Here is a 72,089-nt window from a genome sequence, read left to right as displayed (position 1 = left end):
TTATATGGTCCTTCCCAATTGAGCGACCACTTGCCATACTTTGGATCTTTGATATCCAAAGGGAGTATTGTTTTCCAAACCAATTCGCCCAGGCTGAACGACTTGGCTATAATTTTTTTACTATAAAATTTAGCCATTCTTCGTTTTTGAACTTGCAATCTATCTAGAACGTCCAACTTTAATTCGTCCAATTCCAATAAGTTTTGAACTAGTGATTCGGTATACTCATCACCACTTAACTTATGTTACAAACACACTCTAATCGATTGCACGTTGATTTTCATTGGCAAAACGGCCTCCTGTCCATAAGTAAGTTGGAAATGAGTAATTTTGGTCTTTGACCGAGGCGACGTCCTATAAGCCCATAAGGCCTTGTGTAGACATCGTGCCAATTTCTGACATTTTCATCTATCATTTTCCTTATGATATTTTTTAGAATCTTATTAGAAGATTCTGCTTGTCCGTTGGATTGAGCGTAATATGGTGTGGAGTTCACTAATTTAACTCCAAACTCGTACAAAAATTTATTCACTTGATCCCCATTTAAAGATGTTCCGTGATCTACCATCAAAGTTTGTGGAATTCCAAATCTATAAATGATGTGATCACGGATAAATTCTATGACATTCTTTTGGATGATCTCCTTTAAAGGTATCGCTTCTACCCACTTAGTGAAATAATCAGTTGCGAATATAACAAAGGTATGTTGCTTGGACGATGGGGGATAAATCTTTCCTATCAGGTCTATCGCCCAACCCTTAAACGACCAAGATTTGATAATAGGTACCATCTCTCGTGCTGACGCCTTTTGTATTGGACCATGCTTTTGGCATGCTAGACAACTCTTTGTATACTGAACGCATGATTCTTCCATCTTTGGCCAAAAATATCCATTTCTAATAATTAACCATCTCATCTTTTGGCCAGCTTGATGAGCTCCACATATCCCTTTGTGCACTTCAGCCATAATCGTCCTAGCTTCTTGCAAACTTACACATTTTAGCAATATACCATCAGAGCGTTTCTTAAACAACTCTTCATCTATTAGTGTATAGTTTAGTAAACGCAACTTCATTTTTCTACTATCTCCTTTATTAGGTTCTTTAAGGAACATTTTAATCTCTGCCCTCAAATCTATTGTATATCCATCTTGTATGCAATGAATTTCAATCGTTCTTGCCCTTTTTTGGATGACGAGCAATATTGTTCCATACTCACAAGTAGACTTTCAATTTAAAACCTTTGAGTACTCTGAGACCATCTCGGCCAATTCATTTGCTACGTCATTATATATCCTATTAACACATTGAAGCTCTATTTGGTCGAATTCTTCCAACAACTCTTGGGCGATTTCATACTGACTTATAATGGAATCACTTTGGCATTTAAAATCATCAATCAATTGGTGAATTACCAATTGAGAATCGCCTCTAATGATCACATTCTTTACCCCCATATCTATCATTAATTCTAGGCCCACGATTAAGGCTTCGTATTTGGCCTGATTGTTGGTGCACATCCTGTTCAAAGTGAATGCAAACTTGTAACAAATCCCTAAAGAATTTATCAATGCTACTCCTACTCCTGCACCTTTAGAGGTTTTCGATCCATCGAAATATAAAATCCAAGGTTTTAATTCGAATGAATTGATCTCTAACTCAATTTCTTCAGGCATGTCAAGGCATGGATGATCGATCAGAAAATTAGCCAAAGCCTGATTTTTGACTGCCTTTTGGTGTATGTATTGTACTTCGAACTCTAATAAAGCTAATGTTTAAAGGCCTACCCTTTGGTGCAAAATAGGGCGAGAGAACATATACTTAACCAAATTCACTTTAGAAATTAAATAAATGGTTACGGGCCATAAATAAGCCCTTAATTTTGTACATGTGAAATACAATGCAAGATATAATTTTTCCATGGCAGAATAATTACATTCACATTTTGTTAACCGTCTATTCAAGTAGTAGATCGCTCTTTCTTCACCAAATTGGTCTTCCTGCGCGACCATTCCAGCTATTGATTCTTCTTCAGTCGATACATACACTTTCATTGGCCGTTCTTGGATTGGTGACACCAACACTGGTGAACTTGATAAATATGTCTTTAGCCTTTCAAAATCCTTTTGATGCTCTTCTTTCCAGACAAATTCGTCCTGATTTTTTAACTTTAAAAGCGGCGAAAAAACTTTAGTTCGCCATGCACAATTAGAAATAAAGCATCTTAAAAAGTTTACTTGGCCTAAAAATCTTTGCAATTCTTTTTTATTATTAGGTGGTTTGGCCTTTAAAATGGCATTCGCTTTATTTTTATCAAGTTCAATCCCCCTTTTATGTACTAAGAAACCAAGAAAATTCCCTGCATTAACACTAAATGCACATCTCAAGGGATTCAACTTTAGTTTATATTACTTCATTCGCTCAAATGAACATCTTAATTGTTCAAAATGATCCTCTTCTTTAAGGGATTTGACCACTATATCATCTACATACACTTCAACAAACTTGCCTATAATATCATGAAAAATCAAATTCATTGCCCTTTGATAAGTTGGTCCTGCATTTTTCAGGCCGAAAGGCATAACTACTCATTTAAAACATCCTAAAGACCCAGGGCATCTAAAGGCAGTTTTGTGTATATCTTCCCCAGCTATATAAATTTGATTGTATCCTGAATATCCATCCACGAAGGAATACATTACATGTTTGGCAATCGAGTCTACTAAAGAATCTACCGTGGGCATTGGATATTCATCTTTAGGTGTGGCTATGTTTAGATTTCTAAAGTCTATGCACACCCTTAGTTTACCATTCTTTTTTAATACCGGCACGATATTGGACAACTATTCAACATATCTGGCCGTTCTAATAAAGCCTGCTTTTAATAATCGCTCCATCTCTTCCTTAATTTCAGGGAGTACATTAGGAGCAAAATGCCTAGGAGATTGCCTATGATGTTTAAAATTAGGCCTGGTTGGTAATCTATGTTCCACCAAATCTCTATCTAAACTAGGCATATGTTCATATTCCCGAGCAAAACAATCTTTGTACTCCTTTAATAAAGCGATTAATTTATCACTAACCTCTTGATCGAGCATTTGGCTGATGAACGTTGGGCGATTTTCTCCTTCATTGCCAATATTTACTTTAATCAGGGGGTCTTGTGCTTGAGCGTATCTAGGCTTGGCGATCCTTATCACCTCGTCGTCCAGTTCCCTTGTAGGCACTTCTTCTTCTAAATAATCCACTTTGTTGACTTCTCGGCCCATGCTTTATTCCAACTCGAACACTACCTTCTTTCGTCTTGTCCTTGCATTCTTTATTGAAAGTTATTAATTTGGGTTTGAAGGCCTGAATATCGGCCATTTGTCTTTGTTGCTTACAACTCATTTAAAACTCCTTAATTATTCTTTTGCCAATTACTGGCTCCTCCAGGGCCACTATGTTTGGCATCATCTGACTGAACATTTCAGTGAGTGCATCCACCAAAAACGGCTCTTCACTCTGCGCGACAATTTGAGTTTCTTCTCCATCTTGGACTACTCTGACAGGTCCATAATTTCCTTCGTACATGAACCTTTCCACTGAGTTTGTTTTTCCGACAAAAGGCCTATGATCGGCCTGCACCACCTCTACTTCGCCCTTGTCATTCCAAAAAACTAGGCACTGATGGAGCAATGAAGGTATACAGCGACTTCTGTATATCCAATGTCTTCCTAATAACACACTGTAACTAGTGGGATCATCTATTACAAAGAAAACTGTGGTCCTAGTAGTTGTTCCTATAGTTATGTCCAATGGCATAACCCATTTAGCTGAAGTTGCTCCTCCATTGAAACTTGTTAGGATGACTTCCGTTGGGATCATATCGCCTTCTATTTTTGCGAATTTCCTCATCATCCTAGATGGAATGGTGTTTATAGCTGCTCCATTATCGACAATCACTTTTGCCACAGGTATGCCGTTAACTAGAGTTTTAACGTACAATGGCCTCAAGTGTTTGGTCAATTTCATGGCTGGTCGCTTAAAAATAACTTTTTCGACAGCATCTATTTCCACTTCCTGCTTGTCCTTTATCGAGTTACCCTTTTGTGATAAGTCAACATGCAACATATTGCACTGAGCCTCTGTCTCCTGAATTTTCTTTTTACTGTTTTCTAATGCTTCTTCTTCAGTTACCCAACCTGTGGGAGGAGGCATTATTTTTGGAGGTGATCCATACTTTTCAGAGCGAGACACTCTGTTCTTCCTTTTGGGTGTCCCGTACAGCACGTAAAAATCGAAAGAATGCCCAGATGGTTCTCCCAATAAGTCTACTTCACGAACTCCCTCTCGATATAATTGCTTCAACAGAGTATTGTACGATACTCATCATCTTCTTCTTTTTTCTACTTCCAAATTAATTTCCTCTTCGATGTCTGTCATACCATCATCTTCTTCACCATTGTAGGCCTCTCTAGAAGTTTGGCCTTCTTCATATTCCAACATGCATGCTTCCTCTTCTTTATCCTCCTTTTCTTCTTCTCCCTTCTCTTTATTCTTGAACTCATTGGCTAGTAAATAGTTATTAGCCACGGCATGAGGCAACGTACCAAACTGAATAGTATGGGGCTGATCTAGATCTTCTCCATCCCTTCTGTCTCGCTCAAACTTCGACCTCCCAGAAGAAGTCTCTGGCAATTCTTCCATAGGTTTGCCTGCACCAGTCTCTTCACTGTCTTTGAGAACATTTTGATTGGCTGCCTCGAGTAGCCTAGATGCCTTAGGACATAGCATTCTCTGTTGTTGCCTTATCATTCGCCCATAATTCTGTTGAAAACGCCTCTATTGGGTCCTAGTCATCTCGTTGAAAGGTATCGCCCTTCCAGCCTTATACTAGAACGAATGCCATACATTTGGTTGGTGAGGTTGCAGTCTGAATGTTCTCCCCTTATTTACTGACCTGAACTGCCTCTCATAAGGCGGTCCTTTATAGAACGATGTATCGCGCCCTCTACCAGGCTGAGCATTTGGGAAAAAACTAGGGTGATGGTGATGTTGCCATATCCCTGGTTTCTCTGTATTTGCACTCACTTCTTCTTTGCATCTTGCACATAGGACGTCTTCGTCCTTTTTGGGCTCTTTCCCTTTGATACGTTCAAAGATGCTTGGATGTGGTCCAGCTTCTTCTTCTCCATCATCTATAACCAACTTGAATTTTGGCAACTTGTTTTTAAAACTAGATGTCACCATATTCACTCCAAGTGGCTGTGGAAAAGGATTTTCATCCACTGCCATCTTTCTCTTATCCTCGAACGTAATTGGTCCTTTTTCAATGGCATCCTGTAACACATGGCGAAAAATCAAACAGTTGTTAGTCAATGTGACCATGCATTATGCCACTTACAATATTTTTTACCCTTAATTTGTTCAGGGTTTGGCAATTTATACTTATCGCTCAACTTTATCTGCTTATCCTTATATAATTTATCAAATATAAGGTTAACTTTGGTTACATCGAACGAGAACGTTTTAGCCTTTATGTTTTCATCTTTTATAGGCTCATCCTTGCTCGACGACCTAGGCTTAGCCATTATAGGATAAGTATACTTGTCTCCTTTAACTAACTCGGCCAAACACATTTCGGTTTGATCGTAATACCCGTCATTAATGGTATGAACATCAAAATTTGGGTCTCTATAATAAGTTCCCTTGCTAGAATTTTTCATTTGTTCTTCTTCTCTTATTAATCGTTCATACCTAATTACGTTCGAGCTCAATTGGAAAAGATCAGAAAATTCGTTGTCTTGGAACTTGTTCTTCAGATCAAAGCTTAGACAACCTTGAGCGATTTTGACAAACTCCTTTTCGGCTAAAGGTACAAAATATTTACTTCTTGCTGTCATGAACCTTTGAAGGATACTTTCTGCCCATTCGTTTGGCATTTGACGTAGATTCGCCAAATCGGCCAAAGTAACTTTAGACTCAGTTTTATAAAATTGAGCGTGGAACAATTGCTCGAATTGTTGCCATGTTTGAACAGGGTCTGCTGGCAAATTGATGAACCAAGAGAAGGCTATTCCTGTTAATGAACTAGGGAACATCTTTATTGTATGGTAATCAGTTACGTCACCACTTTGCAGTGTGAACCGCCCTATGTGTTCTAGAGTAGATACCTCTCCTAAACCGGTAAACAACGAGAATTCTGGCACTTTATACCCTCTAGGCCATGGATATGATTGGTCTACCCAATCAGGATATGGCTTTGTGTAAGTCGGCCTAATGACAGGACGTGCTCCAAAAGCCATCTGGTCCTGTACGATTTCCATAATCTGATTCCTCAACATGATGTTGGGGTTATATGGAATTCCTACAGGTTGGTTGACCCGTTGATTTGCTTGAAGCCTGATGTTTGGTCCTTGATTGACAACAAAGTTATCATGATTTGGGCCATTGTTACCATTAGCCTGGACATTTATTCCATCATTAACACGTGGGGTATTCTGCCCATTATTTAGGACATTATCTCTTACATTTAGGTTACCCCCAAGTTAGATGTACCAATGCCACTATTCTGATTTGGTATTACACCACCCCCCTGGTTTGAAGTAGAGGGATCAAAATGTGGTTCTACCCCTTGATTTAAACTTAGGACCGAGGGATTATGTCCCACAATTGTCCTAATTTGAAAGTGGTTTGTGGCACAACTGGCTGACAAATTTGGCCTATTAACTTATTCATTATTTCGTTCAAAGTATTCAGTTGTTTGGCCATGTTGTCGTAAAGTACATTCCCATTCTGGGTAAATCTTTCCATATTATGAATACTTCATAGATTTACCTGTTCAACGACATCTTGTGTGAGTTCTTCGAGTAATGCACGCATGGTTCGAGGACTCAACTTTGTCATTGGTTCGTAACGACTGTGATTGCTCTGATTCTGTCCATCTGTTCGTGGAGAGCTATGCTACTCCTTATATCGCTCGATCACAGACTGGACTTCTCCTGACTTGCTGCTTCCTTATCGGATTTCTGAGACATATTGTTTCACCTCTTGTATCTTCAACACCAAACACCAAGGTCCCACTGGGCGTGCCAAATTGTTTTGCGCGGGTAGTCGCTAACAATTAAAAAGGGATCAGAGGATTGTGTAAGGAACAAACCTCTTGAGACAAAGTCCCAAAAAGGGGTGTTTTATTGTGATGACTTTACAATTGGAACTTAAACAGAATGCCTCCAAGGGGCGCAAGCACACGAGTACTGAAAAAAAATGTTTAAGTCTAAATTAAGAAATTAAAATTCCATATTCTCTATTTGAGAGTGTTTGATTCGGGGTCATTTTGCTCTATGTCTTTTCTTCTTTTTATATTTCCTTGATGCTCTCTTTGTGATCAACCGTTTAGAAACTGCTTAATTGTTTTATAACTGCCCATTTTCTTCATGGTGGCCAACTTATCGTGGAGCTGCCGTCTCTAAATGCTGTCACTACTCTTTGTCGTTCAACCGTCTTTAACTGAACTCCTTGAATCGTGGAGCGTGATAAGATTATCCAATAACTGCTTCGATAACTGCACTTTTGGATAACCATAATATCTTATGTTTGCTAAGATCCTGGGCGATTCGAAAGTTTGGGTGAGAACAGGGTCATAACTCTGGGCGACTGCAAGGCACTTTATTCGCTCAAATCTTGGGCGTCTTGCAAGTTTGGACGATGGTATTACCGCGTTTGTGGGCTTCCACTGCATTCATTAATAACCATATTTGGGCTTTTATCCTGAATTGCCCAGTTGGACTTCATTCTTTGGGCTATTCGAATTGGGCTGCATTTTTAGCGTGTCAACAATATGAAGCAATGATTAGATACAGAATGGTGCAAAAATTTTACTCATAGAAAAATGGAAATATGATGACAGGTTACTGCATTGGCAAGAATTACATTCGTTAAAATATTGTAATCACCATTTATTCCAAATTCAACCACTTAAGAATCTACAGCAACTTAGGAATGCATATTTCTTCAAAATCTAAATAACCAAGCATGAAAGTGGCTCCAATACCACATGTAAGAAATTTAAGATATATTTCCAGCCATATTATTCAGGATAGGAATAAAATTTGTTATAGAACTTCAAACACCAACGGATTTTCCAGCCAAAACTCACTTAATAATTCTTTTTAATTTGATGGAATGAAACACAGGACTTTCTTTTGAGAGAGAAAATTCTGTATGGGTTTGGATAGGGACCATTTGGCATCCATATATAGACATTGCTACACCGCTTCCCTGCATCATGGAAGTGGATAGTTAAAACAAGGTGGTTAATTAACCGACTTTAATTTAAAATTCAATTCAAATAATTAAACATGAGGGCCATATAATTAGAATAATGCTATTTGTAATCACTCACTATATTCGCAGTCGTTCTACGTGGCATACATGTGACGGTTAGTGATTCGATATGTGAAGCAATAAAAAACTACCATATCAATACATTAAATCACAAATCGCCATGTAAGATATCACGTAAGGTGACAATTATAGCGAATGACTATGAATAACATTACTCAATCATTAATAAATTGCTACAACTTATGAATTAAACATCATTAGGGTCCATGCATTTAGTCACATATATCTACAAGGTCTATACAGTCAGTCATATGTAAATGCAAATCGAGGGCACAACAATTCTTTTTCCTGATACGGTAATGTGGCTAATATATCTCAACTACATTATCTCACAGAACATATGCTTAAGTATTACATTTTTTTTTTTTTAAGTTTAAATTGATTTGTGTAACTTCTCATCATGTTTTTCAATTGCTATATGTTACACTACAAAAAAATGTGGCTTCAGAGATGGAAAATCCGTCACTAATGCCCTGAATTCCATTGGTAATGGGTTTAACCAAGAAAAGTATTCCGTCGATAAATCCTACTCTGAAATTGGCGCCGCTAATTTACCTATAGAATTCGTTGAGAGTTGGTAATTTAGCAAAAAAATAAAAAATCGTTGGTTTTTACCAACGACTATTCTCCTTAGTTAATTACCACGACATTAGCAATAATTTTACCGTCACAAATTACCTACACATTAAAAGTCCGTCATAATTAGCAACAGATTTCCATTGTTAATTCCATCACTAATTTGAATTAAAATTTAAAACAAAATTATGAATATATTTTAATTATTTTTTTCTTGGAAAGTTTTTATATATTAATGTTTACATTCAAAAGTTAAAGAGAGAGAGAGAGAGAGAGCTATAATTCCATAAAATGTACAAATTGACTAACAATGAACATGGAAAGACTAACAATGAACATGGAAATGTAAAATTATTCATTGAATTCCTTAATTTTCTAGTTCAAAACAACATAAAATGAAATTAATTTACAAGAATAGTTTAGAGTCAACTATTGAAGACACTTGTGTTGTACACATAAGAGTACACTTCTTCTCGTGAAGAATATAACCTACACAAAAATAAGAAAAAAAAAATCACCATAATTTTCTTAAAACTAAGTACTAGCAAGTAATTTAAATATCAAAACAAGATCAAGAATCTTAAATGGGTGCTACTTCACATGTATAGTAATTTCTCCCTTTGGTTAATCATCATTCAAACTAAGAGGATTGCTCATCTCATTCGAAGTTCTCTTCATTCTCCGCAGAATCCATTTATCGCCATAGTTAAATGCTCCATCCATTTGCTTCAAGCACATCGCCGCTGGATAATTATCAAACTTCCCACAGGGTTTGTATCTTTCTCTGAACTCAACCTGTATAAATACGCACATATACAATCAGAAATCAAATCCAGCTAAGCAAAACCGATCCCAGCAAACAAAGCTATTAAAAAGTAGAACATGGAAGGCGAAATATTGCATACGTGGGAGTAGAAAAATGCATTGTTCTCCTCTTTATCCTGTCCTCAGGCTTTTTCTGTCATTCCACAAACAAACTTAACAATGAGCCACGACATGGTACAATTGATAGAAGCCTCATAATCAAGAACCAGATCGCAAGGTACAACTCTACACGACAAGTACCTACGCTCCTTATCCCCTAGAATGGGTTCTGCTTCTCCTAAATCTCCATCCCATCCACCTCATTCGTTTCGACATGGCCTTAATCATTCTTGAACAGTCCATTTAGCCATGCCCAAGTCAATGTTTTTCAGATTCGTTTCCCCTTCTCTTACCACAATATTGTAGACCTAAGTTGATGTTTGAAAAACACACGCTACCAATGCCGTCACTACAACCAAGTCTCACGCCATTACCACAGTCCACAGATAAGCCTCCCAACTACATACCATAGCCAAGTCTCCAATAGCCTCATCCCACCCATTACTGTAACCAAGATGAGAGATGAGAGACAAAAGAGGGTTTGAATATAGAGGGGAGAGGATGCAATGAAATGGGATTAGGTCTTCGAAAATTTTAGAGAAAATGGGAAAATGAAATGTGCGGAAAGGAGAGACGATTTAAGAACAAGGGGGAATGAAAAAGCTTTATAATTACTTTAAAATTTTTGTAAAAAATTACAGATGAAATATATTTCGTTTGTAAATTTTAATTAATTTATTTTAAATATTTCTAAGCTTGATAAGTACATTAAATAATATTTAAGGCATTATTGATAGAATATATCTTGTCTATAAATTTTAATTATTAAATATAATTCTTTTGTTAAAATTACCAACGGACTTTTTCGTAGAAAAATGTTTAATAGATATTTAATATATATATATATATATTTTTTAATTTTACTTAAAAAGTTTACCAACAAAAGTTTTTCCGTTGGTAATTATTTTATAATTTTATATAGATCTCAACAGAACCATCGATAAAAAAGCTTGTTGGTAATTTTTTACTTCATTATTTGTATATTGTAAATTTTTTTGCCAACGATTAGCAACAATATTTTATCAAGGGAACACTATCATTGGCAATTTCGTCGATAATTTAATATGCAATTATTAATAATGATAAAAGAATAATTCGTTGCTAATTTGTTGTTAATTTTTCGCTAATAACAACGAAGTTTCCGTACCTAAAATTTCGTCCCTATTGCCGTTCTTTCTAGCAGTGTTACTAATGTAAGTAATCAACATAATAACGATATTAAATAGCCTCACATCTACAAAAGATGTCCCTTATTCTTGAAATATCAAGAGGACATACTTGAATTCTCAACTATACTAAAGGTCTGTTTGATTATAAATATGGAATTGAATTGTCTAGAAAACAAATTTCAGGGAGTTGAATTGCTTAGAATTGTTTTCCTGATAATTGTAAATTATTGTGTTTGATTGGTATGATTTTCTACGTGAAAAATGTTGAAACAAAGGTGTTTTTTGGTATTTTGGTTTTATTTTATATGAAAATTGTCAATTAAAGGAATATATTTTATTAGTATTCGGGATTAAATTGAATTTTATTATTTATTTATGTCAAGTCCATTTGTTGTTAAATGTATTTTGTCAAATTTGTAGTATATAGGGATCTGATTGCCCGTACAAAATCACTTTTTCATAGATCTCATTTGGGAATGGATATTATCGGTAGTTTGATTTGAACTACTTATTGGATCATTAATCTCATCTTCACCATCATTTATTTCAATTTGTTTTTTGATTCATTCATGTTATCATCCTACTATATTCGTTTAAGATGATTCTCATATAAAATGGATCATATTTATCGATGGTGTATATTTCACTTTTAGCCTAGTAGGACGCATGTTATGCTACTTGGAATGCAATATTATAGGTTGCTATACATTGTCGTAATAATTGATTTAAGGAGTTATTTCATAACAAATATTTTATCATCTTACTTCAGTAAAATAATTTTGGCCCAGTTGAGGTTTTTTAATCTTGATGGACAAACTTCAATTTGCCTTGATTGAGAATTCCCTTGAATTGGATTGCTCGAGCCCTGATGAGAAAGATAGTTTGATAGATATTACAACCTTTATGAGGATGGGTGCATGATGAGGAAATTCTCCCTGGTGAAATGGGAGGAAATAATTCAACTAAGAGATGAATATTAGTAGCTATTATAAAATGAATTAAGCCCTTGTTTGAGCACCATTTTAGATGAAAAAATACATTTTAAATAGTAGATTGATGGAGATATATGGCTAAAAATTAAAGAAAAATTTTGAATTTACGTTCAATATTATTTTATTGAAAAATATTTGGTTTAAAATGAGTTTTGAAAAAAATGAATTTTTGAAAAACGAGGCTTAAACAAGGGCTTAGATATGTTTGATGCTTCACGTTACACCTAGCTAACAAAAAAGATGAATTCTCTACTATTGTACACAACAAAGGCTCCATAATTTTCATCAAATAATTTCTTCATAACATTACATCAGGCATATTATGAACTATACAACCAAATTGAAAATAAAAGAAAATAAACAATACACCTAATGTGTTTACAGAGTTAGACAACCCTCGTCAAACCAATGCAATATATATAAGAATTTGTCTAGTGGTACATAATGGGGTGTAACGAATGGTGTACACCCCACTCACCTGGGTGTGGGACCCATATGAAAGAAATAATATTTTATTCGACTGGGTCTCTCGTCCATGTGAGTGGGGTGTAAACCATTAGGTACACCCCGATATACCATTAGCAAGATCATATAAATAATCAGTGTAGTATTACTATAAGTTAGAAATCCATAATACTAGATGATCAAACAATCGAAAAAAATATTTTTGGGAATCGTATTAAGTCGTCATGCAGATGAAAACTTGCAACTGGATACCCATACAATTTTCAATTTGCAAAAGCCTTTTCGCATTGATAATTAGTCCTCGTTTGCCAATCATTGTTCGGGAAAAACAGAGTTTTCAATAGTGATTTTTAGAAGAATGTGTGGTTAAAAAAAATGAAAAAGTTTTGAACCTATATATAAAATATTTTATTTTGTGAATCTACGGTTGAAAATGATTATATAAAAAGAGAGTGAAAATAATGGTGGTTAAATAGGGGCTTCATGAAGCGAACTATTTGCTCATTTAATTTTCAATTACAAAATGTCTAATAGAGAGATTTTTAGGAAGCAGTATTTCTGGTGGATGTTTTATGTAGTATTAAGTATATATGATGTATAAATATTTATGTAGTGTATATTATAAAATGTTTATAAATTAATAGGTAAACACCGTTTTCCCCCAAAAATGTATTCCACGGGAAAATGGGCTCAAACATACCGCAAATGGCCCACTGAGGAGCCCAACAAGCCGGATTGATCCCCCACCGTCATTCAATTATTCAATTCAACATACGGAGAAGGTGTAGACTGTGGATACTGCAAAATCTAGGGCTTGTGAGCTGAGAGCAAAGCTTAATGGAACTGGTAGCAGACAAGAAAGAGCAGGAGACAAACAACTCCGGCAACAATACCACTAATATTCAGCCTCTGCCGGGTGCCTCCGACAGAGAAATCGAAGACCGTGAACGCATCGCACTCGATCTCAAAGCAGGTCTTCATCCTCTCAAGGTTCGTATCTTATTTCTCTATTTCTTTCTATGCGTGGATGTGTGCAAATAGTACATATACGTATTCTATCTGAATAAAAGTATCCATGTCCATGTGTCTCTCGGAATTTCATTTATTGGTAGACATGGGGAATCGGTACCTATTCTTTTGCCTTTTATACGTTTCATATCATATTTTACGTATCGGTTTATATTATTACTCTTTGCATCGAAGAGTGTGTGAAATTTGTGATTATATGCTTATTAATCACGAGATTCGGATGGGTTCTTTTGGATGTTGGAGAAGAAGATTCAATGTATATGAAAGAGTATTATTCTGATATTTACCGGATTCAATTCCCACAAATTCTGGTCTGCATCCAAGTCTTTCTTCAAGTATGTATTTGTTTGTAAAGACAAATACGGTGAAGAAGAGAATAAATCTATATTGTGTGTTTACAAATGTCTCTAACTATACACATAAGAATCTCCACCTGCAAAACTGGTTCATATATATCATTTGTTCCTAGTTTGCTGAAATTATATCGTACGGATGCTGCTGCGGCAGTCTCTAAGCCAATTGCATAGTTAGTATGTCAGCTCATTGATTTACTGCACGAATATAAGGCACGCATAGAAGTCCATCCTCTATTTTTTCCTTGATGATATGTCAATCCACCTCAGCATGCTTTTGTCCTGTCTTGTTTCTGCATATTGCAAGCAATATATTAATTGATAGTTTGTTGCCAGCATAGAGCTTTATTGGTAACTTTAATTCAATCTTTAGCTCCGTAAGAAACCGTTTCAACATAATAGCTCTCAAATTTCTTGTGCTATTGCAATTAACTCTGCTAAAACACTACTTGCAACAAACCTGTTGCTATTGCTTCTTGTCTCCACATTACTAGGTTGCCCCCAAAAAATGCAATTTCCTGAAGTCGGTCTCGTATCACTCATATAGCCTGCCAGTCGGCGTTTGTGTATGTTTCAACATGCAAATGACTTCTTTCTTGAATAACTGGAGTTCTTTAGATCATGTTTTGAGAAGGAGCTAGTCAAGGCAATCCTGCAGTGAGATGCACGTACTGTGCTGAGGCATTAGTTATAGTACTTTACGATGAGGCTGGTGCCTCATTAATGAGGCGCACACTTCAATATACGCGCATCAAAGATCATGGGGCCTGTGCCTCAATTTTGTTCTACCGTTTACCTTTTTTCTCTCTTTAAATTTTTCATCCTTTTTAAGTCTTAAGCATGAGTTTCATATATGAAGGGGATTTCTAAATGGGCCCATCTTGTTCCTGAAAACAGAAAAAATGGGCCTATCAATTCTGTTATTGTGCGAATAAACAATAAAAAGCCTAAATGATCTACTATACTATCTCACGTCTCATCACTTTTAAGAAACAAGAGAACCTTCTTCCACAAGACTGCAAGATGGCACCGAACATTCTGAAACTTCCAGCAGATAAACAATTTTATTCACAATATTTTTCTTTTATTTCTAAGCCTATGTTTGCCCCCGTTTTTCAACAACACATTCTATTATAAAATAATGTTACACTTAAACCCAGATTTTTCTCTTACCTTTTATCCACACATTCTCCAACAAAACACTATTCTAAATACATTGTACCCAAAAAATGGGGCTCAAACAAGTGCTAAATATTTGTCTCCTCTTTCTATCTCTAATTTTAATTTTGGGAAAATTGCGGCAGAGGTCCCAAATGTTTCAATGTGTTGTAGAATATACCTTAACCTTTTATTTTTGCGGCCACAATCCCAAACCTTTCACTTTAACAGCCCTTGGAGTCCATCGGACAGAATCCGTCCAACATTCCGTTAGTCCACTCAATAATTCAAACTTTGACTCAACTTAACAAATTAAATGACGGGTAAAATGGTAAATTACCATTTTTTTTATAATAAAAGGATAATTATATCAAAAACGAATAAAATAAAAGAAATAAATGAATATGTTATTCATCTCCTTCAATCCCCACCCATCTAAGCACCCCCTCCCCGAATGCCCAAAACCAGAAAATCAATGTTGGCCATCTTCACTGGCCACTGACCCATTCTTCTCATCCAATGACCTATACTGAATGCCCACCAACTAGTTGTCTTTCTAATTCTCATTCTAATTTAATTTCATGGAACCCTCTTCAAAATCACCAGACATGGAACAATCTTTTTCCAAAATTTGTACATTCCATTTTCTGAAAAGTTCTTTGTTTAATTTCTTCATAACCTATTTCATTTGTATCCACAAAATCATTAAATTGGGTGCTGCCAGATCGAACGCGGCTAGAATTGGACCAAACTTCCACCAGTGTATGGAAGAAACATACAATTAAACACAATTACACATGCATCATTGTGTCTATATCTCTATATCCATTGTGTATTGAAGTGCAATTGTACAGAAAGGTTGTTTTGAAGTAAAAATCTGGGGACATTTTGGAAATTTGGATGGATAAATTTGGAAATATGCAAATCGGAGAATTTACAGAAATATATATATTTTTTAGAAGGCCTTGACATTTTTGGCAATTTTTGCTCTATTTACATGTGACCATGATTTTTGGCGTTTGTGGGGCCTAGCGGTTTAATGGTTGGTAGCCATAAGTTGACTATTTTGGTGTGTGTGGGTGTGTGTGTGTATATATATAATAGGTCAATGGCTGGTGCGATGTCTAGGCCGATGACCGTGGTCAGCACAGACTAATTTTCTGGTTTTTGTTTTAGGGATAGGTGGAGGTTGGAGGGGTGGGGATTGAGGAAGATGAATAGTGTATTCATTTATTTATTTTATTTTATTGGTTTTTGATATAATTATTTTCCTTAATTATAAAAAATGTAATTTACCATTTTACCTTGCACTTAATTTGTCAAGTTGAGTCAAAGTTTGAATTTTGAGTTGACTAACGGAATACTAGACGGATGTTGTCCAATGGACTTCGAGTGCCGTTAGAGCGAAAGGTTTGGGATTATAGCTACAAAAATAAAAGGTTAAGATATATTCTACAACAAATTGAAAGGTTTGGGGCTTTTTCTGCAATTTACCCTTTTAATTTTTTTTTTTTTTTGGTTCTCTATCTCTCTCTCTTTTTTTAATATCTGTCTCTATGATTTTAACTTTTTTTGTATTCTTGATTTTTTTTTTTAATTTATAGTTCATTATATTTTATATTTGTATTGTTTTAAAATAATTTTTGGACTTAATTTTTTTGGTGTGTGATGAGGCTTAGGCTTAATCAATAATCCGCCTTGAGGCTTACGCCGTGAAAATGCCTTTAGTACTGATTACTGCCTTTTTAAATATTGCTTCAGATACATGAGTATTCTATAATGACTTCTTGAAGTTCCACACATGAAAGCATGAATTGTCTAAGAATACTCGATGCAAAGGACGAATCTGGTCAAGTATGAGATTAGTAAATCCATTTGCCAGCCAGCTGCTGGTACATGTCGTTCTCTAGTTTGGCTCCTATTGTAGTTCCTCCATATTTATGGTTTGGTTTTATGGAATGATTATTTGGTTTGTGTCCCATACATATCAGACTCTCTATAAAATCTATTGGGATTAGAAGCTCCTGTCTTGAACCTTGCAACCGTCCTAGAGGAATACTTTCAAATGACCAAGATATTTGATCTTGAATTCTATAAATGGAAAGCCTAGAGTCCCTTTCGATTTCGTCATCTTCGCGACATTCCTTTCTCTTAGATAAATATCGTCATTGGTAACAACATATTTTACAAACCCTAAAATAATAGGGTGAGTTGGTGCCCAGCACTTCGTTCCAATTACTTTTAAAGGCTAAATCTTAGTTCAGCTATTTTGTACAAAATGTCTGGAGGTAGGCCTGGGCATATTTCGGGTTGGGTTGGTTTTGAGTCCAACTCGATACCAAAACCGAAAGCGAAATCAGAATTGATTTGATCGATTTGGGTAAATTTCAACCCAAACCAACCAGATCCAGCTGTTGAAATCGAACCAAACCAAATTGGTTTTGGTTGGTTTGGTTAATCAGTTTGAACATTGGTGGGAGTTAAAAAAATTGCCTATCTATTTTTGGATTTTTTCTACACATATTTTTTTCTGCGTAGTGCATATGGATAATTTATATAATGTAAATGGTAAATTATCAATTTTTCCAAAATCATCATATGTGTGTGTGTGTTTACATCCAATAGTTACAAACAAATAATTACACCAAAATGAGAGTAAGATTATAATTTAAATTTGAAGTTTACATCAAACACCTCTTCTTGTTTTCTTTTCTTTTGATATTTGGAGTTTTGGTAGAAAAATATAGATGATAAACAAATCATTTGAGGAAAATTTATATTTGTATTTTTATTATTTTGTTTTTTCATGTTTAAAAGATAAATTTTAAAATTTTAAAAAAATAAAAAATGTATTAGCGGGTTGTTTGCTTAAACCGAAACCAACCCGACTTTTTAATGGTTAAAATTAACCGAACCATACCTATTTTTTGGTTTAAACCAACCTAAACTTACCGAACTCAGTTTGGCTTGGTTGGTTTTTTTGGTATTTTTGCCTACCCTTGCCTGGAGGACTTTGGAATGTGAACGAAAAATTAAGGAAAAGGCCCCAAATTTTCTTCAACTGTAGTGTCTATCATCTTTCGCTCCATCTATTCACTTGTCTGTACCTCTAAAAGCTATTGTTGAAACAATTCATGGTAAAAAGGGTCTTCTATGTTTTCCTTGAGGCTCTGCTGTTGTGATTTAGTGTCCACTAATTTATTGTGCAAACACTAGGATGCTTTAATTATTTCTAGATGTTTTAGGATGACATTGTGGTGTGACTATTGGCTGTCGATAACTTTGAAAATTAATAAAACAATATCGGCAATGATCCAATCTGAATTCATTTTTTTCTCCCTTGAATTGCATGAGTACAGGTGAAATTTATGATTGATTATATTAAGGCTTCTGGATGGCTCTTTATTCTTTTCTTCCTGGACGTTTGTATAGCTTTTTGATTGTGATTTCAAGAAATCCATTATAAAGGTCTTTATGTTTGATTACATAGGAAGAAGGATATATTGTTGATGGTTTTTTACCTCTTAGAAAGATGCCTTTTGTCAATGTTGTTACCTAATTTTATGATGATGTCATATCCTTCTGTAATGATTATGATGAAACTTTCTTTCTTCGATGCGATTGTCAGCACAAATTTGTATTCTGGTACACTCGACGCACACCTGGAGTTAGAACGCAAACATCATATGAGGACAATATAAAGAAGATCATAGAATTTAGCACGGTGAGTTTTTCTCTTCAACGCAAATGTTTTAAAGATGTTAAAATTGGCCTAACTTTTAGCTTTTCACCTTCTGTGAGTTCTACTTAGAGATTTAGCATTACTTTTTATTACTTACGGGATTAATGCATTATTCTTACAGTTGAAAGTTGATTGATCATAGGTTGAAAGTTTCTGGGTCTGCTACTGCCATTTGGCTCGGCCCTCAACAATGCCAAGTCCAACTGATTTACATCTTTTCAAGGAGGGTATTCGTCCACTGTGGGAGGTATGATTTTGCAACTCGAGTCAGTGAATTGTTTTCTTCTTTCTTTCTTCTACTTTGTTTAGTTATTCTTTTAAAGACGAAATATTATTCTCATGTTATTTCTCTTTTTATCAGGATTCTGCCAACTGCAATGGTGGAAAATGGATTATTAGATTTAAAAAGTCTGTCTCAGGTCGCTTTTGGGAAGACCTGGTATGGCAAAAAGTTGCCCAATAATGTGATTTCATGTCATTCGGCTCCATGATATCATCCTTTTTCTTTTCATATGATTTCATGTCTTTCCCGTTCCCTGTCTACTTTCTGTTTTTTGGGTTGTTAGCCTCGATGTCAGTGAATGTTAATTGCCACAGAAACTTTGATGATAACTGTTTGTGGGGAAACTGAATTCTTCTATTATCTGTATGCAACTTCTTTGAACTTGTCTATCAATTTTACTAGAGCTAATAAAGTCTCACTGTCTGTGTGTTCGGAAGGGGATATGAAACTATTCTCTGCCCTTATATTGGGTGTACTCTAATGTTTACAGTATTCTCTAATATACTTGGATCGACTCAACTCGAAGTCCGATTACATACTTACCTGTGGTCGTCTACATGGACACTACTCTTCATTTTTCTGTCTTACTATCATAATTACATACATACTTGTGGTGCCGAAATCATGCATTGGGTGGGCAATGTTGATGTATTCTTTTTGGCTGTTGAGAATGTGAGCATCTGAAAATTTTGCATGCAGGTTCTAGCTCTAGTGGGAGACCAACTTGATTATGGCGATAACATTTGTGGTGCAGTATTAAGCATCCGTTTTAATGAGGACATACTGAGCGTGTGGAATCGCAATGCAAAGGATCACGAGGTGAGTAGTTTTTTCCAAGCCCTTGTTGTGTCTGCTTGACCAAGCTTAGCTGACTTTGGTTTGTTTTATCAGGCTGTAATGGCGCTGAGGGATGCTATCAAGCGACATCTTAAGCTTCCCCCCAGCTATGTAATGGAATACAAACCCCATGATGCTTCATTGCGTGACAACTCATCATATAGAAACACTTGGCTGAGAGGATAGAAAATTGCCCGATTGTGGGATCATAGGATGGTCATAATGGCAAACAGTTATACGTGTTTCAGAATCTCTTGATTCACACGTAGCACTTCTTTTCCTCCGAATGTGTTAGAATTTCTATGTTTGAATGGTTTTCGTTGACGGCATGGCTTTACCCTCTCTTTTACGTTTCTGTTTTTTGCCGCTAGTGTAATCATATCATATGTGATTTCCCATGCTTAAAGATATCTTTCATTCCACGTGGAACTTTGGTCTTGATCTACAGTCCGCACGGAGAAATCAAATTCTGCTTGACCTTCGTGGTGGATTAGTCAAAAGTGACCTCAAGCTCAGATCACAAGTCCTGGAGAGTTTATGCCAAAGGAATATGTTATTTGTACATAATGCGGTGTTTATGTTTATGACTGTGTTCATCCTATTCACATGGAGGGGAACTTACTTGGGATAAAATATATTTTGTTAAAAGTGGGTCTTTCTTAATGTGAGGGGGTAGACACCGTTGTAGCATCTTTCTTAATGTGAGGGGGTAGACACCGTTGTAGCATCACCCTTTGCCTAATATGCTTGAGGGTCTGCTAACAAGCTACAATGGTAAAACTGAATTTTTCATGTGCCAGAAAAATTAATCGGTTGCCTAGGCAAAGTAAATACAAGTCATAAAGCTCCATTATTCTTGTACCATCGGAGTCGGACACATTCTAATGAGATATCCCAACATGGGATCCAAACTATAGGATGTTTCATTTAAGATTAGCCTACTTTGATAGAGAGATCATAATCAAATTGAAATATTATAAGCATTTCTAGAAAGATGCCTCTTTCTTTGTCATTTGGATCGAGTGCGGACTAGTCGATGGAATCTATAAAGAATCGTATGTTAGAAGTAATGTCATAAAATGATACCATCAGCACTAGGTTCTTGTATAGTAGATCTCTTGTTGAAGAAGGTTGTTTCTATGAAATTACGACCCTTATATTTATATATTAAAAATTGAATCCTAATTTATATATTAAAAATGCTAAATTTCAAAATTATTTAAAAAAAAGGTATAACTTCATCGATCTATACCTGCTAATCTGTAATTGAAATCTCAGCAATCCCTGCAATGTAATAATTAAACAAAACATCTGGACCAGCCACTAATAGAACATGTTAACCATCTTTCAGGGGAAGGTCACCTGAACTATATTAATAAGATTCTTTTGAAAAAGAAACCAGAGAGAGAGAAATCTTGAAAAGCATCTTTTATGACCCACGTTTCTCGAAAAACTATAGCTGATAGGAGGGGTGAAATCGAGCCCTCTATCATCCACGACCACGGTGGGGAAATCACTACAAGCACTTTTGGTCCCTCATTCTTTGAGAAAGAGAGAGATCCTTTTGAGTTTGAATGTCTCATTTCAAAGAAACATCAAATTGGCTTTATTTCATCATATCCACCCATTTCCCCAAGTCCTTGAACTAACTGAATATCTAAATCAGAGATTCTTCAAATTGGTTGTCCTGAGTTGATCCATAGATTTCTCGATATACATGTTGGGAATTTACTTAAGATGCACTGCAGAATTTAAACAATATTTCAATTCCTACCAAGGATTTTTTTTACATTTATTTTTTATTTTTTGGGTTTGAAAAGAAATTGTCATAAAAATTATATATTTGTTGAATTTTGCAAATTCCTTTGCTTATCTTGCACACGTTCAATCACGATCTGCAATATATACAGTTGTCCAATTGTCTAGCATCCAATGAAAATTTATACAGGGATCAGGAATAAGGGAATTAGGATTTCTCTTTTCTTATACTAACTAGATAATAATTTTGTGTGTGTGTGTGTTTTATTATTATTATTATTATTATTTCTCAAATAATAGAAGTCCAAGTGGGCTTGGCCCGACACCTAAACTTAATTCGGTCCATATTTAATTAATTTAATTAATTAAACACAGTCCATTAATTAATTAATCTAATTAATTAATTAATTAGGGATAGTAATAAGTAACCTAATTTTTTAATTGTCGAATATTTGTCAATTAATTTATTTATATTTTTCATTTTTCTAATTCTTATTGTGTGTAACCCATTAAGTTTTCGATTATGATGCATAATGACATGAATCGTTATTTTGATCAAATCAAAAATAAGATAAATTAAAATACCCTTTTAATTTATAATTAATTCAGCTAAATTAATTAATTTACATTTGTCGTCCCAAATTGGCATCTAACATTGTGTTAGGGCAACACATGTGACGAAAAATGTCATGTGATATGATAATTAAACTTTTTTTTAATCGTGAAATTATAATCATTTCGTCATTATGATCCGATCAATTACGAGATATGGAGTATGTCAATCTTGATTACCGATAATATATTTCATTTCGCTATTAAGTCAATGTGAATTGAAAACTCCTTTTGACTTATGAGTACACTTTTGTTAAGAATTTTGTTATCAACTTAGCCGAATGAAATGTAGATAATAATATCTTGATATCTAAGAATGACGAATCCTCTATTGACTATTCACAACTTGTGAGATTAGCTATTTACTTCACAAGAATAAAATGCCACATGTAATGGTCTATCGTAATAACGGTATCCATATTTCATCATTACTTACGATTACGAATGTTTTAATATTCAATCATGCAATTTATATCTCACGACCACAATTTCTTGTAATTAACAAGTTATTAAAACTTGAATCTACGGACTTTTATTATTTAATTTATTAGAATATTAGTTCAAATAAATAATATATTTGCCATATATAAAATGTATCAATTATATATTAAAAGTGTTTATGTCTGAAATCGATTGGATCTAATGCATCTACTTACAAATTCCAACTTGCAATAGATCTAATTATTTAATCATTCATGTGTCTTATACCATAAGAGTCTACACGACGATCATATTTTTACTGCATCAACTCTTTGTAATATTATTTATGGGGGGAGCTCATTCTTTCTTTACGTCATTTCTTTATATTATTTCTTGAATGAGATGATACTGCCTAAACACATGTTTGAATCATTGATGAGACCTTAATATTGTCGCTTGCGCAACGGCTTTATTATTGTCATAATACAGAGGTATAGAATTAACATTGTTATGAGCTACTCTAAATTCATTAATGGACTTCTTGATACAAATTGTAACTCTTTGCTACTTTTGAATAAATGGTTTATTAGTCTTTTGCTATTGAATCAATGATTTTTCATGTTTGGAACATTTCCAACTAATTACTGTAACGCCTCAAAATTTTCAATTAAAAAAAAAAAACTCGAACTGTTACCAAATTTCTTATTTATTGTATAGATACAGAACGTAAATTCTTGTTTTTGAGGAAATAAAATACGCCTTGGAATTTTAAAAATTTGATAATTCGACTCAATGAATATAAAGGAGTAGTTAAACCAACATTTAAATTTAATTAAAATCATTCAACATCAATTTAAACAAAATACATATAAAATATGAATGTTGAAGCTACAAAAAAATGTGCAAATACTAAACTTGATAATGTTAAATGAAAGTCTAGTTATGAACGTGCTTAAAAATCATTTTTACTTTATAAACCATAAGTATCCACTCGTCCAATCTTCCATGAGTCCAGTAAGACTCGTTAGAATATGAAATATTGTAAAAGTGAGTATTTTAAATAAAACATCAATAAGATACGACGAATTTTTATTCAACATAACATAAATATAGACGAAACATTCATACCTAACATTCATAGATTTCGAACCACTGATCACGATAATAGATAGTTCAAGAAATTTCTTTAGAATTCCTACATTTCAAAGGATTTATTATAATTGGACCTGACGATCTATCCCTAATGATTTAACATAAAAGTTGACATTGGAGTCTTAAGATATTGAATGAAATCATAATATAGATATCATGGAGATTAAAATTCAATCACTGTACTTAAGTATCTTACGTTAATTAAAAATATGAAATTTGACAAGAATTTGAAAAAAAAAAAAATTTCCTTTCTGCATTGATTTGAAGAATGGCAAAATATATAGAGTTGTGTATATTCAGGAACTATGTGTTAAGTATATATATAAAGCAAATGTGATTGATGAGTGGGTAAAAGAAAATGGTTAAGTAATTGAGAAAAACCATCACTTGTTTTCATAACTTACACACACGTACACCACTAACAAATATCAAAACAAAACAAAACAAAACAAAAGACTGGTTATTTTAACAATATGTGAAGTCTCCATACATTTTTCAACCAATCAATGCAAAGGAAATTAAGAATTGATATATTATCAAGTGACTCCATAAATTTCATTTCAACCACAATAACTTGACATAATGCGTTTGTTTGCTAAGAAAGTGCAAATCGCAAGTGCATGGGTCGCGTTCAAGTAATAAAGTAAACTTTTTGAGTTTGAATTATTGATTTTTCGAATAATGTTTACTTTAGATTACACAAATTTAATCAATAAAAACAAACAAACAATACAGATTTGGTTTTGGAAAATAAAGAAAATTAAATAAAAATCAACAAAAGTAAGAAAACATAAATACTTGGAAATTTTGGAACAAAACATGTTTGAGATTCATGGTTTCACTTAGCCGTCGCCTAATTAATTTCTCAACAAGCCAATTAATAAATTACTTGTTTACCATGTTAGACCCGATATTTCAATTACAGCTAATTACTTTTCTCGAGCGAAATTAACCTTTGACCCGATTGTTTAACCTACTATAACTCTATGTCAATTAAAACCAAATGATGCTACCAAAAATCTGCACCTGCTGATTTCCTGAAACTTGAGGACTGCAAATGAGCACCAGCATAGTCTTCCAGTACCTGAAACAAAAGCAACGAAGTGTGCTCTCATTGCCCTTCCGATGCTTAAGTCAAAAAGAGAATTTTTGCAAAATAAACTGAAAATAATGAAAAACGTACCTAAATAATAGGAGGGAGCATCATATTTATAGATATAGGTGGTGCACTCCTAGTAGGATTAGTTTAGTTGAGCATCCTTATCTGAAAGAGTCCTATTCGGTACGGATATTGAACTTATATTGTGACTACAATCCTAATCGCCATAGTAACATCGTCGAGTTAGAGTTCCATCAGGTTTATAAGGCTTGGTCAAGGAGTTTGGGTGAGATTAGAATTCTTATAGGGCTATAACTTCTTTGAGTATGAATAGGATGGGCATCGAGACGAAGCGTAAGGTGAAAATCGAGGACATGATCCCAAGCACGTTAAGACGTGTATTATGTAATTATGGGAACTAGTCATCGATCAATTACACCCGGACTGTATATATCCCGAGGACTCAGAGGCTCATGTACTCCAAGCAAGCGTCAAAAGTCCTCGGGTGATTGAAGAATAATGTCCTCATCACTGGCCCCTATGCATTTGTTTTTAAAAGGCTCGAGTTTTGGGAGGATGCATAGTAGATTGGGAAGCTATTTGAATACTAATGTAGTCGAATCTTTGCAAAGTGTTAGGGTTACCACATAAAACATTACGCCATGTAGATGTTGAATGCTCGGGTGTATGAAAAGCGATTTAAAGAGGTGTCGTGAATGTTCGACATGTGGTGTGATCCAACAACGAGGATGGAAACCTTTGGACTTCCCCATCCACCCCTATAAATACCTCATTTACCATTCATTTTTCACTTTTTTACTTATTGTAAATTTTCTTCCGCAATATTGAGCTCGAGCATTTTCCTTAGAAAATACCTTGGGGGCATTGAGTGATTTGAGGTAAGGTTCGGACCTTGATATATTTTATTTTTTGTAGTGATGTCGAGTAGTGAGAGTGAGCATGACTCTGGGAGTTCGAGTGGTGGTAAGGATATAGGAACCTCGATAATACCTATAGATGCCCGACCTAGGGGGCAGTATAACGTCAAAATTTAGGTTTCCAGATGAGCCTTGTAGATTTAAGAAGCACCTGGCCATAACAGCAGCTCGAGAGTTCGGGCTAATGCCAAATAGTGAAATTAGGTTGCCTAATCCAGACGACAAGACGGTGTAGGCTTGGGAGGGAAAGTTTGTTATTTTCTGGGACACCCTAAAGGCCTGATTTAGGTAGTCCTTGCACCCTTTCTTCATAGGTTTATTGGTCAAGTACTGCACGTGCCTGGGGTAATTAGTGCCCAATGCCTGGAGGATACTCATAGACTTCTTTATAGCTTGTAGATATCTAAGCATAACACCTTACACCAATCTGTGTCGCATGTGTTTGAACTCAAGCAGCATCCCAAATTTTCATGCTTCGTCTATCTATCAACTCGAGGGGGTTCAGGGTTACGAACACGCCTAGTTCGTTAAAGGGGTGGAAGGATAGGTGGTTTTATGTTATTCCTTAAGTGGTCGATCTCTCTTTCTGGTCGAGATATGGCTTTCCGAACATGGCCAAATTTTGTGAGGGTTAGGCATATTTTGAGTCTTTAGATCGTCATAAACAAATGCTCGAGGATCTTGATCCTTTGGTACTGATTATGAAAGATATCCATGGGGATGATGTGTTAGACCTCGTAGGCATCTCAGATGTCGATGGTAGGATATTCCTCATTTGTATTAGATTTTATCTTGACCTTGTCATCATTCTAATCACTTACGCATTTTTGTAGAATATCTTTTGATCCTTCTGCTTTGAGGAGGCATGTGAATGCTAAGGCCAAGGCTCTTCAGCCTAGCGCCCCGACCAAAGGAAAGAAAAGGCCGAGGGCTTCAAGGCCTGACCATAGAGTGAAGGGACCCGAAAAGTCCTCACAGCCTCGACCTATGGCTCAGTCTCGACCTATGATACATACTTGTACTTCGCCACGTCAGTAGCCTTTTTCTCCATGGGTCTTGCCTCTACGACGTATACCTGAAATTGTCGATCTCGAGGAAGACAGCATCCCTCCCATGGCCTTAGTTATCGAGGACTTTCGAATGTTGCTACCTCGGCCTAAGCATAATGGCAAAATACAGGGGGACGACGGGTTCAACGAGGGGCATGAAGGCCATCGAGCTTCTCACACTGAAGGTAAGTCTCAGTCTCTTAATGTACTAATTTGTTTCAAGTTATTTTCCCGACCTTACACTCGTTATTTTGTGCATTCAGACCCTTAGTGTTGCTCAATGGCTTTTCTTCCAAGTAATGGACGAGTCCGGTAAGATGGCCGTGCTCGTAGAATTTGTCGAGCTTTGAGACAAGAGAATTGCTGACCTGTAGGCCAAGCTTGAGCTTTTATTGAAAGAGTGTGAGATACTACAGTTGAGGCTCGAAAAGCTCAAGAAAAGATGGAGGCACCAAAGGATGAGGTTGCGGATGCAAAGCTGGAGCTTAAGCAGAAGAGTAAAAAGTACAAGACTGGGCTTGCTAAAGCTCGAGATCGAGCTTGGGATGGGTTCAAATTCTACAAGGAATGTGACAAGCTCAAAGCAAAGTACGCGTCAAGGGGATGGTCTTAAGTCTGTGCCCGGCATCGTAGAGAGCCTCGAGCTTTCGGAGGAAAAGGATTCGGTGGCTGATGAAGAGGACAATGGTGATGACGTCAAGTGCGATGTCATGGGTTAGGCCTCAGAGCCTGATGATTAAGAGTAGTGCCCTCACCCTGAACTTTGTACCCTCGAGCTTGTTTGTTGTAAAACAACCTACGTACAATGCTCGACCACTAATGACGAGCCTTTTTGTTAAATAAATGACATTTTTTAAATTAATCCAAGTATTTGCTCCGACCATATGTGTGGGCATTTTTTGAATGAATGATTGATTTAAGACTATGTCCTTTCATGTCTTTTTTTGTTATACATCTATCTCGAGGACTGAATTGTAACATTTGACCATTGTAATTCAAGTAATATGCTTGACCACTATATTGAACCTAATATACTTAGCTCAATGATTAAGCCAAGGTCTCATAGGAATTAAGCCCGCGGACTGAACTCCCACGAAAAATTATGCTCAACCATTATGTTGAATTTAATGAGAGAGATTAAACTCGAGCTTAAGGTCAGCTTTTAGCAATAGGTCAAAATCAATTAAAAGTTCCATTTCGACCCCAAGCATTTGACTACTATTAGATTTAAAGAGAAACCCGAGGTCTATGAGGAGTCATTATCCCGAGCTATGCCTGGGTGATTTTAACTGCTTTCAAGCACTTGATGGCTTGGGTTGTCATATGCTTGGGTATTTTTACTTGTGTTGTTTAAAAATGTTCTAGGTCACTTGCACTGACAAGGTTTTTAGGTATTTGCATAGGGCAAGGCTTTGAATTGCTTGCACGGGGTAAGGCTTTGATATGCTTGCACTAGGCAAGACTTTTGTCATCCATGGCTGAAGGAGAACTTTTATTAAGCTTGACACACTAAAAAATAAAGATTGACATTCTAAAAATAATGATGGAAACACAAGCCCAACAAACTAAAAATGAAGATGGGCATGTAGGCTTGACAAACTAAAATAAAGATGGGCACGTAGGTCGGACTCTAAAAATAAGACAAAAGAGATAGACTACATGGTGGACTACTTATAGTAAATCTTCAAGTTATCTGCGTTCCATAGTCTTGAGAGTAGTCTTCCTAAAATATCTCTTAGGCTGTATGTACCTCCTAGGAGCTGTTGTATGACTTCGAAAGGCCCTTCCCAAATTGGCCCAAGTTTACCTGAGGCAGGCATGACCTGTAGCTTCAGCCCTCTTCAACACAAGATCCCCGAATCTGAACCTCCAACATTTAACTTTCTCATTGAAATATCTCACTGCTTTATTATGGTAAAAGGCCATTCCTAAGGCTGTCTAATCACGAACTTCTTCTAGGAGTCAAGGTGTTTTGTAGTGTGTTCTGAGGTCTTAGGCTCAAGCCTTCTTTGGCTAGGTAACCTGATTTCCACCGGGATGGTATCTTCTGTACCAAAAGCTAACATAAAGGGGGTCTCACCTGTGGCAGTCTTGTGAGATGTTCTGTATGTCCAAAGTAAGGAGGGCAACTCTTCTAACCAAGCACCTCTAGCATCTTCTATCCTTGTTCGAAGATCTTGCAAGATACTCTGGTTGGTTACTTTGGCCAAGCCATTACTTTGAGGGTGTGAAACTGACATCAAATCGTGGTCAATCCCTAGATTGGAGCAAAAATCCCTAAATTGTGCATTATCAAACTGTCTGCTATTGTCAGCTATGAGGACTTTCGATATCCCGAACCTGCAGATAATAGACTTTCAAATGAAAGTTCTTAACTTAGGCTCTGAGATTGTTACCAAAGGCTGGGCCTCCACCCAGTTGGTAAGATATTCTACTGCTACTGCCACAAATTTCAATTGTCCCCCTTGTTATTGGAAGGGGCCTGAGGATGTCAACACACCATTGTTCAAATGAGACCGAATAACTAAGGCTAATGAGGTCCTCTATAGGAGAATGGATGGTATTGACAAATCTCTGACATTTATCACACTTCTTGATGTATTCCAAGGCATCCTTTTCATTGTAGGCCAATAATATCCATACCTTATGAGTTTGAAAGCCAATGCCTGAGATCTTTGATGGTTCTCACACACACCTTCATGAACTTTAGTCGGGGCCTAGGATGGCTCCGAGGGTTTAAGGCATCTGAGGTATAAAAGTGTGGGAGTTCATCGAAATAAGACACATCTAATCATATAGTACCTTGGTGCTTTTGATCAAATGCTCTTCACTGCTTGAGGATTTTCTAGGAGATTCCCACTGACTATGAAGTCCACTATCGGGTCCATCCACAATGACTGATGGTCAATGTCCATGACGCTAATGGTTTGATTGATGCTAGGCTCAGTCATAATTTTGATGTGGACTATCCTGTTAAGCTCATCTATCCCCCATGAACACCGCCTAAACAAGGTGTCAGCCTTATAGTTATTAGCTCGAGCAATCTTTCCAATTTCACAACTCTTGAATTGTCGTCGAAGGTAGTAAACTTTCAAACAATATAAGCTCATTTTTTCATCCTTCTTCTCAAATGTACTTTCAATCTGGGCACCACAAGCTGAGAATTGCTAAAAATTCTGATTTATTCGAGCTCAAGATTGATGGCGATCTCCATAGCAATGACAGCGGCTTCATATTCCACTTTATTGCCGATGGTCTCAACTTCAAATCTAAGCGCACATTTAAATGTCTGTGAGCTTGTCCCGGCTTATGATAATGATCCTTGCACCTGAGCCTGATGAGTTGGATGCTCCATCAACAAAAATTTTCCACGTGCCAAGGATGCTTGAGCTATTTCCTGGCCCCCAAGGCCTTGGGGTAAGTTCTGCAATGAAATCAACTAAGGCTTGTACTTTAATAGATGGTCGGGTTTGAACTTAATGTCAAATTTTCCAAGTTCAATTGCTCACTTTAGTAACCTGCCCGAGATGTTTGGTTTTTGGAGTATATGCTTGAGAGGGTGATTAGAAAGCACAATGATAGGGTGAGATTGGAAATATTATCGAAGTTTTCGTGCTGCTACTATCAAGGCAAGGGCTAGCTGTTCAGCTAAAGTGTATTTAATCTCTGTATCAAGTAAGACCTTGCTCACATAATAGATGTGTTGCTAGACCTTATTGACGTCTTTCACCATCACACCACTCACTGCATTCTGGGAAACAGCCAAGTATAGAAATAGGATATCTTCGACCTCGGGTTTTGTAAGGATGCTGGAGATGCCAATGTTTGCTTGAGCTCTTGAAAAGCGACACACTCCTCATTCCAATTAAAGTGTCGATTATCTCTGAGAACCTTGAAGAAAGGGAAACACCTATCTACTATTCGAGACGTGAACTTGTTTAAGGCGGCGATGCGGCCAGTCAACTTCTGAACCTCTTTTTTACTCCTTGGTGATTCCATTGTAGCCAAGACTTGAATCTTATCGAGGTTTGCCTCAATCCCTTAATGAATGATCATGAAGTCCTAGATCTTTCACGATGCTATGCCAAATATGTACTTCTTTGGGTTGAGCTTCATCTTATACTTTTGTAGGCTGGCGAACATCTCGTCGAGGTCGGTAATGTGTTGCTCCTCCTTCTTGCTTTTAACCACTATGTTATCAACATAGGCCTCAACATTTTTCCCTATCAATTTGGCAAAGACTATGTTGAAGAGCTTCTGATACGTTACCCCAACATTTTTCAACCCAAACAGCATGACCCTATAACAACATATGGCAGAATCAACCATGAAACACGTCTTCTCCTAGTTTTCCTCGGCTATAAGAATCTGATGATACCCGAAATGTATCAAGAAAGCTATACAACTTATGTCCCGACGTACTATCCATGAGATTGTCAATCCAAGAGAGTGGGTAACTGTCTTGAGGACATGCCTTATTGAGGTCAGTGAAATCAATGCATACTCTGGACAACATTTGCCAGCCAATCGGGGTTTGAACTCAGCTCTGACAAGTTTACTAACCTCTTCTCGAATGACCTCTCACCTTTCTGGTGCAAACTGCTGCCTCTTTTGCTTAACTGGTTTGGCCCCTGGACTTATGTTAAGTTTATAGACTGCAACTTTTGGATCTATACCTAGTATATCCTCAACCTTCCATGCAAAAACATCAATATTGCGAGACAGATAACTGATGAGCTCAATCGTGAGGCTGGTGTTGAGATCTCAACGTATCGTCACCTTTCTCCTCGCGCTAGCTCGACCATCTCCAATTTCTCAACCAGAACAAGTTCGTCTCGATGCTCGAGCTCAAGGCCCGGCACTAAATTTTATGACATCGACATTTATTCCCTGGACGCTAGTAACATAGCACTGTATTGCAGCTGTCTGTCTCCTCGTACCAGTCCAACGCTAGGACCTATTGAAAGCTTCATGGTAAGGTGAAAAGTAGATACGATGGCTTGGATCTTGTTGAGTAGCGGCCTTCCTAAAAAAGCATTGTAAGCCATAGGAGTGCGAATTACCTGGAAGGGCGTGATCTCTATCACCTGTGCTTTATCAAAACCTAATGTAAGTGGAAGCTTGATGACACCTTCCGAGACAATGACACCACTACCAAAACCCTGAAGATGAGTTCTAATTGCCTTGAGTTGGCTGGCCAAGATCTCCATCTTTGTGAAAGTCTCATGAGAGAGTATGTTTGTTGCACTCTTATTGTCGATCAAAATCCTCTTTACCTCAAAATTGGCCACAACTGTAGAGATAATCAAGACATCGTCATGAGGATACAATACTTCCTCCAAATCCTTTGCCCCAAAAGTAACGCCTTTGAGCCTATCATGGAATTCCTTTGAAGGATGAGCATACTATTGGGCATACTGCTTCCACCCGTTATTTGTATCTCCTCTAGATGATGCTATGCCTCTGATGATGATATTAATGGTTCTTGTTGTGGGCTGATTGCTGCCTTCAACTTTGGGCTCTTTCTTTCTATCTCGGTCATTTCTCGGGTATTTATCATGACCAACGTAATTACTTAAGAATCGTCATTTAATAAGGGCCTCGATTTCCCATTGTAGGGCCTTGCAATCTTCTGTGGTACGCTCATGATCCCAGTAGAACTCACAATACTTGCTCATGTCCCTGGCATTAGGAGGCGACTTCATTCTTGGAGGACATTTCAACTCTTTCATATCCTTGATCGTCATCAAAATATTAGCCTTGGAAGTGTTCAACTAGGTAAGGGGCATTGGTGGCACTTCATTTCTATGCTTATCTCGAGGATGCTTTTGTTAGGGATTTGAATCGTGCTGTCTCTTATGCTTGACTTTTTCGTAGGATGGACCGACCTTCATCGAATTTAACGTTTCCTCAATGTTAATGTACTTTCAAATCAGATAAAGAGCCCGATCAATGTCTGCAGCAGTGTCTTTGATAAGGATATCTTCAGTGCCTCACGCCTTATGGCATATGTGAGGGTGAAAACTGCTGTTGTAATATAAAGGTCTGATATTTGGAGCCTTTTTTTGTTAAACCTTATCATGATGCTACATGGGATTTTATTCTGTCCTTGATGAAGCTACATAACAAAGGCTGTTATTTTCCTGATTCACTTGCTATTTGTAAAAAAAGCAAAGAATTTATCGACCAAGTCTGAGGATGAGGCTATGGAATTGGGCTTTAATGTTGAGAACCAATCCTTAGCATCATTTGTTAATGTTTGTGGGAAGGCCTTGCATATCACCTGATCCGGTGTAACTTGCATATTCATCACTTCAATATACACATTGAGATGGTTGATAGGGGTCAATCGTTCCATCATACTCTTTAATGCGGGAATATTTGAATCTATCAAGCAAAGGGTATGATAGTATCTCTAGCGTAAACGGAGTGTTGGTGGTAAAATAAGTTGACCCTCGAGTATTCTGAAACAAACTAATTTTATTTCTTCTTGAATGATCCGAGCAATCTCACTAGAACCCATGGTCACTGATCTTGAGCCTGAGGCCACGTTCGGGATGCCTGAAGTTCCTATCCCACCATCACTAGTAGTGGGGTTTGGTGATCGGGCTCGAGCATTATTCATAAAACCTTCCTAATTTGTCGACGTCGGTGACGGATGTGAATTTCTTGGACTTAGCAGCTGAGTTAACGTGGCTATTTGTTGACATAGCTTTTAAAGGCTCCAACCGTGACGATTGCTGGCTGGGACGTAAGTAAATTAATGACTCTTCTTGAGGAAAAGGTTGATCTTCAGGAGGATGAGGGTTGGGAACGGATGGGCTTACTGGAGGAAGACCTGATCGTGTGTTAACTATGGCTCTAAAATTTATCTCCTTGAGAGTATTTAACAAATGATATCTAGTTAAGTTAAACTATTTCGGCTCTTCACTCATTGTCTCCCTCGAAACAGAAGAGTTGGTTGTTAATGATGGAAAAAACATTTTCAACTCCAGAAATATAATATCCATGGTAATGTAGGTCCATTTAGTAGAGGAATCATACCAGTGGTGCCCATATTGATGGACATCGTATCTTAAGAAAAGATGCTAAAGCACACAGGGGTCGAGCTTAATCATTTATTCCTGTGAAGATGGACAAATGCCATACATCCAAAAACCTTAGGCAGAAGCATTAAGGCCATTGATAGGTAAACAAAAACGGAGAAGGCCTGGAGAGGAGTCTTGAAATTTAAGATTCCACAATTAGAATTTCCTACAATCACTCTACTTACGTCAATAGTTTGTATCAAGATCAACATGCGTTGTTCTGTTATGTTCTAGGTTATTTTCAATGTCAATTATTAACGTGTTTTCACATAAGAGCATCATAGGTTTCTTTCAAAGTTGAGCTCACTTAAGAGAATTCTGAGCCATGTAAGCTTTGTAGTTGTACAATAGAAGGCATGATGCTCAGCTTCTGTACTAGGCAAATTACCGTACTCTGCTTCTTGCTCATCCAAGTCATCAAATTTCCTTCAACAAATGACACATCCGAAAGTTAGCTTTCTATCCAATACGAATCCTACAAAATTAGAGTCTACGTAGCCAAATTAACTAGATGTCCAACTCTAGAGAACATAATGCCTTTGTCCCGAGAGGACTTTATATAAACCAAGATGTGGTTAATTGCATTCATGTGAGTAAGAATATCAATCTTTCCACTAATATTTGATACCTCTCTTTATTAGTTATAATTTGATAAGTATATATAGACTAGGATTCATCTAAATGGGCGTATCTATGAATATATAAGATTAGTTGTCAATGTTAGCTAATAGATCTCCAATATACTTCTATTGAGACTTAAAGAGTCATTACTTGGACCAAAAGAACTCGGTGCCTAAGATGTATTCTAGAATCCTCAAGTCCTTCATTTTAAATTCATTGGCTAGATTGCTTTGAAGTTCCTATATTTAATTGAGATTACTTCTTATAGCAATCATATCATCAACACAAACAATAAGCAAATTAATGTCATCATTGTCTCTCTTATAGAACAAGATGTGATCTTCCAAAGATTTATTGAAACCATATTCCTTTATTGAGCAGCTAAATCTCTGAAACCATGCCCTTAGTTTTAGCCTAAACACGTCTTCTTCAATTTTTGTACCTTACCTTCTTTCAGTGTAAACTTTAGAAGAAGATCCATGCATGCCTTCTTTATCATATCATTGTAAAGGAATGCATTCTTTATATCATAGCAAAGGAATGTATTCTTCACATCAAATTATCTTAAGGTTAGTCTAGGTTGGTCTTGAAAGGGAACAATTCTAACAGTGGTCATTTTAGCTACATGGACAAATGTTTCTTGGTAGTCAATCTCCTGTATCCTTTCACGAATCGCCTAGTATTGTTCATATCAATTGTCCCATCTGACTTGTTCTTTATAGAGAATAGCCACATATAGCCTATTGCCTTTTTTTTTTCCTTAGGTAGCTCAACCTTCTCTCAAGTAAAGTTCTCATGGAAGGCTTTCATTTCTTCTACCATACCAGACTTCCACTTCGAGTCTTTTCTCTAGAAATGACTAGGAAAATGTGGGAGAAAACTAAAGAGAAAAAGCTTGAGTTTTAGATAAATTATGATAATAAACAAAGTCATACATGGGATACACAACATTAGAAGATGATTTTGAAACCCCAGACCATTAGGTTCTTTACGATCGCGTAAAGGCATTTCCTGGATTGCCGTCGATAGAGTCAAAGTAATAGTATCTAAATATAAGGGAAAAAAAGAAGAAGAAACATGAGAAGAATCATGTACCTTAGGAGTAGTCTTGGAAAAGTCATCTGATGGCATGGTAGTATTGCCAAGAAAAGTCTCAGAACCTGAAGGGATAGAAGCATCCTTGTTCTTTCTTGTATAACCCTATTAGAACAACATTGCTGGTCTTTTACCTTTATTAGTTCCAGACTTTAAAACCTCCCCATAACTCAAATTCAGACCAGATATCTATAATTTCTTTTATCCCAACCATACTCGTTCCTCTTCCTTATTACTAATCTCTCTCTGAAGATGAACTAAGGCTAAATCTTCACAAGAATACGATTCATGTTTACAAAACTCAACAACTCAACATCGATAGATAGTATTATCCTATAGGAGGGGAAGAATTTGTAGCCGTTCTGTGATCTTGCTAATGGGAAGAAGATTATTAAAAGGATTAGGCACAAGTAAGATGGAAGATAAGGAGAGTGACATAAGTTTCTCATTAATTACGTGAACAAACTTAACAGGAAAAGGCGTTATATAGTGTTAAGAAAAGAATATTTGCTAGTTGTAGCCCCTAAATCAAATAAGAAATAACTACACAGAGGACAATTAAAAAACATGAGATGAAGAAGTAGTAGGGATACAATGACAACATGTACAGACTTCTTGTTCCTTCTTTTAACTTGCTGAAATTTAAACTGCTCTGGATAACCATGCTTCTTCCAGCAGACATCTACATTATGAAGTGTACTATTGTAGTGAGTGAAAAGGTGAGGAGGAGGACATGTAGACTTATCGAAGATAGCTGGTTGAGTATAAATTGACATTGTAATTTTAGACAGCCATTTTATAGTCCTCCGTATGAGGGAAATGACGGGAAGAAGATTCATTAGGAGGACGAAGAGTGGCTAGCCGAATACTATTCTTTTGGAAATCCATTGTGGAGCAATTAGAGTGATCTTTTTTGGTTCCATGGTAATTTGTTGCTGTTCTCATGATAGATTGTTGAGCATGCTTTCTATAAGCTTATAAAGGGGAGGTGGCCAAAACACAGCCGCTAACTTGATCCAAGTTTTGATCAAGACCTGTAAGAAACAGACAAATCCAATACTTAGAAGTATACTTTCTTTATTTTTCAATATGAATAAGATTCTTCATATCATTGAGACTTCAATAATCGAGTTCCATAAAGATTGACTCAGTGTAATATTATGCAAAAGGTCAACGATCTTGACGTGATTGAAATGAAAACATCAAGATAGCTCATCTTGATCGCATTCCAATCCTCTTTAGTTGTTCTATATTACACAATGTGGATATCGGCTTATCCATCATGAAGTTTACAATGTGGATATCGGCTTATCCATCATGAAGTTGATTAGCCAAAACTTGACTAGAAAATCTTGGCCCCCATTCATCATAGCCTGGATCATCCTCTGCTAGTGCCATTTTCCTTCTCGTGATGTAGCTCTTCATCCTTCTATCAGCGATGTACATCTTTATAATCTAAGACCAACCCTAGTAAATATTCCCATCAAATTTAATTGTGACTGGAAAAGAGTTACATGGGTGGTTACAATAAGAGGCAATCGAGCAGAGGTACTCATTATAGAATTTCAAGACATAGTAAGGTAGTAGAGGTAGCATCTAGGTTTAGAGAAGGATGATGGCGGCTAAGGGTTTAGGTTGCAAAAAAAAAAAAAAAGACAAGGCAGCAACAAGACTAAGGTTTCAACCAGAAAAAAATAGGGGATAGTAAAATTCTTTGCTTGTATGATCTGACGCCAAATTAAGAAGAGATAATTTGGCCAAATTTATAGCTTTATATTTGTCGAGGGTATTCATACAAGAGTCATTAGTCAATTACATAGTCCAGAAACAGGTTTCTAATTCCTAGCTAAATAAGGTAACATATGTTTAGTAATTAGCCCCCATTCTCCTTTTCATTCTTTTTCTCTCTTATTTTTAACTGCACAATCTTCAACAAAATAATAGTACAAGCAAATAAAAAAAAATTCATTTATTTTCAACCACACATTTTTTCAAAAATTTGGAAAGAACGGGGACCAAATGGTGGCATAATCTCTTAATACACGACTAATCAATGCAGATATTACACAAATTTAAGAATCGAGATAAGCATATCAATGCGTGGATAGCCGAAATTCATAGCCTGTTTACAATAAGCTCAACCAAGGACATGTTGAATTTAATTGTAATCATGCTAAGAATTAACAATCACAAAATAATAAATTGATAAATTGAATTCATACCTGGGAAAGCCATTGTTGACATGAATAATAACAGCTATATCTTTCTCTCATTGCTTTTCACAAAATATTAGCAGTCAATGAGGCAAGATAATAAATTATTGAACCGTCCTATTACGACTGAAACTCTAATAAGGGTTTACATATATTTTCGGTCCATATACTTAAAATTACCACATCATATTAAACACAACCCGTAAGGTATGAAAGGCATAATTGATCACTTTAATAAACTTGTCCAAATCTAAATATCATTATGAGCCATACATCTAACCCGTAAAATTTACAATCAAAAGTGAAGCCCATATTTGGAATTATCCCAACATTCTCCCACTTACGCAAACATTTGATTGTTATAACAAAACTTTTAACACCCAGGTTAGACTACATAGGTGACCACAAAAATATAGCTCCAATGACGACACTTTACACAACATGATCTGGTTCAACAAGAATGCCAGCACCGAACATGAAAGTTATTACATCAATTAAGCGATGTAAGACCATTTCACAGCTACAAATGCCAACATCCTTATCGACAAAGATCCCTATCCTTCAATCAATGTGGTATGAACTTAGCACTAAATGTGACAAAAAACTTTGCTAATTCATATCAGTCATCATATGCTTCAGATCAAAATGAAGCCACATGTCCCTAAAAAAGACTCATCTTATATCTTTATCTGCCATATCTCGAGATTACATAATATCATAATGAAAAGAAATAAGTTAAATGCATGCTCAAAATAAATTCATAGATAAGAAAAAAATATTTCATTATCACAGGGGGCTGTACTCGAAAAATATATGGGTTGCCTACGTACCTTGTAAAGAGATCAAGTCCAAGACATAGTTCTCTTACATAAATAACTCCCACTAATAAAAAATATCAAATGTTTTCACAATGCCATATTAGTAACATGTGTCTTAAAGACTTTTGGAGCGAATCCTTTAGTCAAAGGATCTACAATCATTACTTTTGTATTGATATGTTCTATTTTTGTCTTTCCTTCCTTGATTTTGTCTCTAGCCACAGTATGCTTTGACCTATTAGAACGTTTATTATTCTTTAAAAAGAATACTGCTGCACTGTTATCACAATAAATAATGATTGGTTTTGAGATGGAATCAACAACTTTCAATCCAGAGACGAAATTTCTCAACCAAATAGCTTGGACTGTAGCCCCATAACATGCAACAAATTCAGCTTGCATGGTAGAAGATGCCACTAGAGTCTGTTTAGTACTTTTTCAAGAGATAGCACCACCATCTAACGTGAAAATGTAACCTGGGGTTGATTTCAAATCATCTTGACATCTAGCAAAATCAGAATCTAAATAACCTACCACACCAAGGTGATTTGAACGTTGGAATTTAAGCATATAACCTTCAGTTTTCTTTAGGTATCTCATAACTTTCTTAGTTGCTTTCCAATGTTCTTGTCCTGAATTCGACTGAAACCTACTAAGAACACTGATTGCATAGGCTATATCCGATCTATTGCAAACTTGAGCATACATCAAGCTCCCCACAGCATTTGCATATGGAATCATTTTCATAGATTCACTTTCTAGCCCATTCCTTGGAGATTGAGTTTTGGTAAACTTATCCCCTTTTATCATAGGTACATCACCAGGTGCACAGTTCTGCATATTGAACCTTTCTAGAACACGTCAAGCTTTCTGAGAAAGTCCCAATAAGCCACGATTTCTATCACGAAGTATTTCAACGCCAAGCACATAAGAGGCTTTTCCAAGATCTTTCATCTCAAAATTAGCAAACAACATTTCTTTGTCTCATGGAGCAACCACAATTTACTTCTAGTAAGCAAAATATCATCAACATACAGGACAAGAAAAATGAAATTTCTCCCACTGATTTTGAGATAAATGCATTGATCTACTTATTTTCAACAAAACCAAGAGAAGTTACAACCTCGTCAAATTTCAAATACCACTATCGAGATGCTTGCTTAAGGTCATATAAGAATTTGTTTAACTTACACACCAAGTTTTCTTTTCCTTTCACAACAAACCTTCAGGTTGTCTCATGTAAGCCTTTTCAAAAAGGTCTTCATCCAAAAATGATGTCTTAACATCTATTTGATGAAGTTCTAAATTATAGTGTGCCACAAATGCAATAATAATTCAAAAGGAATCTTTTGATGAAACAGGTGAGAAGATTTCAATATAATCAATGCCCTCTCGCTGAATAAAACCTTTTACAACCAATTTTGCCTTCTTTCGTTCAACATTACCTTTAAAATCTGACTTACTTTTGAAAATCCTCTTATTATCTATAGCTTTAGCTTCTGAAGGAAGTTCAACAGGATCCCAAACTTTATTCTTTTCCGTAGAATTCATTTCGTCATCCATACCCATTTATCTGCATCAGAACTTGTTAATGCTTGATTATAAGTTACAGAATCAACAATATGCCTAATATTAAAATCACTCTCCAATAAATATGTAATATAGTCATTGGGCAATGTAGATCTATTTTCCCTTTGTGATCTCCTAACTTGTAGCGCAAGAACTGATTCAATCGTTGGTGGAGGGATTGAAAGTTTCCCTTGGTTTCTTGGTTCTTCATTAACAACTTCAATTGGTTAAGAACCAACTCTTTCCTGTATAATAGGAATTAGAACAACAGCTTGATTTAGCTTAAAAATTTTTTTTCTCAATGTGGAACTCCCACTATCTCCAAAATCATGCTCCAAAAATTTTGTAGTAATGGACTCAAAATTTCTAGTGCCACGATTTAGACAGTAGAATTTATATCCATTTGATCTATCTGAGTAGCCAATAAAGTAATCAGGAGTGGATTTCTGGTCTAATTTCTTTTCAAATAGATTATAAATCCCAACCTCAGCTGGACATATTTATCCATTTATCTGCATCAGGACTTGTTAATGCTTGATTATAAGTTACAGAATCAACAATATGCCTAATATTAAAATCACTCTCCAATAAATATGTAATATAGTCATTGGGCAATGTAGATCTATTTTCCCTTTGTGATCTCCTAACTTGTAGCGCAAGAACCGATTCAATCGTTGGTGGAGGGATTGAAAGTTTCCCTTGGTTTCTTGGTTCTTCATTAACAACTTCAATTGGTTAAGAACCAACTCTTTCCTGTATAATAGGAATTAGAACAACAGCTTGATTTAGCTCAAAATTTTTTTTCTCAATGTGGAACTCCCACTATCTCCAAAATCATGCTCCAAAAATTTTGTAGTAATGGACTCAAAATTTCTAGTGCCACGATTTAGACAGTAGAATTTATATCCATTTGATCTATCCGAGTAGCCAATAAAGTAATCAGGAGTGGATTTCTGGTCTAATTTCTTTTCAAATAGATTATAAATCCCAACCTCAGCTGGACATCTCCAAACTTTGAAATGAGCTAAACTTAACTTACATCATGTCCATAATTCAAATGGTATCTTTGCATCCGCTTTACTTAGAACTCTATTTAAAATATACATAGCCGTTTTCAAAGCTTCACCCTATAAATATTCAGGCAAATTTGTTTTACTCATCATGCTCCTGATCATATCTTTTAAAGTTCGATTATATCTCTCAGAAACACTATTCTACTCAGGTGTCCCTGACAGGGTGTATTGAGACACTATTCCATATTTTTGTAAAAACTTTGCAAAATCATCCATATTTTGACCAGACTCGTCATATTTCCTATTGTATTCACTACCACCGTTAGATCTTACAACCTTGATACTTTTTCCACATTGTTTTCCTACTTCCATTTTAAAAATCTTGAATTTCTCAAGTGCATGAGATTTATCATTAATCAGGTAAACATATCCATATCATGAGAAATCATCAATAAAGGCTATGAAGTATTTGTTCCCATATATGGTGGAAGGCAAAGGTCCACTAATATCAGTACATACCAAGTCCAAAATTTCATTACTCCTAGTTGAACCTTTCCTTGTAGACCTAGTTAATTTTCCTCTTATACAATCAACACAAGTGTCAAAGTCAGAGAAGTCTAGAGGGAGAAGTATCTCAGCTCTTACCAATCTTTCCATTTTATCCCTTGAAATGTGATCCAACAGTTTATGCCACAACATAGATGACGATTCACAAACTAAAGCCATTTTCTTTGTACATTGGTAACACAAGAGACTTCACCAAGAGAAGAAGAAGACAATTTGTATAAACTATCAAATAAAAGTCCATTTTCAATCAAATGAGAATCATAAAATAACTCAAACATTCCATTACCAAAATTAAAAGAAAAACCACAAGCATCTAGTTTCGATATAGAAATTAAATTCCGTCTCATTTGTGGTACAAAAACTGTATTTTCCAAAACAAGAGAAAAACTAGACTTTAAAGTCAACTTCACTACTCTTATAAACTCAACATTCACTTGAACTCCATTTCCAATGCTCAAGCTCACTTCATTCTCACTTGACTTCCATTTGTTTGTGAATCCCTGCAAAGAATTCGCAAAGTAAATATTAGCTCCAGAGTCTAACCACCAAGAATTCAAAATCACATCTACTGAAAAAGGTTCAAAACAAACCAAAGCCAAAGGACAACCTGCAGAGCTCTTCTTCTTTTCCAACTAGGTCTTAAACTTAAAATAGTCTTTCTGCCAATGACCCTTATTTTTATTGAACTTGCATTGATTATTTTTCTTCACAATTCCTTTTGGACCACTAAAATTTTTATTCTACTGATTTCGGTGTAATTTATTACCCTTACGGAACTTAGGCTTATGGTTATGAGAAGGGCCCCTTGTTCTGTGATGGCTGAAAAGCTAATTGCACAATTTCAACAGTTTCACTTCGTATCCTATGCTCATCTTGGGCACACACTGCAATAAGATCATTCAAATCCCATTTATCTTGGTCAGCATTGTAGACGACCTTAAGCTGATTAAACTAGTTAGGAAGACTATTTAAAACATGATAGACTAGAAAAGGCTTCGCAACGGGAATGTTAAGAGCTTTTAGCTTAAATGATCTATTTATCATCTTCATAATGTGCTCCCTAACACCACTTGTACCATCATATTTCATATTCATCTATTTATCTATTAGATCTGAGTTTCTACTTTATCAGACTCAATAAATTTCTCTCCTATGGCATCCATAAAACATTTAACATTTTCATTATCGGGGATGGCACCCATGATGGAATTAGATATGGATCACTTAATGATATTCAAACAGAGTTTGTTGGCCCTTTCCCACTTTTCATACTCTGCTACATATTCAACAGTGCTCTTACCTATTCGTTTATCAAGCTTTTTCTTCATTGCAAAGTCCAAGCCCAAAAAACCAAGTGCTATTTCTACATCTCATTTCTATCTCACATAATTATTTCCAATAAATGTTTTAATGGCAGAAAATTGACTCGAAAGAGATAATGCATTATAAATAGTGGAAACATAAAGCATCATATTCAATATCATCCAAACATAATGCTATATTCAACTAATTAACATGGACAATTAATTATATAGTCCGTAATTTAAATCAAAATCATATGAATTTTATTACGATAAGAGCCTAGATGCATCATCATAAATTCACCTTTAGGCTGACAATATAATCTGATATAAGATACTTTTAAAACACATCATATAACTAGTTAACAAAATTACATTGGCTTTCGAAATTCCAACACCTTTGGGTAGAAGGAGATTTCTAGACCACAGTAAACTCGTTAACCGCCTTATACCATTTTTTCAAAAATATCACATATAATAACACTTTTGGGCAAGTTATTATATGCAATAAATCAAAATTGTTGGGCAAAAATATATATTTTTTAATTGTAGAGAAAATCGAATAAATATTAATGAGTGTGCCACTTTGGCAACTACCACTAATTTTTATTTCAAAATATTTCTCTTTCAGTGGAAACATAAGAATCGTTCAACGCTCATGAAAAATTCAATCACAAAATCGTTCAAGTTTCAATAAAATTTTAATTAGGTCAAAAATTAAAATTTTAGGGTCAAAACTTTAAAAATTTAAATTAAAAGCCCTTATCAAAATCAAATTCAAAATCATATTAAAATTTCCCCTAGTTCAAAATTATAAACAAGTCCTTCAATTTCGATAATTACATGACAGGTCCTTTATTTAAAATTACAAACAGGCCCTTAAATGATAATTGCAACTGAGGGCTCGAAACTCAATTATTTGCGGTTGAAGCCCCCCTCCCCTTGGCCCCCTTTTTGCAGAAGACCAGAATAATAATTTTTTTCTCATGTGCAGCCTCGGCGACGCCGCACCATCCAATTTTTGGTGTGCCATTGCTGTCGGTGCTTGCTCACAGCAGCACTACTCATCGACCTAGCAGTGTCGCGGTGCTCGTTGCAGTCGCGACGGTCGACTGCCGTGGATGGGCCTGCTCCCACAATTTTTTATTTTTATTTTCTCTTCCATCAACATCAATCACAATTTCACAGCAAGAAAAATATAGATAGAACAATTAGCAACCAAGCATATTGTACAACACACAAAACCCAGATCATGAATTGTCTCAACTTAGAAGCCTCCAAATTAAAATCAGCCACCTATTGAAGTTGAATTCAGCCGTGGGTAGGAGAGTGAATAGGTGTGTGCAGATTCGATTTTTAGGATTTCTTTAGATATGTCCATATATAATGAATGTATATGATAAATATATGCACAGAACAAAAATTAATGCACCCTTTTTTTTTATTTCAAAACTTTGTGAAAACATAACAATTCCAAATACTTAAATTGACAGGTAGCGAAAACTTTAGAATTATTCAATTAGAGAAAGCATATTATTTTAATGACGGACCCTGATCTTAACATGATGACTCTGATACCAATTGATGAATTTAATTGTAATCATTCTAAGATTCAGGAATCAAAAAATAATAAATTGATAAATCGAATTCATACATACGGAAGTCATTATTAACATGAATAATAGCAGCTAGATATTTCTCTCCTTACTCCTCACAAAATATTAGTTGTTAATGGGGCAAGCTAATGAAACATTATGGAGAGGGGAGTAAACCTAGCTTTTATATAGAAAATTATTGAGCCATCTCATTACGCTTAAAATGCTAATTATGGTTTATATATATTTTCAACCCACATACTTAAAATTTCCACATCATATTAAATACAATTCGTAAGGTATAAAAAAAGGCCCAATTAATCACTTTAAAAAATGGGGAAAATTCATATCATGTATTCTTAACACCATTTCAAAAATCAGGTAAGAAGTTTGAAAATTCAAAATTCATGTTTGTATTTAATTAATTAAAATTATTTATTAAATAAATATATTAAAATCACAGTTAAACAATTAATGGTCACTGATTTATTTACTGGTTGCATATCATCAAATTAATTGGTCACGGATTATTTCGAGACCACAAATCGAAAATTTTATATGTCATAGATTATAAATTTTAAGGTTACAAACCAAATCCCTGATGTCACAGATTATTTTTTAATCACAGACTATCAAATTTTAAAGTCACAGACCACCGCTAACAAAAAAAATACATCGACAATCAACCCAAACCACCAACTTGCATCACCACGACCAACACCACCACCGTCGCCGCACACCACACCAACACCAACACAAACACCAACAACACTAACATCAACACCATAGCAAACACCACCACCCACATCGCACCAACAAAACCGCACACATACTACGGATCGGCCACCTTCACCACTTGCATCAATAACCATCACCATCAACCACAACACACCAAGCCACCAACACAGCCAGAACCACCACCAAACTCCGACTACAACCAGAATACCACCATCGCAGTCTTACCTAGATCCACCGTACCTGGCACCACCATTAAAAAAAAAAAAAAACCAACCACACCATCGTCGCCTGAACCAAACTACCACCGTGTCACTCCACAAATGTCACTACATCACCATCAAGCACAGAGAAGCTGCACAGAGAAATCACCACATCACCATGTCAAACACCACAAACGCTATCACATCAACGTCGGGCAGCGATGCCGGTCTCACATCGGACTGGAGAGAGAACTGGCAGCAGCGCTGATCTCACCACACGATAAACTGTAGCAGATCGAACGAAGAGAGATAACCGTAGATCGAAAAGTGAGAGAACTGGCAGCGACGCTGGTCTCACATCGGAATCGGCACCACTCTTCAGACGTTGCCACTACAATGACGACTTCTCTGCCGACAACTTGTTATAGAGAAATATGGGTGAGAAGGAGATGGTAGAAAGAGAAAGGAAAATGAGAAAGTGTCTAGGATTTGGAATAATTGGGGTAAATATGTAATATTTAATATTTTATTTGATACCTGATTTATGCACAAAGAATCTTTAACCTTGATGTTTGAATTCCAGTCTTTAAATACCTGGAATTTTGTAATTTTCCCTTAAAAAATTTTGCCCGAATACAAATATCATTATGATCCATATATCTAACCCGTAAAATTTACAATCGAATGTGAAGTCCATATTTGGAATTATTCTAACAAGACATACTAAGCTACTTTTAGGTAGAGATATTTGAGAATATTATTTTTTGAAAAGTGATTTTTTGGAGAATGCGTGGTTAAAAAGTGAAAAAATAGGAAAGGCTACGAGTCCATGTGAATACTCTTTACTAAAAAATGTGTAGTTGAAAATGAGATTGAAAAAAAAAATGAATAGCAAAATGGGCTAATTATTTAATATATATGTGTCTCAAATTTCAAATTTTCAAGGTTTTGGGATTTTACCCTTTTATTGAAATTTTCTTTGGGCGCTGTTTGATCTTTTCTGTTATGTTTTTTATATTGCGTGGGTAACTGGGGAAAGGGAAATTTGAGGTTACTGTGGCAAACTTTGGCTCAAATTTGAAAGCATCAGCCATATCAATATGCCAAATGAGAAAAATGACCTGTTAGCATCATTGATGTTAAAGATCATGTTTGCATAATAATGCGGATCATGTATTTAAATCAATTTTTTTAAGATGTGAACACAAGTGTGGATTAGGTGATGTTGCCCCCCTCCTTTTTCTTACTTCCGTGTCTAGTTTAACTTTTGGATTCACTTATTCTAAATATAAGGGATTTGTCTGACGGGGATCTTAATTCAAATATTTGGTTCTTGCCAACGTTTTATTTGGAATGGAGTACGTAGTATTCCCGTTCAAGTTTCATCTAGCAAGTTCACGCAGAAGTTGTTGACTGGCAGTGCCGGACGCACACCAACCCCAACCTAAAGAAGAACTGCGAAGTTTCTGTTGTGAACAATCCAAATCAGAGCTTGTGTCAGACTGTTCACATTACTGTAAAACGTTATTCATCTAATACTGATATACCGGTGTCTGTCACCATGGAAAAAATAAAAATAAATAAAAATAAAAATAAAAATTCAGGAAGCATTGAATTGTTGATTTATGTGCATAAACTGGTAGGACTAGGAGGAGGAATCCTTAGAAGTGATCTAGCGTTTTTAGGAGGTGATGACTGTGATTTTCTTGGAGACAAATGTACCTCCTCTAGAACAAGGAATTGGAGTTCCGAAGGATAATCTCTCACACATCCTATTCGTGGACCAGCTCCTGTTGTCCATCTGCACGAAAGTTGATTCCCCAACTGATATGATCGCATTCCTTTATGCGAGCTTATTCTTTTGATAATCTTTTCTTTTGGTATGGTTTCTTCATACTCTCCCTCCTTTCCGTCGTCATCAAATAAGTTTTGTTTGGAGACAGAAAATTCTGAATCTGACAAACATTCCTCTGGTGTTTCGTATCCATCTGATTCACTATCCCTGGTGTCAAAGTTAGGCCCTTGGTGTGGTGTCTTGAACAACTCATACGCCCCGTCCTCCCTTCTGGGAATTTGAAGAACGGCAATTTTTGAGTGTAATTTCCGGGACCATCTTGATATGCATGGATTTACATTTTCAGCATCCTTGGAATATTTTTTGCTGGAATCAGTTATCTCCCCATCTACCTCTTTTGCATTGCTGTTTTCACTGGTGGCTCGACTGATATCTGGTGCTGATATGCTATTACTACGAGGGCCAATGACACTAACTTCCTCTTTATTATTTGATGCTTTCTGTACACCAGATAGTAATTCAATATATGTAAAATGTATTTTTTTTTTTTTACCCATAACTTAACCTGAGATAATTCCTTAGAAAGATGCATCATCTTACCTGGACGACACTCAGATTGACGTTGTGCTCCATAAGAAACGAAATGAATTCCTCAAAATTTTCTTCTGTTGGGAGATAGTGCCCACTGTGAGGCCAAACCGCCTATTTTCCAAAATTTTAGGTACATCTATTAGAAGTCTGAAATGATCAATGCAAAAATATTAGCTGAAAACAAAGAAGAAATTGATCGTATGTGTACCTTAATAACACCTTCTTCGACTTCTAATCTTCCAGCAGACAAAGTGGCACCACCAGCCAAGAAACTTGAATGTTGAAAAGTGCCTTTTTTCTTCTGCCCAACGTATAAAGTTTTGGACACACTCAGTACAAAGATCCACTTAACGTCTCCTGGTCCTTCCCTTGTGTCGAGAAGCTTCCCACTCTGCGCATAGATGAACTTGCCATCCTCTATGACGACTTCATAGATCTTCCTCTCTGTCTGCAGAAACAAATATAAGTAATTTGGACACATTTTCTTCGTTATGAAGAGAAAATTTGAAGGACCTTTAGAAAATTAAAAGACTGCTTTTTTTATGTATGCTGATGCACGTATATAAGATTTTCAAATTCCTACAGCCCAGTGACATGAATCCAAGGTCACAATCCCAAATGTGGGAAAATGAAGCTTACCGGACCAAGATACTTGATGCATTGATGGTGAAGCTTTGATCGAGGGCACCTCTCAAGATTTACTTCTTTACCTTCTCCAATGTCCAGCCTGCAATTCAGGAAACCGGATGCTCTTAAGTGATCTTTAATAATGAAGAGAAGCTAAAATTCGGCAGTAGTTTTCTGGTTCAAATTAATATTACCAGTAGAAGAAAGGCTGTTTACTGTCACATTGGAGCCAGTTGACATAATAATATTGCAGGTTGTGACCATAGCGGTGTCGAGGATCAATCTACAAGAAAATAAGAAAAAATGTCACCAAGGGCTAATACCATATATCATCGTTTGAACTTTCTCTAGAGGTGCAACTTACAGCTTCGAGCCAATGCTGCAAAGCGAGTTTACGTGCCTTATCATCCTTGGACAAACCTTTCCCCACCTGTTATTGAAAGACAAAAGGCTTAAATCTATGGGATAACGCTCTAATAAATATGCAGTGATTGCAACAATTCTACCTTAGCAGCTCTGGTTCTTGCTCTTGACCAACGTGAAATAGCAGTTTCAGGTTTTTCAATAGCAAAGAAAGACATAGAACTACGTTTGAGCTCTGCGAAATCTAAGAGCTTCCACCTGAATATCACAGAAAAATATTGAAAATCTATAATGTTAAACGGAAAAGCAGAGAAAAAAATATATATTCAGGCAGTTAAAACTTACCATCTCTGCTCGACTAAGACTGCACAATCTGCTAATTGCCTTCGGGTTCTAAAACTCTTATATGTTTTCTGCACTTTTAAGGCAGCCAGATTTCTCTTTTTACCAAACTCTTTATGAACATTTTCATCAGACGTGGTTTCCATTTCCCGCCCTTTAAAGCCGAGGGAGCCTTGAAGGATTGTCTTCTCAGACTTCAATATTGCAGGTTTAGAATCTGGACAGCTCGACCCAACGGATCAAGAAATCCATACATCATCACCTCCAAAACTTGTCGATAAGCAAGACTTGAACTGGCTAACCAAATCATCAAAATTAGCTAATGGATACGAAAATGCCATTCCGATTCCACTACTTGTATCCTATCACCAATCTGCATATTTTCATGAATTATAATTATTATCAAGTCGAATGAAAAGCGCACCATAACAAGAATACGACAATAAAATCAAATTCCCAAATGCCATCTGTGGAAGAACAATGGTAAATCATAAATGTTGGCCTAACAAAAACTTTAACAGGAAAAAAAGGGTGGGGCAAAAAACCTTGGATGAAATAATAGAAAGATTCATAATTTTAATATGTTATGTGTACATTAGAATTAAAATCTAATCAACAACAATCACTTATTAATTTTGTACCATCCTTACAATAATATGAATCAAAATGACCAAAAGCCGAATCAAAGCCTAAGAAAGATTTCATCGTAATGCAACATCAAACAAGAAATCTGTCGATTCAAAAAAGAATAGACTAGAAAATTGAGTTTTCTTACGTGAATGCAGTGTTGGATACGATTGAAAATCAATATGAAATGAGAGGTCAAAAGACGAATAGCAATGTGAGAGAGGCCGTGTAAGATGGGGTGTTTTAAGGTAAACATTTCTAGGAGTAGTTGGTTGGTTAATTAACTGTTTATTGAATATAAAGTCAGAAAAGTTTAATGAATGTTAGCTGTTTGTCCTCCTTCATCATATCGATACACGTGGCATCTGGCCTATGGCCATTAACAAACTCTCATCTCAGTTTTTTCCCACATCGACTCAATAAAAAGTAACAAAATAGGGAAGATGGTGGGCTAGTCTAGGATAGAATAACCTCTTCTAGTAATGCATATCGAACCATTTGGAGTAAGATCACATTCAACAGCATCTACACGAATAGATCGCATTGGAACTTGCCTAAAATTCTGTATGTGTGAATTAAAAAAGCATCAACATGAATAGATTGTATTGGAACTTACACGAATAGATTGTATTGGAACTTACCTAAAATTTCTATATGTGTGAATTAAAAAAGTCTTTAATTGGTGTGATAACTAATCACGAATCTTGTTGTTTCAGATTATATGTGACTATTCAAAAAGTTACATTATGAAAAGTCATGAGCTTTTGATAGAGTGCAATCTAAACAATTTAATATGGAAAATGTGTGAGCTAATGATCTATATTAATTTATGTTAAAAAATTCAACCATTTCTAAAAGATACTTGAAAATATAAAAATAGGGACATCAGAATTTCATATTTCCTACCCCAAATCAATTCAATAATAATTGATTTCTAAACTCCCTCATCTGTTTGAAATATTCTTCCTTTTTTTTTTTGGCTGAAATTAAATTTGTTTATATAATTATTAGAAATAAAATTTGGTTCAAGCAATTTTAGTTCGTATCTATTCCGTTTGTGAAAAATACTTAACACTTTGGTTCGTCCAACAAGATTAGCATTGTACCATATTAATTTTGAAAGAAGTGTTATATCTTGAGAGACAGACATCCATTTGGTCTTGTTAGTACCAATCTAGGAGGCGAAATCTATCTTAAAGAGATTTGCAGTCACATTATCTTAAAGAGATTTGCATTCGCATATCTCACTTTCTTTTATTGCCTTATTTATCTTTTTCTTGAATTCCAGTAAATCATTGCTTTGCTTAATTTTCATGCACGTATCTTGATTTCGATAAATTGAAACTCTATTCGGTAAATTACACTAGTAAGTTGCAATTTTATTGCATTTGTCAATACAAATTTTTGATAAACGATATATAATTCGTGCACCAATTTCTTCAACAATCTTAAGATAAATCTCATTTTATTGAATTTTATATTCTATTTTTGTGAGTGGATTGATATTAAAAAAATTATTTAGATTCGTGTTGAATACAACATCATATTTTTGAAATTAATCATAGAATATCATTTTAGAATTGTGCGCTCTCGTCAATATTCTTCCAACAATCATTAAAATTTTTGCAAAATTTAAGGGGTAACTGGCACAAAATCTCATTGACCTTTGCCCCTATTGTGAAATATTTCCTATCTTTTAGATTGGCGAAAAATCTCTTATATTCGAACTTTTTAATTTTGCCATCAATAATTTCAAACCTTTAAAACTTATCTTCTTCCACAACTCCACCCCCAACCACCCCATACCACCCCACCCTACCCTACCCTCTTCTCAAAATTTATCTTCTTCCTCAATTCCACCCTTACCATTCTTGAGGTTTTATACATAATTGCCAAAAAAAATGGAAAAATTATACTCAAAAAGGGATTAATGATATGATACGTGACTCCGGAGCGATATACCATTCCTTTTATTTATTAGCACTCTTGTATCTGGCGATTTCTTGACCTATCCTTTAGCAGGAGTGCTGCTGATTGACGAATTGCTTAAACTAGTGGAGAGGCCATCCTTCAGTTATCGAGGTTTTTCTCTATTTTGAAGCATTTTTTCAACTTCTTTGCCCATTGAAGATTTATTCAAAGAGTGAGGCATCAGGAGGTACTCGAATTTGCACCCATGTTTTTTGAAGATATAAAGCGTAGGATGGTAAAATTTATGGTGATAAAACAACTGAAGGAGTAGCCTGGAGTTAAATGTTTCATTAGCCACCGAATTTTGCACTTTGTCACGACTTACTCACCCAACTTCAAGAATCCGCTTAGTGGCCACCGAACTTAGGTCCATTGCTTCCCATCATTCATTGGATGAATTTCGTCTTTGGCTCCATGTACGTGGTAGACGGTAAATCTGAGTGGATCATTAGATGCTCAAGTGGATCCTCCACATCAACCAAACATGCCTCAGCTTCAACTCCACCATCCCCCGTCGTCCTCCTCACCAAACCCACCAAAAAGCTGCTCCAACCACCACCAGCTCCAATTTCCCCCACCTCTTCCCAAGTCCTCAAAAATTGTTAGTATGCAAATAACAATCAGAACAAGATTTATATGAGATTATAAAAGTATGCAATTTATTGAGCATCAAGTTCAATTATTTATACAGCAACTGAATAACTAATTTGCAGAATAATATGCTACATAAAAGCATAAAAATTTATTTCCAATAAAATAGCATAAAGAAAAGGCCATAGTCTAACTGTCACTTGACTTCTTCAAAGCACATCATATGTAACAATATCTATCCATGTCAGCAGCTTCATGTGTCATATTGATCAACACTCCTCCTTGACTCTTAAGCTGCATACACCAAGTCTTCTCATAGCATCATCACATCCAGCCCAATCACTATCAGGATAACCATGAAAACTGAAATTTTTAACTTGTTGGAATCTTATTCCATAGTCAACTGTGCCCTTAACATATTTGAGGATTTTTTTTTTTTTTGCTACTTGAAAGTTTATTTTACTTGCACAATGCATATATCTTGACAGTAGACTTACTGCATGCATAATGTCTGGCCTAGTAGCAATTAAGTACATTAGGCAGCCTATTAGGCTTCTGTACAGCCCTTCATCAACTTTTTCAGCTCCATTTTCTTTGCTAAACTTCTCTTTTTGAATCATTGGAGTTGCAATTGTCTTGCATTCCTCCTTTTTGAATTTTTTTAGAACTTCCTTTGCATATTTTATCTGACTCACAGAGATTTCATTTTGATTCTGTTGCACCTGCATACCAAGGAAGAATGTCATTCTTCCAAGATCAGTCATTTCAAAAGCATCTTTCATTCTTTCTTTAAACCTGTCAATGAGTTCCTCATTGTTTCCTATGACAAGTAAATCATCAACATACAAGGATACCACAAGTATTTCAACATCAAACATCTTGATATATAAAGTAGATTTACTTAGACTCTTTTCAATTCCTAGGTTTATCAAGTGTGCATCAATTCTGCTATACCAGGACCTTGGTGCCTGTTTTAAACCATACAAGGCCTTTTTCAGTTGATATACCTTCTCCTCTTGTCCTTAAACAGAAAATCATTACGGTTGCTCTACGAAAATTTCTTCCTCCAAGTATCCGTTTAGAAATGCTGACTTAACATCCATTTGGTGTATCACCTAGGGCTTTTGTGCAGCAAGAGCCAACAACATCCTTATTGTATCCAGCCTGGTAACGGGGGAAAAAGTTTCAGAGAAATCTACCGGAAACATCTGGGCATATCCCTTGACAACAAGCCTTGCCTTATACTTATTCACAGAACCATCAGGGTTGAGTTTGGTCCTGTAAACCTACTTGACTCCTATAGCTTTCTTATGTCTAGGTCTGTCCACCAATTGCCATGTCTGATTTTTTTCAATCATCTTAAGCTCCACCTTCATTGCATAAATCCGTTTCTGATCAGTTACAGCTTCATATCCTGCAGGTTCCATTATGGCTACATTACATCTCTGATAAATATCAGAGAGTAATTTGGTTCCTCTAATAGGTTGATCATCTACATCATCATTCTCCTCCTGAAACTCAAGTTTCTTGTCATTTTTCAAGCTCTAGTTGTCTAACTCAAGGAATTGCACATCTCTATTAACAATTGCTTTGTTGATTTATGGAAAGTAGATCTTGTAAGCTTTTGATGTTGAGCTGTAGCATACAAAGACTCCTGGTTCTGCTTTCTTATCCAACTTGTCTCTCTTAACTTGGGGAATATAAGAGAAGCAAAGGCAACCAAAAGTTTTCAAATTTACCAATTTTGGTTTAAAACCATACCAAGCTTCAAATGGAGTTCTTCTCTGAAGAGCTTTTGATGATAATCTGTTTAACAAGAAAATTGATGTGTTTGCTGCCTCTGCCCAGAATTTCTTTGGCAGATCCTTGTCATGAGTAAGCATATTGTCATCTCCATTATTGTTCTATTTTTCTCTCCACAACCCCATTCTGCTGTAGGGTATAAGGCCCTTTTTACTGGTGTTCAATGCTTGTATCTTCACAAAACTTGCTGAATTTTTGACATGTACATTCTGTTCCATTGTCAGACCTTATTATCTGTAATTTTGTTCGACTTTGAGCTTTTGCCCAAGTTTCAAACTTATTAAAGATGTTAGCAACCTCAGTTTTATGTTTTATGAAATAAATCCAACACATTCTTGTGTAATTATCAATGAAAGCAATATAGTAGTTACTACCATTTAGAGATGGTGTTTTTGGAGGTCCTTCTACATTTGTATGCACTAATTGCAGCTTGTGTATAGCTCTCCAAACTTTGTTCTTTGGAAAGGGTAGCCTTGCTTGCTTGCCATATTGACATGCACCATACGTAGGCAATTCTTCTTCCACTTTAGGTAGACCTACTACAAGATCATTCTTTTTCATGTAAAGTAAAGCATCATGATGAAAATGTCCCAATCTCTTATGCCAAAGCATTGTATTGCTTTCTTCTTTGTGCCCTGCAGCTTGCTCTTCTTCTATTAAATTCAAGGAAAAACTTTTGCCTTTCATTTTAATTCTGAAAATTTCCTTGCCTTCTGCATCCTTGATCGTGCAATTTTTGCCTTCAAATAAAACTTTGTAGCCCTTTTCAAATAAATAATCAGCACTTAACAGATTTTGATTAATTTCAGGAACGTATAAAACATCAGAGATTAGTTTCAAGCCTGTGCAACCTTCAATTGCAACAGTTCCTTTGCCTTTTACAGATATATGTGTTCTATTTCCAATTCTGACTTTGAAGATGAAGGTTGTGTCAAGTTTTCTGAATGGTTCTTGGTCATGAGTCATGTAATTTGTACAGCCTCTATCTATTAGCCAACTTTCTGTGGGGCTTGAAGTGGCAAAGCAGGATACTACAAATAGTTGCTCTTATTGAGGTTGTTCTGCTGCAGTTTTTGCTTCATCTTGCTGCTATTAAGACTTACAAATCCTATCCATATGCCCTAATTGATCACACTTGTTGCATTTGCATCTAGCCTCTACCAACACTTCTTATGTGGATGATTGGTTTTTTTTTCCAGTAAAGGGTAAGACGGAAAGTCTGAAGAGGTTTTGCCACTGTTGTTGTTTTAGTTGTTTGAGCTTCCCCACTTCTTGTTGTTCTACTTCTATTTCTTGTTCTTGCCACCATAGTTATTATGAGATTTAGCCTGCAAAGCACCTTTCACAGAACCTTCCTGCCTCATAAACCTTCTTTGTTCCCGAGCCTGCAGTGCATTCAACAATTCTGCAAGGATAATTCTTGACAGATCTCTTGAGTTTTCCAGAGAAGTAATTGTAGCTTCAAATTTCTCTAAAATTGTGACAAGAATTTTTTGAACAATTCTAGATCAGAAAACTCGATACCAAGAAGTCTTACTTTATTGGCAATACTGAGAAGCTTGTCAGCATATTCTTTGATTGTTTGCATCTCAAATTTGTGAACCAAATTTAGCACTTGCATTCCTTTGATCTTTTCACTTCCTTCATACTCTTGCTTTAAGAAATCCCAAATCTCTTTAGCGTTTTCATTGTCATTATTCTGTTGAAAATAATGGAAGAGACGGCTGTAAACAAGGTTGCTCTTGCTTTTGATTTTCTTAGCTTCTTTTCTTTATGATTTTTCATTTGAGCAAGAGTTAGATTGCATGGTAAGTCAGGAACTTCATATTCTTTCTCCACAGCTTCCACAAATCATTAGCATCGAGATAGGCTTCCATTTCAACAGCCTTTGATAATTCGTTCCATCAAATACTGGAGGTGGAATTGATGTGAAAAAAGCTTCTAATTCCATCTTAGGCTATTTGTGGGTTTTTGTGCTTTGGCTTTTTAAATCTCATGGATCCTTTAAGATCAGTGCTCTGAAACCAGAATGTTGGTATACAGATAAAAAAAAAAAACAATGACATTCTCGGAACACATAATGCCCAATCCATCGCCCTTCTCGTCGACTATCTCTCTCCCCAAGAACAACAGAACCCACATTGACCACTTCCTAAAAACATGAAATTCAACCACTATTGCTTAGAGAACCTATAGAAAAGTAGTTGAAAATTTCATTTGTAAACCAAAGAGCTCCTCAATCGAGTATAGGAAAAAGTATTGCTCTGTTCTTTGAAATTGAAAAAGAGTTGAATTGGAAAATAGGAAGGTTGTGGCTGGCAGAGACATGCGACGATCACAAGGTGGATTCCGTATATAATAGGCAAAAATAATGGTGGATTGTAATGTGTTTGTGATCGAAGAGATAAATGAAGCAAGTGGATGATTTTTTTAGGTTCAGAATTCAGATTATGGTCGATTGAAGCAGTAGAGTAGTGGATTGTGGTTTCAATATTCTGAGTTTGTGGTTTTGAATTTTCTAAGTCTTGGACAGTCGATCGTAAGCTAAGCTCATTGGAGGTGTAGTGCAGTTGGGCATCGATCGATGTTGGTTTGGGTCCGTTGGCGATTTTGGTAGAGGATGACGATGGTGTATGACGCTGGTGGCGGTGGTTTGGTTTATGGCTAGAAGAGTAATTGGTCTAGCGGTATCAACGATGAGGCTTCCGATCGGAGTAGTGTAGTGGCAGTGGCACCTAGTGGGGTGGTTCAGGGTTTGGGCGAGACTATTGTGTTTTGAATAAATGATGTGATGCTGAGTTGGCAGATGGCTTGACATTTGGAAGGACTTAATTGGTCACATCATATTTTCTTCCTCAACATCAATTGAAATGGTAACCATAATCCATCCGATGAATAATGGAGTAAAGTTCAATGGCTAATGGAATGCATTAAAAAGTTTGATGAATAAGCCGTCAAGGTTTAATGGCTATTCAGAAATTTAACTCGAGAAGCATGATTGGCATCTCCATTCTTCCTTGACATTGGAGTTGGAACAATTTCTCCATCCAATGAAGATACTTTCAGAAGTATAATTTCATATGATGGCTTCGTTTGATTTTTTTTCAAAAATAAACTTTTCTCTCTTTTTCTTTTGAACCATACATTCTTTATTAAAATAATATTACATGTAAATAAAAAGTTTTTTCTTATTTTTCAACCTCACGTTTTCTATCAACTACTATTATAAAATATGTTTTTCATAAAAATGGGGCTTAAACACCCTCGATAAGTCATTTCAGTCATTTATTACTCACCACACTCTAATTTGTTAAGCTTTCGTTCATTTAAATGAAGTCCTTGTATGGAATTTCATCTTCGAGATCAATGTCCACATCAAAATTTTCTTTAGAATTTTTGTTTCTTAGACTTAGAAACATCTTGAACATTACTATCGTTCCCATCAAAGAACTTTGTAACATTGGATTGTAAATCGTTTGGGGTTCACATGATCAATATAAAGTTGATGCGAACCCGGTTAGCACGGTCGCTATCGAACCCACGGGATATTGACAGCGGATCCCAAGAATGATCAAGGTTTAGGATTTAACTTCTAAATGATGAACTAAGCAACCGAAGGTATATTAAGCCCCTGTTTGAGCCACATTATTGTAAAATTGAGAATGAAAAATATAATCATTATGGCCCCATACAAAAATCAAAAATCAAATATGGTGGCTTAATGTGATGAATAATAGTCATATTTTTCATTTTAATGAAGAAATAATGGGGCTCAAACAGGGCCTAAACCAATGACCTCTTGATCACAAAGCCTCGAAATCTAACTCGGATTTGTGGATTTGAATTCCAAAATAATGGACCAAAAAACCCTACAATAACGAAGATTGTAAAACCCCTTTATTACACGTGTTGTAATTTGCACCAATTATTTTTGAACGCCATAAGGAAATTAATCCCTTGAAAAGTTCGATAATTTTTCCATAGAAGAACAAGGAAAATTGAAGCAAAGCTTCATGAGAAAACCTCAATTTTTATTCATATGAAAAGTCTTCTTACAATTGAAATAATAACTCTATTTATATGAAAAACCTAGAAAACTAATTAAGGATGAAAATTACTCTAAAAGATTAAAAAGATGTCAAAAAAAAGAATTTTACCATAAATAAAACACCTCCCGAAATTTGGAAAATCGCGACAGGAAGTTGTACTATGCGGTCGCATAGTATAAATTAATGCAGTCACATAAAATAAATAGTTAGTCTCAATTTTGTCTTGAAAATAGCTTATCCGGTCGCATAGTTTAATTTTTTTGAAACTGCCTCTTCTTTGTGCAGAATTTTGTGACGATTCCGGATTGTATTCATGGGCAAAAATTGGACACCCAAACTAAAAGTTATGCCCATTTTAATCCACACTATTCTTTTTCCATATATCATCCAAAACTTTGAATCCAATGCATCGAACATGATTTTGCCTTTATGACTAACATGTAACTTGACTTTAAGCTTGCAAGCATCATCCTTTGTAGCCCGGTAACCTTGACGCTTGATTGCATGATTTCATTGGCTGTGATCAAACCCGACTTTGCACTTAACCTCTTCCCGCCAATCATGGAACTTGTTACATTACACGTTAATTCCCTCATTTTGAATTCCAAAACTTGATCATGAGATTTGCCATCTTTATCAACCCTTTTTAGCCTCCAATTACGCTTCAACCTTGGTCTCAACCGCTGGCCAATATTCAATAAATCTTTGGTAGTTCGACGCCTATCCCGAATCATATCAACAGTCAAATCAATTTAAAATTTAAATGGTAGGTTAACTAACTGCTAGATAACTTCCCATATTGAGGAAAATTTCGCGGTAGTAAACAACCCAGTTCATGATTTATGGAAGTTGTTTAGTGAATGTTGATAAGTGTGTTTTTGCACACCTATTTATGTCACAAACATGACTTAATAATGATCACAATGATTGAATTGTGATTTAATCTTATTATATTTTTGAATTGTAGGGAACAACGATGAAACATGGTGAAATTCAGGAGAAAAAATGCAAAAAGGACTAAAATGACGCAAAGTGAAAGTTCAGGGACCAAGGTGCAATTATCCAAAAGTTGACCCGATGAACAAATCGAGAAATTGATTAAGCCTAATGCCAATTGATGATATCTTGGGATGATGGAAGAGAAAGAATGAAGAAAAGATTTCAAGAAGTGAAGGATTAAAGTAGAAGGGCCAAAATGAACTTTTTCCATAGTTGGTAGCACTATGCGACCCCTCTAACCGAAAACAAAAGGGCACAAAACTTTTAATCTATGCGACCGCATAGAGATGCTCTATGTAGTCGCATAGAGCATTTTTATGCTAAATCCGTAGTTTCCTTTTTCCGCCAAAACTCTTATGGAAACAATTTTTTTAGGGTTTTATATAAACAAAAACTCGACCAAAACGATGGGGACGCCGTTTTTACAAGTTTTTGAGAGATTTTGAAGGAGAAACGAAGAGAGAACAAGAGGAAAACATCGCGCCAAGTGAAAATTCGATTGAAACTCGATTCGGGTGATAACGTTTCTTCAACTATTTGTATATTTTATTCTTTTTAGCATGTTAGGCTATATTTTTTATTGCTAGGAGATCGATGAACCTTGTAATACTACGTTTGATTTTTGATTTGGATATTTGACATATTTAAAAGCATGTTCCGGAATTGAATGACTTATTACATTTTTATTTCCATATTATTATTGTGCACGTAATTATATGATTGTGGTGACTTGTTTTATGCATTCGAAAGAAGGAAAATAGGCTCGACATAGTATAAATCATCATAAGGTCTGATAAGAAATAGAAATATACCTCCATGCCTTGTGTGAATTGTTGGATATTCACGAAATCATAATGCATTCCGATATGTTAATATTCATCATAGAGATATAATCGAATCACATATTGGGGTAGGTTTGGCATTGCTTGGGAGAGATTGTTAAATTAAAATAGGAATATTGATTTATCTTTTGTAGGACTCTGTGTCAAATTTGCACGATTGAAAATTGAACGGGTATTGCTTGGGGATTCGTGATCCTAGTGCGTTAGTAAATTCATTAATTCCATAAATTCTAGTAGATTGTGTCCAAGTCATTTTGCATTTAATATAATTCTTTCATTCATAATTTCATCATAGTTTACATCTTCTTTAGTTAATCTCAATACATCAATTTCACTTTCGTGTTTCGGTTAAGGTCGTAATAGGTTGATTTGAACTAATTCAATCCTTGTGGGATCGATACTTGGACCCATAGTCCATTTTACTACTTGTTAACGAACCGTACACTTGCGGTGGGTTTTAAATCGAAATAAATAATTTCGTGAATAAGTTTTTGGTGCAGTTGCCGGGGATTGAAATTTAGTTTAATTTTATCTATTGTGACACTAATTCGAATTTCTCTAGATTAGTAGTAGTTAGCGCACTAGGTTTAGTTTATTGTTTACTTTAATTTAATTTTGTGTTAATTTTGCTATCTCAGGGCTTGTATGCAAAGAGCACCTGATCAAGACTTGGTTCCTATAGATTTAGAGATCGAACGCACATTTCATCACAGGCAAAGAGAAGCAAGAGCGGCACAACAGATGGCTAAAGAAAAAAATTCGTCTGGTAATTCAACTCAGCGAGGGCGTGGGGGTTGAAGCTAAGGGAATATGGTACTTGGGGACTTCATGGCATCGTTGGTGGTCCAGAGTCAATCCATCATTGTGTATCCTCCATTTGGACAACCGAACTTCCAGTTGAAAACAATTGTGATTCAACTATTTCAGAATGAGTATCAATACCATAGGATGGCTAGTGAGAACCCACATACACACATATCCCGATTTCTGGACATGTACAAACACTTTAGATACCAGGGAGTCTCAGACAATGCTATAAGACTGCGATTGTTTCCACACAACTTGCGGGATAAAGCACTTAAATGGCTGGATTCACCTCCTATCGCAAGCATCACCACTTGGAACCAGCTAGCCCACAAATTCTACACCAAGTTTTTCTCACCAACTAAGGTAGCAAAAATGTGGTATGACATCTCTATATTCAACCAAGGGGAGTCCGAGTCATTTGAAGAGGCATGAAATTGTTTCAAAAATATGTTAAGAAAATGTCCTCAACATGGCTTTGATAAGAAGATACAAATCCGATTTTTCTACACTGGACTACGCCCATCCTTCAAGAGCATGGTGGACTCATCATCGGACGGGTCTATCTCCATAAGAACAATTGATGGAGCATGGCAACTGTTTGAGAGAATGGCTACAACTTCAGCCATGTGGTCTACAGATCGAGTGGTTCAGAAGAGAACGCTTGGGGTTTATGAAGTAGATACTTACTCAGCGTTATCCGTGAAGATAGACTCTTTGTTCCATAAGGTTGAGAGCATATCACAGACCGCCACTGCAAAGCAAGTCATGAAGCTAAGTTGTGAAGAATATAGAGCAGACCACAATACTGTTAACTGTCCAATTTTCACACAAGGGGTCGAACATGCAGATTTTGTACAATGGGGTCAACGCCAACAGAACAATCCACATTTCGAAACTTTCAATCAGGGCTGGAGAAAATACCCAAACTTCTCGTGGAGTAATCAGAATCAAAACAGACCACAGGGTCAATTTCAGCATCAGGATAAAAAGCCACCATTGGAAGAAATGTTTGAGAAATTCATGGCAACGACTAATCAGTACATGGAGGCCAACAACCAGTTTATGGGAAAGACAGACGCAACTCTCCAAGACCAAAGCACTGCAATCAAAAATTTGAAGACAAAAATGGGACAAATGGCATTCTCCATGATAGGTAGAGCACCAGGAAACCTACCCAACAACACTGAAATCAATCTTAAGGAGCACGCAAAGGCTATAACAACCAGAAGTGGAGTACAACTACCAGAGATACATGTAAAAAGACCGGTAGCTAGCAAGGAATCAGCACCAACCTCAGATGACGAGATTGTGGAACAGACTGAACAAACAATAGGGGATGTTGCCAAGAAGAGTTCCAATACATCACGAGGTACAGCTACCAATTCTATCAACCCTCATGAGCCACCTATTCCATTCCCGCAGAGGTTGAAAAAGTACAAATTGGATCAGTAATATAGTAAATTTTTTGAAGTCTTCAAGAAATTACACATCAACGTCTCATTTGCTAAGACACTTGTTCAGATGCCGAGTTATGTAAAATTCTTAAAGGATATTCTCTCTAACAAGTGAAAGATAGAAGAAAACGAAACAGTGATGCCAACTGAGGAATGCAGTGCCAGAATCCAGTAAAAGCTGCCTAGGGAGTTTTACTGTACCTTGCACTATTAGAAATTGTCATTTTGATAAAGCCTTGTGTGATTTAGGTGCAAGTATTAATTTGATGCCTCTCTTTGGTTTCAGGAAACTCGACTTGGAAGAAGCTAAAGCCACAACTGTCACCTTACAGTTAGCAGATCGATCCCCTTACACATCCAAGAGGGATCATTGAAGATGTGTTAAGTAAAAGTCGAAAAGTTCATATTTTCAGCCAATTTTCTCATTTTAGACACATGGAGAAAGATAAGAATTTACTACTCATATTGGGGCGACCCTTCTTAGCTATTGGAAGAGCTATTGTCGATATTCAGAAAGGACAGCTTATATTGAGGCTTAGCGAAGAACAAATCTCTTTCAACGTCTTCAAGGCAATGAAATTTCCCACTGATTCAAACAGCTATTTCCAGATCGATGTAATTGACAGAATAATTCAAGATACATTTCGGCTACATCATCCTTCTGATGCATATGAGGTATGCATTGTACATTCTCAATTCACTCACACTGATTCAAGTGAGATTGAAACATGTGCACGATTTTTGGAAACTAATCCACTATACATGCACAAACGTCACTTCAAAGAGCTGGAAACTAGGACTACAAAGTCAGTGCCATCTATTCAGCAACCTCCCAAGTTGGAACTCAAACAATTATCACCACACCTTCGATATGCTTACCAGGGGAAGTCTTCTACACTCCCGGTTATTATTTCAAATACTGTCAGTGAAGTGGAGGAAGAGAGACTACTTCGGGTGCTAAGAGAGAATAAAACAGCCATTGGATGGTCAATTGCAGATATCAAGGGGATCAGCCTGTCGTTATGCATGCAGAAAATACTCATGGAGGAAAAATTCAAGCCAAGCATTGATGGTCAGCAGAGATTGAATCCACACATGAAGGAAGTGGTTAGGGTTGAGGTATTGAAGTTACTCGATGCAGGCATCATCTACCCAATATCGGATAGTGCATGGATCAGTGCAGTACAGATTGTTCCCAAGAAATGGGATATCACAGTGGTGGAAAACGAGAAAAATGAGTTGATTCGTACAAGAACAGTGACAGGATGAAGAGTTTGCATCGATTACCACAAACTAAACGATGCTAATCGAAAGAATCACTTTTCACTACCGTTCATTGATCAGATGTTCGAGAGACTAGCAGGACACTCGCATTACTGTTTTTTGGATGGGTACTCCAAGTATAATCAGATTCCAGTAACGTCTGATGATCAGGAGAAGACAACTTTCACATGCCCCTATGGTACCTTTGCATACCATAAGATGTCTTTTGATTTATGCAACGCTCCTACTACTTTGCAGCGCTGGATGATGGCTATCTTTTCGAATATGATTGAGAAATTCATCGAGCGGTGTACAGAGACCAACTTGGTATTGAGTTAGGAGAAATGTCACTTAATGGTACAAAAAAGCATCATGTTAGGTCACAGTATCTCAGCAAAGGATATTGTGGTGGACAAAGCAAAAATTCAGGTGATCAAGAAATTACTACCACCAACATTAGTGAAAGGTGTTCGTAGCTTCCTCGGGCATGCCGGGTTCTACAGAAGGTTCATCAAGGATTTCTCAAAAATTACTAAACCACTGTGCTATTTGTTGATGAAGGAATCCACATCTGAGTTCACAAACGAGTGTTTGCTGGCTTTTAACACCTTGAAGCAAAAGTTGATTTCAACACCCGTGATCATCACACCGGATTAGAACCTGTCATTTAAATTAATGTGCGACACCAGTGATTTTGCTATTGGGACAGTATTGGGACAACGAAGAAATAAGATATTTCACATGATCCACTATGTAAGGAAGACCTTGAACGACGCTCAACTAAACTATGCCACTACAAAGAAAGAGCTCATTGCCGTAGTCTACGCCTTTGACAAATTTTGATCATATCTTATGGGGTCAAAGGTCATCGTTTACACAGATCACGCTACTATCAAGTACTTAATGGAAAAGAAGGATGCAAAGCCACATCTTATTCGTTGGATATTGTTGTTTAAAGAGTTTGACTTGGAAATCAGGGATAAGAAGGGCAGTGAAAACGTGGTGGCAGACCACTTGTCTCGACTTGAGACCAAAGAACAGACAGAGATTGTGGAAATCAACAAAGTCTTCCCAGATGAACAGTTTTTTGGTGTGGGGGAGGCACCCTGGTATGTGGACATAGTTAACTACTTAGCCAGGTCTATCATTCCCCCAGATTACTCAAGTCACCAGAAGAAGAAATTTTTTGCTGAATTGAAGTAATATTTTTGGAAGGACCCCATTCTATACAGGCGGGGAGCTAATCAAATAGTTCGCCGCTGCGTACCTGAGAAAGAAGTGCCTTTGATATTAGAACATTGTCATTTATCTATATACGCAGGGCATTTTGGTGCTTCAAAAACAGCGGTGAAGATCCTTCAATCAGGTTTTTACTGGCCTACGTTGTTTAAGGATGCTTTTGAATTCGTGAAAATGTGTGACCGATGTCAACGCACCGGTAGTACATCCAAGAGAAATGAAATATCTTTGAACAGTATCCTGGAGGTGGAACTATTCAACGTCTGGGGAATCGACTTCATGGGGCCATTTTTCCTATCCTTCTCTAATCAGTACATATTAGTGGTTGTGGATTACGTATCAAAGTGGGTAGAGGTTGTTGCATTGCTTACCAACGATGGGAACGTGGTGATTGAGTTTCTAAAGAAAAATATTTTTACTCTCTTTGGCACACCGAGAGCTATAATTAGTGACGGGGGCAAACATTTCTGCAATCACCAATTTGAACAGTTGCTCACTACATATAGCGTTAAACATCATGTAGCCACTACATATCATCCTCAAACCAGTGGATAAGTTGAAGTATTGAATAGACAATTAAAGCGAATACTCGGAGTCACAGTAAGCTCTTCACGAAAAGATTGGTTTAAGAAGTTGGACGACGCCTTGTGGGCCTATAGGACTGTATTCGAGACTCCTCTAGGGATGTCACCATATCGATTGGTTTTCAGGAAGGCATGCCACTTACCTCTTGAGATAGAACACCATGCTTACTGGGCAATGAAGAAATTGAATTTGGACTTGAAGGCTGGGGGTGAAAAACATCTACTACAACTTAATGAGTTGGATGAGCTCAGAATGGAGGCCTACGAGAATTCAAGACTCTACAAAGAATGCACCAAGAGGTGGCATGATATACATATTCAGAGGCGTGAATTTAAGGTGGGGCAAAAAGTGCTACTCTACAACTTTAGGCTTAAGTTGTTTCCAGGAAAGCTGCGATCGAGATGGTCTGGTCTATAAATACTATTACACAGGTATTTCCACATGGGGTAGTTGAGATCACTCACGACAGCAAGGGAACATTCAAGGTCAATGGACATCGTTTGAAGCACTATTGGGGTAGCTATTTTTCAAAGGAAAAGTCTACCGTTCATCTTAGACCACCAGAATGACGCAATACAATAAAGTCGAGCTATCGACTGTAACCTAGCGCTGGGTGGGAGGCAACGCATTGTATCCTTCTATTTATCTTACTTTTCACATTATTTTTAGAGTTATTTAATTTTCGTATTTGCATTTTTCTAGGTCATCGTTCATCCATGCAATGTTAATAGGACGAAATTCTCGTTCAAATAATTTCTTAGGCATTACACACATGTTCAATGAGTTTGAAATGATTTTGGGTGTTTGGGATTAAAATTCACGCATTTCAAGGCAAAATGACGTTTTAAAAAAATTTTACTAGAGAATTCAACGAGGGAAAATACATTTTTGTATCTCTTTATGTTTTGTTTTTTAAAAAAAAATTGTCTATGCGATCATATAGACACCATACGACCGCATAGGAATAAAATATGCAGCTGCATAGTGGTGGTCCGGTCATGGACTTAAGCCATAACCGGCTCATTCGAACACACCTTCTTCATTTCCCTCTCATATTCCTCTCTCAAGCCTTAGGATGAAATACTCTCATTCGAACACACACGTACCCATCAACATTCCTAACCCTCATTCAATTCCTCAATAATTCCCGCATTCATCCCTCATATCCAAGGCGAGAAAGGTATGAACTTAATTCTTTCTCTTCACTTAGACTTTAGTTTGTCTTTACTCACAATTTACAATTAGGAATTAAGTTGAAAGGGTGTAAGTAGGCTTGGTTTATGGCATTAATTTGTGTTTATGCTTTTTGGGTGATTACCACTTTGCCAAGTATTCTTAGAACGAAGTTGAATATATTGCACACAACATGTTCGATAAATTGCCTAAGTGAAGGTTGTGGTGCATTTTATGCAATCCTGCATTTGATAATCTGAATATATACGTTACCATACACATTGCGATCAAATGCCATAAAAATTGAGCTCGAAACACGCACTCACCAACCACACACAAGTTCACGTCATTTCACTGTACCCACTTCGTCCCTTGCGTTACGTACCCGTCAGACATCCAATGGGCATGAAATTTGAATATGTACTCCACACTACGTACTTTCATATGCCCAGAGGTTGTTTGGGAAAAATTCGAGTTTTCTCGATGATGTCCGGAGGTGAAAGTGCGCACTTAATCATGAGTCATTTGCCACATTTTGGGTGTTTTGAGCTCCGTTTGTGTGTATATTGTTATTTTGCCTTCCGTATACATTATCAAGCACGTTTTCTTGAAGTTTGCATAAACCACATTCATAAACACATGAAAGGCCATCAAATCCAATTTACAACACGTAGGCACATGGCTAGGTCACGGCATGTCACAGCAGCTTACGTCCCCTAGTTTACACTATTATTTAACACACCAAACGAAGTCTAATTGATTTGAAATTCGAGTCTATGGTGGATCTCATTGAATACTTTCATATGCCAGGAGATTGTCCGGGAAAATTTAGATATTTTTAGATGATGTCTGGGGCCAAACATGCGCACTCGGTCATGGGTCCAATTTTTCAAATGTGCATGTTTAGGCCTAATTTTCTTAGTTTTTCATATTGGCACACTATTTACATTATCTTGAATATCATGTTTTGAACAGTGCACACCAAGGAGTTCTATATGCATATTGAAGCAAGTTTGGGAGATTTGTGAAATACATGTCTGCTGATCTCTTTTCCTCTCTTGCTTTTCAACATGTGGTTTAATGAATGTTATTTTTACATCTTTGTAGGATGCCTCCAAAAAGAACATCAAAAGGAAAAGAGAAGGTTGGTTCCACATCTGGCACAGCCCAGACTAGGGAGCCCGAAGGGGGTGTCAGGCGATTTCTATCTTTAGACAAAGCAGCCCGTTATGCCAATGTTATCCATGAGTGGGTACTCATCCTCGAAAGGCCAATTAAGTTGGATGATTTCCCGGGTTTTGAATTGGTTTATTTAATCCAAAACTATGGTTGGGAGAAAGTGATTGAAAGACCACACCCAATATATGAAAATCTGGTGAAGGAGTTCTATGCCAACTTCAATACTGAAATAGACACACCTGGATTTGATCATCTGCATCAAACATGGGTTCGGGGCAAATGGATTATGTTTTCACCTGAAGTAATTCATGACTACTATCAGCTAACTTGGGCTAATGTAGTCCCAGTCCCGCATGATTTCAACTGGATTGAGGTTGCAGAAGTTTTATTGGGACGTGAAAATGTTTGGCCTCTCTCTACTGCAGATTGGTATCAGATTGACCTCATCCCTTCTATCGCCATCCTATGGTCATTCATATGCTACAACATCGAGCCCATATTCCATAGGACGACATTCACAAATCAAAAGGCGGGGTTTATCTATCATTTAGTTCAAGGAAACGAGATTGACTTGGCCACTTACATTTACAACCAGATACACATTACAGGCACCTGGGGAGATAGACACACCTCACTGATTTTCTCGAGCTTGATAAGTGGGATTTGTAGAGCTGCAGGCATACAAGTTCAGCTTGGGGAGGCACTGGAGAAACCAAGTCCATATATCAAGCGCTTCACATTCAAGGCCCAGAACCGAGCCAAAATTATACATCAATAGAAGTTGGAAAGCAGCTAAGGACTTTGAAATGCCACAAGCTCTACCACCATAGGCTGACATGGATACCCAGTTATTGAAGCAGATGTTTACCACTATGACTGGACACAGTCGAGACATGCAAAGTCTTCAGCACTCATTTGGAGCACCGAGTACCACCATCCAGCAGGTGCAGACCGATATAGCAACCACATGAAACTTCACTTCCATTGCCAACAGTGAGTCCCTTGCAGTGCGACGACAGATGAGTACCTTTGACGGGCCATTGGGCATGTACGATGGCAGGATGGATGGTATACAGTGGTGGGTAAACGAGACTTGGGACCATCTAGAGAGTTTGGAGACAAAGGTTCAGGCCATACAAGTGGAGCAGACTCAGCAGTCTGCCATGTTGAGAGAGATTTTATCCCGCTTTCCTCCTCCTCCTGGAGATGATGATGCCGGACCCAGCCTTCCATCATAGCCACCGTTTTGATCAGGGGGTACAATTTACCCCATTTTAATTTTTCTTCTTCATTTTGTCCTTAAAATTATGTCTTTAATCTTTTGTTAAACTTACATTGAAGACAATGTATTAACTAAGTTTGGGAGGGGTGACATAAGTTTAAATCTTTATTTGTGTTCATCATTATCTATTTTTCACTGTTTTCCATTACTGCATAATGTATGCATGATGAGTGTCAAAAAAATTGCATTTTATTCAGTTTGTTTTAATTCTCTTCATGCATGTTTATGTGGGCTTGATAACCTTGTTAGCTATGATGATATTATAAGACTAGTTTAAACTGCAAAACTTTGGATCTAGTGCTAACTAGACAGACTGATACTTGTTGATGCGACACTTGACACTATCTATGAACGCTATTCATGCTTGACATATTAGGTGAATGACTGGATTTTGAGCATAAAGTAGGAAAAGAATGATAACCCTCTATTGAATTAACCCATAAATTACCTTAAGACAGTTTGGTGATGGTTGAGCTATTATAGGGGAATATTGAGATGAGCGGGGGCTTCGTGCATGAATTTTATTGAATGGATTGCCTAGACCAGTGGGGTGAAGAGTAGGTGAAAATCTTAAATTGGGGGTTGGTTTTAGAAACTAAACGTCTAGAAAAATAACAAAGGGCATAAAATTAATATGTGAGAATAAAACACTTCTTTTCATGCATTCATGACTCAAGCAAGTAAGCATGTAAGGATATCTCAAAATCTGGTGCCCTAAAGCCAACTGACCTGGGAGTCACCGACCTAAAGCTAGATACATGGATCATATAGAAAGCAAGAGGATGAGAGGTTAATAAAAAGTCATCCGATCGACCCTTTATAACTCGAGTGAATAAGCCTGCAAGGGTTTAAAATCTAGTGCCCTAAAGCCAACTGGTTTAGGAATCACCGGCTTAAAGTTCGTTACATGAGTTATATAGAAAGCAAATGAGAAGATGATAATCAATCAGGAATTAGAGAAATGTGAGAAAAACAAAAGAGAGACAATAACATGACGAAAAGCCCTTGGGCATTTGGTTGAAGAGACTATACCTCTGGGGTGACGCAAGTAACCTAGTTTAATCTTGAGTGTCGAAGAAATCAAACTTAGGAGAGCCTTCACTTATTGAAATTTAAACTATTGATAGTAAGACCAATCCAAACTACGAGAGGGTGAGAACTACAACTTTGTAAATTCGTAATCTTAAAACACAACCCCAGGATAATTGAGTGAAAAGAATAAGTTTGGGGGGTTGTGTATCTCTCGAGCGAGTAAGGATACATTTGACCACTTGGGTCGAGACTCAAATTCATCATGAACCTAATATGTTGGCATGAATTCACACACGCGTCAATCTGTATTTAACAGGTAAAGGTTGATGTCATATTTGCACTGATAAATTTCCATAAAGTCAAATACTTAGTCCAATCCTGAGCCACAACAGGGTATTAAGTCATGTTTGTTCAGAATTAAGTCACTATCTTGTTTGAGGACAAACAATAGTTCAAGTTTGGGGAGTTTGATAAGTGTATTTTTGCACACTTATTTAGGTCACAAACATGACTTAATAACGAGCAAAATGATTGAATTGTGATTTAATCTCATTACATTTGTGAATTGTAGGAAACACCGATGAACGTGGTGAAATTCAGGAGAAAAGACGCGAAAAATGACTAAAATGACGCAAAGTGAAAGTTCAGGAACCAAGGTGTAATTATCCAAAAGTTGACCCGATGAACAAATCGAGAAATTGATTAAGCCTAATGCCAATTGATGATATCTTGGGATGATGGAAGGGAAAGAATGAAAAAAAGATGCCAAGAAGTGAAGGATTAAAGTAGAATGGCCAAAATGAACTTTCTCCATAGTTGGTAGCACTATGCTACCCTCTATGCGGCCGCATAGAGGCAAACTGAAAACAAAAGGGCACAAAACTTTTACTTTATGCGGTCACATAGATCATTTTTATGCTAAATTCATAGTTTCTTTTTCCGTCGAAACTCTTATGGAACAATCTTTTTAGGGTTCTATATAAATAAAAACTCAACCAGAATGAAGGAGACGCCGTTTTTACAAGTTTTTGAGAGATTTTGAAGGAGAAACGAAGAGAGAACAAGAGGAAAATATCGCGCCAAGTGAAGATTCGATTGAAACTCAATTCGAGTGATAACGTTTCTTAAACTATTTTTATATTTCTTCTTTTTAGCATGTTAGGCTAGATTTTTCATTGCTAGGAGAACGATGAACCTTGTAATACTACGTTTGATTTTTGATTTGGATATTTGACATATTTAAATGCATGTTCCGGGATTGAATGATTTATTACGTTTTTATTTCCATATTATTATTGTGCACATAATTATATGATTGTGGTGGCTTGTTTTATGCATTTGTAAGAAGGAAAATAGGCTCGACATAGTATAAATCATCATAAGGTCCGATAGAGGATAGAAATATACCTTCATGCCCTGTGTGAATTGTTAGATATTCATGAAATCATAATGCATTCCGATAAGTTAGTATTCGTCACAGAGATATAGTCGAATCACATATTGGATAGGTTTGGCATTGCTCGAGGGAGATTGCTAAATTAAAATAAGAATATTGATTCATCTTTTGTGGAACTGTGTGTCAAATTTGCACAATTGAAAATTGAATGGGTATTGCTTGGGGATTCGTGATCCTAGTGCTTTAGTAAATTCATTAATTCCATAAATTCTAGTAGATTGTGTCCAAGTCATTTTGTATTTAATATAATTCTTTCAT

General features: G+C 36.3%; 2 protein-coding genes across 2 annotated transcripts; one reads left to right on the top strand and one right to left on the bottom strand.

The window, feature by feature from the left end:
• The first annotated feature begins 13,257 nt into the window (after window positions 1-13,257).
• LOC111399500 (eukaryotic translation initiation factor NCBP) lies at window positions 13,258-20,325 on the top strand. Its single transcript, XM_023026854.1, has 6 exons — window positions 13,258-13,503; window positions 18,682-18,777; window positions 18,938-19,042; window positions 19,157-19,234; window positions 19,778-19,897; window positions 19,970-20,325. The coding sequence occupies exons 1-6, from the start codon at window positions 13,351-13,353 to the stop codon at window positions 20,099-20,101; spliced, it is 684 nt and encodes a 227-aa protein (XP_022882622.1). The 5' UTR covers window positions 13,258-13,350; the 3' UTR covers window positions 20,102-20,325.
• A 26,946-nt stretch (window positions 20,326-47,271) lies between these two features.
• On the bottom strand, window positions 47,272-49,876 carry LOC111399499 (IQ domain-containing protein IQM6-like). The gene is made up of 8 exons (XM_023026853.1): window positions 49,483-49,876; window positions 49,281-49,395; window positions 49,139-49,204; window positions 48,969-49,057; window positions 48,787-48,874; window positions 48,356-48,595; window positions 48,157-48,258; window positions 47,272-48,056 (listed from the first exon to the last, which is right to left on the bottom strand). Exons 1-8 carry the CDS (start codon window positions 49,623-49,625, stop codon window positions 47,385-47,387), a joined length of 1,515 nt encoding a protein of 504 aa, XP_022882621.1. The 5' UTR covers window positions 49,626-49,876; the 3' UTR covers window positions 47,272-47,384.
• Between the last annotated feature and the right edge of the window lie 22,213 nt (window positions 49,877-72,089).

This window comes from Olea europaea, chromosome 9 (genome assembly GCF_002742605.1).
Source record: "Olea europaea var. sylvestris chromosome 9, O_europaea_v1, whole genome shotgun sequence".
NCBI classification, from domain to species: domain Eukaryota; kingdom Viridiplantae; phylum Streptophyta; class Magnoliopsida; order Lamiales; family Oleaceae; genus Olea; species Olea europaea.
The sequence above is the reverse complement of the archived record's forward strand: the minus strand, read 5'-3'. Positions and strand labels throughout refer to the sequence as shown.

Coding starts and splice junctions, on each gene's coding strand:
- LOC111399500 (XM_023026854.1), top strand. CDS start 13,351: ATGGAACTGGTAGCAGACAAGAAAGAGCAGGAGACAAACAACTCCGGC. Junction 13,504..18,681: donor CAGGTCTTCATCCTCTCAAG/GTTCGTATCTTA, acceptor TGCGATTGTCAG/CACAAATTTGTATTCTGGTA. Junction 18,778..18,937: donor AGATCATAGAATTTAGCACG/GTGAGTTTTTCT, acceptor GATTGATCATAG/GTTGAAAGTTTCTGGGTCTG.
- LOC111399499 (XM_023026853.1), bottom strand. CDS start 49,625: ATGGAAACCACGTCTGATGAAAATGTTCATAAAGAGTTTGGTAAAAAG. Junction 49,058..49,138: donor TGCAGCATTGGCTCGAAGCT/GTAAGTTGCACC, acceptor ATTTTCTTGTAG/ATTGATCCTCGACACCGCTA. Junction 48,596..48,786: donor GCATCAAGTATCTTGGTCCG/GTAAGCTTCATT, acceptor TTGTTTCTGCAG/ACAGAGAGGAAGATCTATGA.